A 72,089-nucleotide genomic window follows, 5' to 3' on the forward strand; every position below is an offset into this window, starting at 1 on the left:
ACTTCAAGAATACCACTCTCCATCAGATTGGCCTTCAATATCAAGCTAACAGATTTTTAAAAACGTTTATCACTAATTTCAACCTTGTAGTGTTCAGCGATCTTCAACAGCTGTTCTTTAGTACATAATTCTAACAGTTCCTCTGATGGAAAGTGAATGAACTCGTCTACATTAGACGCCATAGTCACAAGTAAATACAAAAAATAATAATCTCGCTCTTCCCCTCTGCTGAGCACACCAGACCAGACCACAACAAGAGAAATGACAATCACACTGGGCACCACAGAAGAGAGATGAGATATATATGGAGCTTCCCCAAAACCTACAATAACTCAACCCTAGTCTTCGTGCGGATTTGCAATGGGTAGTTACGCACTGTAGAGAAAGAATACGGCAGACAGAGTGGGAGGTTTGTCACAGACAACACAACCGGGAAACATTCAACACCTTGTTAAGCCACTACAGTGTAGTTTTGGGATTATGTTGGGTAACTGTCCTGTTGTTGAAAGGTATTTTTATTTATTTTGTGTTTTTGTTCTAGCGTATGTAATTTTTAGTAATACACTGATATTGATTACGGCTTTGTTGGGTTTAGAGCTTGCAAGAAAGGCATTTCACTGTACTTGTGCATGTGACATTAAAACTTGAAACATTTCAGTCCCAGTGTTTAGAGTTTTAGAATACCCAGGCAGGTACTCCTCTAGGATTTGTCCTTTACTTTGCTCCATCCGTTTTTCTCTTGAAGATCCTGACAAACTCCCAAGTCCATGCCAATGAAAAGCCCATAACAGGCTGATGCTGTCACCATGCATCAAACTAGGGATGTTGTTGAGTGGGGGATGTTGTTAGATTTGGCCCAGATCTTTACATTGACAGAAATATGTTTTTAGACAACATTTTTGCAGTATTATTTCAAACTCGATGCAGGAATGTAAAGTTATTAATACTTCCCACTTGCCACTCTGTCATACAGGTCAGTTTTGCGCAGTGACTGGGATGTTGTAGAGCCATGGAAAGTATTCTCCCATCTCACTCTAACTCTGTAGCTCGTTCAAAGTCACCATTGGCCTCACAGTGAGATCCCTAAGCAGTTTCCTTATTCTCTGGCAGACCAGCCTTGAGGAAGTGCCTGATCTATGCAGTGTGTTATGACACATCATCCACTTCATAATAATAATTTATCCCTGAGTTGTTTTATAATATCCATGGTGGCTTTGTGGTTGAATCTTTTCTTTAAATTCATATCACACAGAGTAACCCTACAGAAAAGAGGAATTCATTTGTTTAATCATGTGAACCACCATAAATACACACAGATACACACAAACAGAACCGAAATACTTTTTTTTGTAATTTCCTTTTTGTTCAAAACATATTCTTAACATCTAGTATACTTAAGCAATAAGGCCCGAGGAGGTGTGGTATATGGCCTATATACCACGGCTAAGGGCTGTTCTTATGCACAACGCAATGCAGAGTGCCTGGACACAGCCCTTAGCCGTGGTATGTTGGCCATATACCACAAACCCCAGAGGTGCCTTATTTCTATTATAAACTGGTTACCAATGTAATTAGAGCAGTAAAAATACATGTTTTGTCATACCCATGGTATATGGTCTGACATACCACAGCTGTCAACCAATCAGCATTCAGGGATCGAACCACCCAGTTTATAAAACTGGGTGGTTCGAAGTTATGACGCAAGTAAAAGCCTAAACAAATTTCAATTCACGTCATGACGTGAAGCTCAGCTCTTCAGCCCACTTCATGTCCACCCGTCTGATCTCTCTCGCCCTATATCAATGCTCCCCACCCATGAAATTCCAGTCTCTCTCCCCCCCCCCCCGGCTTGCACCTACATCCTTCAAACAAGTAAACGACCTTTCCATAACCGAGCTACAAACGGTTGATTTCACGGGTTAAAACATTTACGGAAATAAACTGTATATTGTAACTTTTTTGGGGGGGGGGTCAAACCGGCTGGTTGCTGGTTGGAACAATGGACCGGAAAATATGGTTACTGTTCCAACCCCTGGTTCACATAGTTATTCACACAACACAACAAAAAAATATATCATTAATGTACTACTTTTTTTAAACCATGTCTATCTTTATTTCCCAAAAACAATTCAATTCAACACAATCACTATCCCTTTTTTGTATTTTAATCATTTTAAGCCTAATTTAACAGAGACTTAACACATAACAAACACATTTTTTAAGAACACTTTCAACATAGGACAGGCTCTGTTGTTACCCCGTATCCCAGCAATAATTCCTTGCATTACGCCTGGGAAGAAATCACTTCAATTTGCTCAACTTGCCATTGGCTCAAGTTCCCCAAGGCAAACATTTTGACTATATTAGCCCACACAGCTACAAGGATGCACTTTCATGCTAGGTTTATGACCTCATATTGAAGCTTATAGAGAACCCAACTGATTTATAGAACAATCTTTAAAATATCTACTTTGGTTAAGATACAAGCAACATGAAACCTGTAACACAATAAATTCATTTGACATTTTTTGGGGGACCTAACTTGCTTACCACTTTTTCCATGTGGTTTCTTCCATCACAGACTCTATGAAATGATTACCTCTTCCTAAATATTTGGTTTCCTAGAAACAAGGGTGGATCAACTTACCCCTTTGGCTCAACTTAACCCAGGCCCCAGATGCCCCCCTCGGAGACAATCTTCAGGATTGTACACTCCTTGCATGGTAAACTCACAAAAGAGGCAACATGAGTCCATAAAAAATATGGGGAAACTTCTCTCACACGATAATCTGAAGGGTGACTGGCTTATCACTCGGGCACTCTAGTCACCCTAGCCACGGCCTGTTCACTCCTTTACTATCTGGCAAACAGTATCGAAGCATCGGGTCTCAGACCAACAGGCCCCGAGACAGCTTCTAGCACCAGACTGTTGAACAACTAGCTTTAGCTGTCTACCTGCTCAGACCTGCACCTTAGAGACTATTTTCATTGACTCTCCACACATCCAACCCTTACACAAAATCACTCACACACACACAGTCAACGCTGCTGTTCTATTTATACTATTTATTCAACTGCACGACCAAGACACTTTATATTTGTAAATACAGACATACTCAACATAGCACATTCAGAATTTATACTGTGTATCATATTGTGTACATATCAGTTTTACTTTTGATATGATTGATATTGATATTGTACTGCACCGTTTATACCTGCTGTAAACTGTGTAAGTGACAAATACAATTTGATTTGACTAAATTATAATTGAGCTGATGTAAAAGAGGAAGTACAAAAATACATACAGTTTGGGGTGGAGGGATGGCTAAAGACTAGTTACACACACTATCTCTCCCTCTCTTACGGAGGTGGCTCGCCCTCCAGCCTGCGTCTCTCCTGCGTCTCCCCCATCTGCCTCTGCACTTTGACCAGGTCAGTGAGGCTGGTCATGAACTGACCCACAGCCCCAGCCAGAATGCTCCCGATCGCTGCTTTCCTGTGGGGGAGAGGAGAGGACACATTGGCCTAACTGGGTGGACACTGACAGGGAGGCACAAGCCTGAACCTACTTCAGTCTGCTCCTGTCTGATAAATGCAATGACTTAAGACTGTCATGAATGCATGCAGTAAGCTGCACATGGAGATATCTAGAGCAATAGACATCCAGTCTTTGTACTGGTGAGACTGGTGAGATTCAACAGTTTGCACTTGTCTTATGTGACTTGTAATTGGATGTGGTTATAGTTATGGTAAGAGGAGTAGGGATCAGCTCCACCATTGTGCTGTTCTCCTACCAGAAGGGAAAGCTATCATCTTCAGACCTGCCAAGAACATCGCAGAGCTGCTCATAGGCCACAATCTGCACTCCTGAGTACACTAGTGGAAGAACATACACTAGCCGTAGCCAAACATGCATTAGGGGGTTAATGCAGGGAAACTGATGTGGGTGTTGTGGCACATACTACATCTCCTAAAGTAGTGAGGCTGGTACAGTGGCTAGCTACGTATGTCTGTACACAGCTGGTGTACCTGCCACAGTTTGAGGGGCCCGTCTTCACATACAATCCCCAGAGCAGTGCCCAGCATCCCCCTGTAGTCTGTCTGAGGACAACGCCAGGGCCATGCTGTCTGAGGGCCGCCTCACCCTGGTTCTGGAACCTGGTCTTGGTAAGGTCCAGAGGAAATGTTACTGGAACCAAGATTGAGACAACTTCGAGTTGATCACAGTGACAATGTAAAACATACAGTATAGCAAAGTATAAGGTAATTAAATTGACATTGAATTGACATTGCAAGTAACTTTTAAAAGAAGCTGGGAAATATTGGAGAGCACATATAGGCCTACCCATTTCTGCAACAGTCGCTGCACACGCTAACAAGATGCACTTTGAAACCTGAGGCCACTGTGGGACCCCTGACTCAGGGCCAGTGCCAGAACAAATCAGTTGGTCCATAGAACCTCCAAGACGTCATTTAACTGTAAAAATGTATTACCTTTTAATGTGGCATGAACACAACCAGTCATGATGTTTTCATCTGATTGTCAAACAAATCGCTTCAAAAAGTAGGTTACCTTTGCAAATTCGTCCCAAATAATCCCAGCATCCGAGCAGTGCACTGTGCACGCGCCAACATTCCTTAAATTCCAGGGGTGTAGGAGTGCTATTTTTTAAGTGAGGGAGTGCAAAATGAACATTTTAAATGACATCATTTCTCAATCAAAGTTTGTACCGACACATGTAGCCTATTGAATATCATTGTAGAATAGGCCTATGCATAGAATGCATCCTCCAATTGCAACATCTGCCTATGCCCACATATTGTCTCAAGTACATTTTCTATTTTTAATACCCTCAAACACCAAGTTAGGCATACATAATTTAAAAATAGGCTATCATCACTGCAATTGTGAATGATCATTATTTACGTCCAAATTGTGTGCTAATCATTTCAAGTTTCACATTTTAATGTGAAAGTACAGTGAAATGTCTTTCTATCAAGAGCTAAACCAAGCAATGCCGTAATCAATATCAATGTACAGTAGTACTAAAAATAAAATAATCACAAAATAAGAAGAACACAAGAAGTAAGTAAGCTACACACAGGGTCATTTCCAATTCCATATTTACAATGGGCAGTGATACTTGAGTGAGGTGTATATACTGTATGTATAGGGGTAAGGTGACTAGGCATCAGAGATAACAGAGTAGCAGCATCATATATATGATGATTGTATGTGAGTGTATGTTTGTGTGTGTAGAGTCAGTATAAATGTCTATGCATGTTGTGTGAGCAAATTCAGTGTGTGTGTGTGTGTGTGTGTGTGTGTGTGTTGGAGTGTCAGTGGGCGTGAGTGTGTAGAGTGCTGTGAGTGTGCATAGAGAGAGTGAAAAAATTAAATACAAGGGTCAACTCAGATAGTCTGTATAGCCATTTTGTTACCTATTTAGTTAGCTATTTAGCAGGCTTATGGCTTGTTAATAGAAGCTGATCAGGAGCCTGTTGGGGTCAGACTTAACGCACCGGTACCACATGTCGTGTGGAAGCAGACAGAACAGTCTATGGTTTGGGTGGCTGGAGTTTTTAACAATTTTCCGGGCCTTCCTTTCCTGATACAGAGGTCCTGGATGGCAGGGAGCTCGGCCACAGTGATGTACTGGGCGGTCCGCACCAGACTCTGTGGTGATTAAACCAGTCAAGATTCTCTCAATGGTGCATCTGTATAACTTTTTGAGGATCTGAGGGCCTACTTCACGATTGTGTTGGTATGTTTGGACCATGACAGGTCCTTAGTAATGTGAACAACAAGGAACTTGAAGCTCTCAACCCGCTCCACTACAGTCTCGTCGATGTGAATGGGGGCATGCCCGGCCCCGATTCCTGTAGTCCACAATCAGCTCCTTTGTCTTGCTGACGTTGAGGGACAGGTAGTTGTCCTGGCACCACACTGCCAGATCTCTGACCTCCTTATCCCTGTCCCTCAACGTCAGCTGTCTCATTGTTGTCGGTGATCAGGCCTACCACCGTCGTGTCATCGGCAAACTTAATGATGGTATTGGAGTCATGCTACACAGTCGTGGGTGAACGGAGAGTACAGGAGGAGACTGAGAACGCACCCCTGAGTGGCAACCGTGTTGAGGTTTAGCGTGGCAGATGTGTAGTTGCCCGTCAGTAATTCCAGGAACCAGTTGCAGAGGGAGGTGCTCAGTCCCAGGGTCCTTAGCTTAGTGATGAGCACAGAGAGCACTATTGGGTTGAATGCTAAGCTGTAGTCAATGAACAGCAGTCTCACGTAGGTGTTCCTTTTGTCCAGGTGGAGTGTGGCGTGCAATAGAGATTGCGTCATCTGTGGATCTATTGGGGTGGTATGCGAATTCGAGTGTGTCTAGGGTGTCTGGGATTATGGTGATGTGAGCAATGACTCATCTTCAAAGCATTCCATGGCTACAGATGTGGGCACAGGGACTATGGTGGTCTGCTTGAAACATGTAGGTACTACAGACTTGGTCAGGGAGAGGTGGAAAATGTCAGTGAAAACACTTGCCAGCTGGTCAGCGCATGCTCTCAGTACGTGTCCTGGGAATCCATCTGGCCCTGTGGCCTTGTGAATGTTAACTTGTTTAAAGGTCTTACAGTACTTACATCAGCTTCATTTTTAACAAAGCAAATTTGAGAACAAGGCTACCTAAATTCTATCAGCATATTGATTGTAGCACTCATGCGGGCAATACACTGGATCACTGCTACTCTAACTTCTGCGATGCATACGAGGCCCTCCCCCGCCTTGCCTTCGGCAAATCCGATCACGACTCCATTTTGCTACTACCGTCCTATAGGCAGAAACTCAAACAGGATGTGCCTGTGACAAGAACTTTTCAACGCTGGTCTGACCAATCGGAATCCACGCTTCAAGATTGTTTTGATCACGTGGACTGGGAAATGTTCCGGACAGCCTAAGAGAATAACATCGATTTATACGCTGATTCGGTAAGTGAGTATATAAGGAAGTGTTGTACCAACTGTGACTATTAAAACCTACCCTAACCAGAAACCGTGGATAGATGGCGGCATTCGCGCAAAACTGAAAACGTGAACCACCGCATTTAACCATGGAAAGATGACATGGAATAAATATAAACAGTGTAGTTATTCCCTCCACCAGGCAATCAAACAAGTGAAATGTCGATATAGTGGAGTCACAATTCAACGGCTCAGAGACAAGATGTATGTGGCAGGGTCTACAGGCAATCACAAACTACAAAAAGAAAACCAGCCACGTCACGGACACCGATGTCTTGCTTCCAGACAAACTAAACACCTTCTTTGCCCGCTTTGAGGATAATACAGTGCCACCAACGCGGCCCGCTACCAAGGACTGTGGGCCCCCCCTCTCCTTCTCTGTGGCCGACGTGAGTAAGACATTTAATCGTGTTAACCCTCCCAAGGCTGCTGGCCCAGATGACATCCCTAACTGCGTCCTCAGAGCATACGCAGACCAGCTGGCTGGTGTGTTTAGGAACATATTCAATCTCTCCCCATCACTGTCCCCACATGCTTCAAGATGGCCACCATTGTCCCTGTACCCAAGAAGGAAAAGATGACTATCGCCCCGTAGCACTCACTTCTGTCATCACAAAGTGCTTTGAGAGACTAGTCAAGGATCATATCACCTCCACCTTACCTGACACCCTAGACCCAGTTCAATTTGCATACCGCCCCAATAGGTCTACAGACAATGCAATCGCCATCACACTGCACACTGCTCTATCCCACCTGGACAAGAGGAATACCTATGTTAGAATGCTGTTCATTGACTACAGCTCAGCATTGAACACCATAGTACCCTCCAAGCTCATCATTATGCTTGATGCCCTGGGTCTCGACCACGCCTTGTGCAATTGGGTCCTGGATTTTCTGACGGGCCGCCCCCAGGTGGTGAAGGTAGGAAACAACATCTCCACTTCGCTGATCCTCAACACTGGGTTCCCACAAGTGTGCGTGCTCAGCCCCTTCCTGTACTCCCTGTTCAGCCATGACTGAGTGGCCATGCACGCCTCCAACTCTATCATCAAGATTGAAGACGACACAACAGTAGTGGGCTTGATTACCAACAATGACGAGACAGCCTACAGGGAGGAGGTGAGGGCACTTGGAGTGTGGTGTCAGTAAAACAAAGGAGATGATCGTGGACTTCAGGAAACATCAGCGGGAGCACCCCCCATCCACATCGACGGGACAGCAGTGGAGAAGGTGGAAAGTTAAGTTCCTCGGTATACACATCGCTTACAAACTGAAATGGTCGACCCATACAGACAGTGTAGTGAAGAAGGCGCAACAGTGCCTCTTCAACCTCAGGAGGCTGAAGAAATTTGGCTTGTCACCTAAAACCCTCACAAACTTTAACAGATGCACAATCGAGAGCATCCTGTCGGGCTGTATCACCGCCTGGTACGGCAACTGCACCGCACACAATCGCAAGGCTCTCCAGAGGATGTGCGGTCTGCACAATGCATCACGGGGGGCAAACTACCTGCCCTCCACGACACCTACAGCACCCGATGTCACAGGAAGGCCAAAAAGATTATCAAGGACAACAACCACTGGAGCCACTGCCTGTTCACCCCGCTACCATCCAGAAGGCGAGTTCAGTACAGGTGCATCAAAGCTGGGACCGAGAAACTAAAAAACAGGCCATCAGACTGTTAAACAGCCATCACTAACAGAGAGGCTGCTGCCTATATAGACTCAAAATAATTGGCCACTTTAATAAATGGATCACTAGTCACATTAATAATGCCACTTTAAATGTTTACATACTAATCTCATATGTATATACAGTATAAAATACAATCTATTGCATCTTGTCTATGCCGCTCGGTCATCGCACATCCATATATTTCTATGTACATATTCTTATTCCATCCCTTTAGATTTGTGTATTAGGTAGTTGTGAAATTGTTATATTACTTGTTAGATATTAGTACACTGTCGGAACAAGAAGCACAAGCATTTCGCTACACTCGCACTAACATCTGCTAACCATGTGTATGTGACCAATAACATTTTATTTGGATGAGGTAGCCACCTGGAATGCATTTCAATTATAGGTGTGCTTTCTTAAAAGTTCATTTGTGGAATTTCTTTCCTTAATGTGTTTGAGCATACTCGCTGTTTATTATCTCTGCTTAGTCACTTTACAACTTACCTCAACTAACCTGTACCCCGCACATTGACTCAGTACCGGTACCCCCTGTATATAGCCTCATTATTGTTATATACTGTAGTAGGTTCAAGGGTATGGGGTTTCCACGTCACAAAATTCAATAACCAAACACGCACAAGGAACACAACTAGAATGCAAATGGAGAGTTTATTAGGGAGTTTTGCACACTGGGGAAAAGGGGGGAATTCACCAACCATTTCACAGTCCACAATCAGTTCTCGTTGTCCGTTCCGTTCTCCAGGGGTAATCCTAAAACTTGGGTCCTCAGCCAAACTGGTTTGGTTCACAGTGGGTGTAATCAGACAGTCCAGGTCACAACGGGTAATCACACAGCTGTTTCTTTCTCTTCTCACGCTCTTCATACCACACACTTCCCTCTTCATTCTCTGCCCCTTTGTGCATGCTGCTTCCTCTTTCATCCCCAAGCACTCCCTTACTTAATGGTCCACAGGCTCGCCTCGTTGGGGAAGGAAGTCCATATAAGGATCGGGGGTGGAGCCAGCAACATCACCCTTCAAGTGGTGATTGAAGGGCTGTAAGGTATCTCCCTTCAATCACCACTCCCCTCACCTCTCCTTGCCGTCTGCCACAATTTGTGTTACTTTTTGACTGATTCGATTTTTTTACTTTAGTTTATTTAGTAAATATTTTATTAACTATATTTCTTGAACTGCACTGTTGCTTAAGGGTTTGTAAGTAAGCATTTCACGGTAAGGTCTACACCTGTTGTATTCGGCGTATGTGACAAATAACATTTGATTTGATTTGAAACCCTCTTCCATCCCCTTTCTCTGGCTTAGCTAGCCACTGGTTACACTTTAGCTAGCTAGTTAGCAGAGCAGTATATCAAAACATGATTTTGTATTACTCAGCCTAGATAATTGTTTGTACAGTATGTCAACTTTGGTGTCTTTCAGACCGTATGCCGTCATTGAAAATAAGAATTTGTTCTTAACTGACTTGCCTAGTTAAATAAAGGTAAAATAAAATAAAATAAAAGGATGATCATAAGAGCATTAAAAGGGGAGAAGACCACTATAAGCCTGGCCATGTAGAGAAGTGCAGCTATAGTGAGGGGCAATTTACTGGTTTGGTCAGGGCCAGCATGAGGGATATATGATTGATACAATATGCCAAGTGATAAAATCCCAAGTTATCAAGTAAAATAAAAATTGCACTTGTGAAAATTACAGTTAATAAAATATTCTACAGCTGTAATGTCATCAATCAAATCAAATTTAATTTATATAGCACATTTCTTACAACATGCATTTCAAGGTGTTCACAGTCATGCATTGAAAGGCATGTGTGACTTATCATCCTTCCTCTTGGCAGGTCTCTATAGGTGACCTGGGGATTTTCTACCACATGTAGCTCTTAAAACTTCTCTAGGATAGGGGGCAGCAAATTCACTTTTGGATAAATAGCGTGCCCAATTTCAACTTCCTTCTACTCATCCCCAGAATATAAGATATGCATATTATTAGTAGATTTGGATAGAAAACTCTCTGAAGTTTCTAAAACTGTTTGAATCATGTCTGTAAGTATAACAGAACTTATGTAGCAGGCAAAACCCCGAGGACTAACCATTCATTTCTTTTTTTTTTAAGTCACTGTCTGTTCAATGAGTTTTCATTGGAATACTGAATTTCTAATCACCCTGTTTTCAGTTCCTACCGCTTCCACTGGATGTCACCACTCTTTGGAAATAGGTTGAGGTTATTCCTTTGTGAAATGAAGAAGTGAGGCCACCTGGAAACAGTGTAACGTCATGTGTACTGTTTGAGAGTTGCGCAAGACTAGAAAAGTAGCGTTAGTTTGTTGATCTCCTGTATTGAAAACAGATAGACCCGTCTTCAATTTGATCGATTATTAACGTTTACAAATACCTTAAGTTGTATTACAAAAGTAGTTTGAAATGTTTTGGCAAAGTTTAGAGGTAATTTTTTAGATATTTTGTAGTGACTGCGCAAATTGGAAGCTGTTTTTTTCTGGATCAACCGCGCCAAATAAATGGACAATTTGGATATATATGGATGGAATTAATCGAACAAAAGGACCATTTGTGATGTTTATGGGACATATTGGAGTGCCAACAAAAGAATCTCGTCAAAGGTACGGCATGATTTATATTTTATTTCTGCGTTTTGTGTCGTGCCTGCAGTGTTGAAATATGCTACACTCTCTTTGTTTACTGTTGTGGTATCATCAGATAATAGCATCTTATGCTTTCGCCGAAAGGCCTTTTTGAAATCTGACATGGTGGCTGGATTCACAACGAGTGTAGCTTTAATTTGGTATCTTACATGTGTGATTTAATGAAAGTTTGATTTTATATCATTTCTTTGAATTTGGCGCTCTACATTTTCCCTGGCTATTGGCCAAGTGGGACGGTAGCGTCCCACATATCCTAGAGAAGTACATTCTTCCTCTTGGCAGGTCTCTATAGGTGACCAGGGGATTTTCTACCACATGTAGCTCTTAACATCCTTCCTCTTGGCAGGTCTCTATAGGTGACCAGGAGATTCTCTCCACCACATGCAAATTCCTCCGTGTAGATCATAAGTGTAGTCATGCATGCTATTTTGGCGGTTCACAACATTGGCCATACGGATGTGGAATGTGAGTGGAGGAAGCCGTGCCCAGCCAGGTGCAGTCAGTTAGTGAAGGACCTGTACCCAGCTGAAGACTACAACCCTCTGTCCCGAGAGCCTACTGATGAGGATCTTCAGTGGCTAAGAAGCCATCTCCGGGCCAGGTTCAGTGGAATGGCAAGTCTCCTTGAACTTGAGCTCGAACAACCGCTACCCTCCTTGTTATCCCTGTCTATATCGGACATTGTTGAAAAACAAGGGCACCTGGGGCATGCAGGCATCCTGGCTGACATGGCGCTGTCGGTGGAGCAGCAGGAGGCTATACGGCAGGCAACAGTTGGACAACGCACCCATCTCAACTTGCACACCATTTAGGAGAGGGAGGTTGAAGACCATCCTCACTGGAACCAGGTCCAAGGTCAGCTCCACATCACTGGAATGGACACCTGCTTCTTCGTTGTGTAGACCACCAAAGCCTCCATCACTGAACCCATCCAGCGTGACGACCACTGACAGACTCATATTGTTCCTCCTGTCAGTGCCTGTTTTCAGGGAAGCTAATGTTCCAAATATATTCCACATAGTTCATACACACAGGCTCCCAGACAGGCTAGGCTCCCAGAATAGGTTATATTACATACAAGTTTTGCTCAAAGCAGCCAACTAAAGTAACATAGTTAACTTCATGGGCACAGTGGGAATTTATATCTATGATGTTCAAATTATGTCTTACTTCCTGTGTCTTACTTGCTGAAGGCCCCAGTCATCCCTGCCTGTACCTGACATTGTTGAAAAATACATGAACAATGAATAAAGATTATACACAAACAATAGGCTCCTAGAATAGGTAAAATTTCATTCAAGTTTTTCTCAAAGCAGCCAACTAAAGTAATTAGTTAACTAACGTAAGCTCAATCACAAAGGCTGGTCTCAGTTAATCTCCACACATTCAGTAGTACAACACAATTCACATTGCATTTTATCATGGGCACAGTGGTAATTATTATCTGTGATGTTTAAATTATGTCTTAGACAAACCAAGAGGTGTAATGGGTTTGCAAAAATATGTCGCATAAAGCTTACTTCATTATTCAACGTTTTTTATATTTTTTCTGCACCAGGGATAGCGTACACAGACGTTTCGGCTGTACAGCGTTCTTCAATGTGTAGGTACAATTTTCTTTAATTCAAAACAGCATTTGTAAAGAACAGATGAGCATCAGGTACTTCTAATCAGGGTTGCCACTCATCTGCCAATCAGGTACCTGTATTCAAATTAGTCACAAAAAGATACAGAGTTATAGGGTACGGAAGCGGGCACGAAGGGCTACTCACAAATCAATCGCCCCAGGTGTCCGCTCACCTAAATACATCATATCAATTCATGAGAGAGCCCACCACAAAGGACATCAGGCATAGCCGTTCATAAATATGTGGGGCCAACTCATAAACAATATGCAAAATCTGATATGGACAGCAAATTACTCCAAAGAGAAGCCATGTGTACATATAAATTACATTCTGTATCTTAACATGGTTTAAATAAAACATTTGATTTCACCTCCTTCCTATAAGCCACATTTAGACTGTTATACAAGAACAATGTCTATCAGATTTTGTTTCTCATTTATTAAAAAACAATTTTTTAAACCTTTATTTAACTAGGCAAGTCCGTTAAGAACAAATTCTAATTTACAATAACGGCCTACCAAAAGGCCTCCTGCGAGGATGGGGGCTGGGATTAAAAATAAAATGAGCTGGCCCCAATATTAATGGGTTGAGCCTGATTTTCCGCATGTCATGCCTCATGTCTAAAACATGGGGAAAAGGGGACATAAAGTCAACATTTCGATGCATCTACACATTCAATGTTTTACATAGTTGATGAGTTACTGACCTGTCCATCCACAGGCTCGATGTGCTGTAGTCTCCACAACTGGACGCTCTCGCTCAGATCCCACTGGCACAGGATGTCCATGCACCATGTGGTTTGAGGGATGCACTCCTGTTGGACTGGAAAAAAAGACATTTGGTCACTGGTACTGTAGGTATTTTTCAATGCTGTAACACCATCTTTATCTGGACAGAAAACCCATTGTTTATCATAACACAAACCCAGCTTGGACAATGTGACAAGTGGTCCTTCAACACCCAATCCTCATTGTTCATTCTTGTTTCCTAATCAACAGTTCTGGAACTTCCTCTTTTGACATGGTGGCTGAGCTACCTTTTCTGGAAATACAGGGCCATTTCTCGTTCCCACTGGAAAATGGCAGCTGCAGACCTGAGTCACTGGGTTTCCGGTCCTCTCATCTGAAAGACTTAAAAAAAAAAAACTTTTACTAGCTAAGTTGATGACTAAAATGGGAACATCTGTATTACAATACCATAACCCACAGACTTGACTATAGTAACGGTAAATAGACTGGGCTTTGCACATCTAAAATCCCTACTATGTGAATGGACATTTCTGTTGAGATGGAGGAATTATCTGGAATGCTCAACTAGATGATCAGGACAGTCTAGGGTACTATTTGTCCGAAGAGGTGACGTATTGCGATGAGCTACTACTGTACTTCTGATTCTAATTCTCAAGAAGAAAGTTAAAACCCTCAGCCATGAGGTCACTGAGGAGGACCGTCTGAAAGGGACTGGCATGCAGGGATGAAACATAAGGATTTTGCGCACTGGCCAGCAGACCACGACTTCTAATAGCCCAGAGGTAACCTTCAGTTCCTAAATCTGTGGCTTGCAATGTTTGTAAAGGCAACATTTCACTGCTGTGTCAGGCTAGTTTGGCACGTTTTCTACTAGCCATTTCACGGCTGTGTCAGGCTAGTTTGGCCCATTGTCTACTAGCCCAGCCTGAAAAGTACTAGCCTCGGGCTAGCTTAATTTCCATCCCTGCTGACATGTAGAACTGATTTCATGTATAACAGATGCACTCATGGAACAAAACCATTTGTTTTTTTATGGGAAAACATTGAGCCAAAAAGTCCTTTGTGAGCTAGCTAGAGAGCTAGTTAAAGTTAGCTCACCATTCATGTAGTCAAACTTTTCCACCTGTAGTCCATCTTCCCACATCTTGGAATCTCCCTCCTACACACTGCTGCGGCATGCCCATAAACGTGACACGTATAACACAGCAGTGTATTCGGCACAAAAGCTTTAACAGCATAACTCGTATATCCTAACATTACTTTGCCAGGTGAAGACTCTAAATCAAAGCTCAAAAGAACAGACTATGTCACCTGTTTCACCACACTCTCCGCCAGGTCTGCGTCACAAACATCAGGAATCTTCAAACACCAGTAATCTTCAATTGCTCCACCGCTACCCCTGAACTCACTCCCTTCAATGGTGCCCTGTACCTAAGCGCAAAGCAAGATACAGGTCTTTCCCCAAGTTGCGTCGCACGGAAAGCCTTCTCCCTCTGATCTGAAGAGACACAAACAAACATCACTTCGGGTTACATTCACCGACTCAACAGCACCCACCATCTTTTCCACCCAACCTGAAATCACCCACGGAACAGCCAAAAGGCCTGTTTCCACCCTTGTCAAATATGTCACTCCCACTGGACCAAAAGTATCTTCATCATAACCATGTCCATCAATGCAAGGCTCGGGCTCCGAGGTCCTCACAACACCTTCTACCCCTTCCATTTCATCTCCAGAATTTGAACTGGCGTCAGGCTCACTCTTCCTCGACATACCCTCTCCCTTGTTATTGCTAGCTTCAACAGATTCAAACCTATCCTCTGCCTCCCTCAGTCTTTTCAACCTTCACTCTCTTTCCCTCCAATCCTCCTCCCTTAACCAATACCCAACTCCTGAAAATATTTCACTTTTCCAAGCCAAAATCTATTTTTAGCCTCAAGAGACATGCTAAGCCCTGTACTCCTTCCACTTCAAACTCTCATTCGAGATTAAGGAGCTTGAGTGAGCCCTAGGGGCTCTCAAGACAGGTGAGATGGACGTCATTACCTTAATTCTGTCTCTGGTTATCGTGGTCATTTCAGCGCATCTTATATTAGGGGGAAATTACCCGAATGCTCCTAGATGCATAAAATGATCGATCCTCTGGTTTGGTGCGGCATTCGAGTTCGGTAAATCTCCTCTGATTTTCATCTCTCAACCCAGAGATAAGGTAACAGATATCAGGTGGTTGGGCTCTATGCTATTCAAGCCTATATTTGATTATTTCTCTGAAGATGATGAATTCGACTCTATGAACTAAATGTTTCTTTTTTCGAATGTGACAGATGTGAGTTTGAACCATATACTGTAGGCCTAATCTCTGAGATGTGATGGTGTCAACAAGATCTTGTCTGATGTTGATAATTATATTTACAGTTTGTTTTAGAGTTTCTACAGTGATCTAGCTTCTGCATCCCTGTGATATCCATCCATTGTCTCTTTCACTATCACACACAAACACACACATTTTTATTGAGCCAACTCAGGTTGGCCAAATTCAAAATCAATTGCTGAATACCTTCTTGTAGAGTTTTTTTGTTGTAAATATTTGCCTCAGATAGGTCTGACTATAGATACAGTATATAGATAGAGGATCAGCAGATATTGATGTGGACATATACAGGTATCAAATCAATCAAAATATTATTTGTCACATGCTTCGTAAACAACAATTTACGTAAGTATTCAGACGCTTTGTTATGAGACTTGAAATTGCCCTCAGGTGCATCCTGTTTCCATTGATCATCCTTGTATATACAGTATATGTACAGTTGAAGTCGGAAGTTTACATGCATTTAGGTTGGAGTCATTAAATCTAGTTTTTCAACCACTCCACACATTTCTTGTTAACAAACTATAGTTTTGGCAAGTCGGTTAGGACATCTACTTTGTGCATGACACAAGTAATTTTTCCAACAATTGTTTACGGACAGATTACTTCACTTATAATTCACTGTATCACAATTCCAGTGGGTCAGAAGTTTACATACACTAAGTTGACTGTGCCTTTAAACAGCTTGGAAAATTCCAGAAAATTATGTCATGGCTTTAGAAGCTTCTGATAGGCTTATTGACATAATTTGAGTCAATTGGAAGTGTATTTGTGAATGTATTTCAAGGCCTACCTTCAAACTCAGTGCCTCTTTGCTTGACATCCTGGGAAAATCTAAATAAATCAGCCAAGACCTCAGAAAAATGGTTCATCCTTGGGAGCAATTTCCAAATGCCTGAAGGTACCACGTTCATCTGTACAAACAATAGTACGCAAGTATAAACACCATGGGACCATGCAGCCATCATACCGCTCATGAAGGAGACAAATTCTGTCTCCAAGAGATGAACGCACTTTGGTGCGAAAAGTGCAAATCAATCCCAGAACAATAGCAAAGGACCTTGTGAAGATGCTGGAGGAAACAGATACAAAAGTATCTATAACCACAGTAAAACGAGTCCCATATTGACATAACTTGAAAGGCCGCTCAGCAAGGAAGAAGCCACTGCTCCAAAACCGCCATAAAAAAGCCAGACTACGGTTTGCAACTGCACATGGGGACAAAGATTGTACTTTTTGGAGAAATGTTCTCTGGTCTGATGAAACAAAAATAGAACTGTTTGGCCATAATGACCACTGTTATGTTTGGAGGAAAAAGGGGGAGGCTTGCAAGCCGACGAACACCATCCCAACCGTGAAGCACAGGGGTGGCAGCATCATGTTGTGGGGGTGCTTTGCTGCAGGAGGGACTGGTGCACTTCACAGAATAGATGGCATCGTGAGGGAGGACAATTATGTGGATATATTGAAGCCAAATCTCAAGACATCAGTCAGGAAGTTAAAGCTTGGTCGCGAATGGGTCTTCCAAATGGACAATGACCCCAAGCATACTTCCAAAGTTGTGGCAAAATGGCTTAAGGACAACAAATTCAAGGTATTGGAGAGGCCATCACAAAGCCCTGACCTCAATCCTATAGAAAATGTATGGGCATAACTGAAAAAGTGTGTGCGAGCAAGGAGGCCTACAAACCTGACTCAGTTACACCAGCTCTGTCAGGAGGAATGGGCCAAAATTCACCCAACTTATGTGGGAAGCTTGTGGAAGGCTACCTGTAACTGGCTGTGTGCTGAGGTTGTACCCTGCTGTGATGAGTCACCTACTTGGGATGTGCAACTCTTCAGACCCTCCTTTTACCATGGAGCAGTTCAAGGAAAAGTTTGCCTTTCATGACAAGGGCTTTGAGTATGACTACCAGACATGTTCCTCAGTTCAGCGTTGATCCCTGCCTGGTTAGTCTGGTGATGTTCCTGTCTTCAAACTAGCTGGCAGCTGAGTGGAGTAGGATGCACATTACAGTGTACAATTACAGTAGAACTGCTTAGGTCTAATATAAGACAATATCAATTGGACCAATATACTGTATATTGGACCTAAACCCTGGCTACTCTTAGTCAAATGGTACCATTTACAGTATATTTATGTCATCTGCCCACGAGAGATTATGCCCTGGCTAATATTAGTTTGGTCACATGGAAAGATACACAGACAAACCCAATTCACCCCACTCTCATGGAAGCAGTATAGAGTTCATGTACTAAGGTGCTCTTTGGACTACATGCTTATAGCAAATCACTGGAGATTGAGGGCAAAATGTCTGTGTAGAGATGTACAGTAGGCCTATCTCAGCATAAACAAGGCAGTCTGACCAGAATGTTGATTTAGGTAAAAAGCCACCTTTATTGACATAGTGTTGATGTGGTACTCATGTGGTACAAGGGAACCTTGGAATCAAAGGCTTCAATATTCGAGTGAACAAAATTGAATTTTGAAAGGCTAGTCACGCGAAACTAGGTACAAGGCGACTACAGCACTGTATTTCTGAATATAGTTGTATTTTGGGGGCAGGGAATGGGCCAGTTCAAAATGGTGGCTTCTGTCCCTATTGGGGAACATGCTGGTCAAAGCAGAGGATGATGAGACATCCAGTGAAACAGGCAACAGGGTGAGTCCTATCTTTGAATAGAGAAAACAGTTGTACATTTTGGATGCTTGTACTATGATTCTATTGAAATTCTGATTCATTTGCATACTGGACATTTGACATTCAATCGTCAAATAACTCAACAGTTGGTCTAACTGATAGAAGAATTTGTATGTTTAAGATAATGACTAAAGTATTCCACCCTGAAACCGTATGAAATGTGTTAAGAGTCATAATCCAATAATGTGTGTGACTAGGCCATTGTGTTACTATTTCATAATATGAGCTGGGTATAGTTGAGACATTCAAGGACAACTGAACTGTCGATTTGTGATAACGGTGAAACTAATAACTGGAAAGAGGCCTCCCCACCCTAGGGAGGAGAAAAACTGTTAGAAATGGCTTGCAGAAGATGATGAAACATGTTGCAGAAGGGTGATAAACCATGTATGTGAACTTTGGAAAAAATACAGCCCACCTAAAGAGAGGTGGAGTTTCTACTGATGTGAGTTCATTTGTGTGTGTGTGTGTGTGCTATAAAAAGATTGTGTTCTCATTTTGAAGACAGAGCGCTCTCTGAATAAAGTATTGATCTATTGCAGAATCTGAGACTTTGTCTAATTCTTCATTAACCAGAGCCTTACAACCTCTGGGAATTGGTCAAAGCTATAAAATAGTTCAGTTAGAACATTGGGATAGAAATTCTCGTGACGCTAACTTTACATTATTTTATGTTAATAATTTCACCAAGGTTGTCTTTTGTAGATGGATGCAATGATAATTTATGGGAGGCGATGCACTTTGGCAGTTGTCCCAGTTGGGAAATTAATCATGATGTCACTCGCTCATTGTCATCTACAAAGATTATCCATATTTTATCTTGATAAAGGCCTCTGATTGATGAAAGGTCATTGGACCAGGTGAAATCTGTCCCAGACAGCTAAGATAGATAGCTGCTCCCAAAATGTTAGTGCTGTTCCTGGCCAGCATACTGGTGTTGTAAAAATAGTATAATATTTTGCCCTATGTATAATGACTATCAAATACCTGTATAGTGAAACTTCCAAGGGGATGGAATGTATAAAATCTGTTGTATTTAGACTTAATTTATTGGAAATTATGGTTGTCTTTTTGTAGACATTACCACAACACCTTGTCACCTTAATCACAGACAAATTCCTGCCCAACTATGGATTACTGATGTTCTGCGCTTGCCAACGCAATTCCAGTGAGTACTTTTTTAAATTATTACTACTGATGAGTGGGAGCATCAAGATTATGATTTTTTCTGATAATTTACTTTACAACTACAGTGCCTTCAGAAAGTATTCAGACCCCTTGACTTTTTCAACATTCTGTTAGGTTACAGCCTTATTCTAAAAAAAGTTTTTTTTAATCCATCTACACAAAATACCCTGACAAAAAAAAGATTTTAGAATTTTTTGCACATTTATATGAAAACAAAACTGAAATATCACATTTAAGTATTCAGACCCTTTACTCAGTACTTTGTTGAAGCACCTTTGGCAGCGATTACAGCCTTTATTGATTTTTTATTTATTTAACCTTTAATTAACTAGGCAAGTCCGTTAAGAACAAATTCTTATTTACAATGACAGCCTACCAAAAGGCAAAAGGCCTCCTGCGGGGACGGGGGCCTGCGATAAAAAATAAATAAATACAATAGGACAAAACACACATACTAGCTTGGCACACCTGTATTTGGGGAGTTTCTCCAATTCTTCTCTGCAGATCCTCTCAAGTTGTGTCAGGTTGGATGGGGAGCGTCGCTGCACAGCTATTTTCAGGTCTCTCCAGAGATGTTCAAGTCCGGGCTCTGGCTGGGCCACTCAAGGACATTCAGAGACTTGTCCCGAAGCCACTCCTGCATCGTCTTGGCTGTTTGCTTAGGGCCGTTGTCCTGTAGGAAGGTGAACCTTCTCCCCAGTCTAAGGTTCTGAGCGCTCTGGAGTAAGTTTTTGATCCTGACTAGTCTCCCAGTCCCTGCCACTGAAAAACATCCCCACAGCATAATGATATCACCACCATGCTTCACCATAGGGATGGTGCCAGGTTTCCTCCAGACGTGACGCTTGGCATTCAGGCCAAAGAGTTCCATCTTAGTGTCATCAAACCAGAGAATCTTGTTTCTCATGGTCAGAGAGTCCTTTAGGTGCCTTTTGGCAAACTTCAAGCGGGCTGTCATCCATCTGGCCACTCTACCATAAAGGCCTGATTAGTGGAGTGCTGCAGAGATGGATGTCCTTCTGGAAGGTTCTCCCTTCTCCACAGAGGAAATCTGGGCTCTGTCAGAGTGACCATTGGGTTCTTGGTCACCTCCCTGACCAAGGCCCTTCTCCCCCGATCGCTCAGTTTGACCGGGCGGCTAGCTCGGTGGTTCCAACTCTTGGTGGTTCCAAACTTCTTCCATTTAAGAATGATGGAGGCCACTGTGTTCTTTGGGACCAATGGAAACAGGATGCACCTGAGCTCATTTTCGAGTCTCATAGCAAAGGGTCTGAATACTTATGTAAATAAGGTATGCTTTTTAAATTTTTTAATACATTTGCAAACATTTCTAAAAAACTATTTTTGCTTTGTCATTATGGGGTATTGTGTGTAGATTGAGGAACAATAATAATTTTATCAATTTTAGAATAAGGCTGTAACATAACAAGATGTGGAAAAAGGGAAGGGGTCTGAATACTTTTCAAATGCACTGTACATCACCTGAGTTTATCTTTCAGATACTGTATTTAATTTGGCATTTAAACTGGTCTGATTAGAGATATCATTCTATTTGATTTAAAATATCTTTGTTATGATTACCTTCATCTTGTTCATTCACATGTCTTACCAGCCAGCCATGGTGCATATCAACGCAGCATTTAAAGACCAAGGTGAATTACAGTACAGAATCTCTCCTCTGTTTTATAGCCTCTCACTGACACATGCCCCATTAGCTAATCTAAACTGCTGTGCAGTGTGTAAGATCCTGATGACCTGGAGTCGATTGGCCTATGGTGCTGGATGTAGTATTTTAACATGGTATAGAATGAAGGATATACAGTATGTGCCATTTACAGTGTGGTTTGACAGAGTAAACTTATGACTGATTTTCAGCACGAAATGGTGTTTCGCTGGAAGCAGTACAGCCATTTTACTACATTTGTCTCTCCATCTTATCTCACATTAGTCTCTGACCATTTCCCTAGACCATTTCCCTTTCCCTAAACCTCCAGTAGGTGTCGGCAGTATCTCAAAAATCACCTGCCACAAATGTTTTTTCCTGTTTCTAGGGAGTTCTAATGATTATGCTCAATGGTAAAGGTAATCTTGACAAGAGACTAGATTCAAGTCACAGTAATTTAGTCCATTTTCAATAATCGAAACCTTTGAGACTTTCAATTATACTTATGTGCAAATCTTCTAATGAAATCCCACGTAATCCTGCTGAGTCTGATATCTAATCACACCTGCTCTGCGCTGCATACTAAAACAGCACAGGTTCTTCTCATCAGATCAGTGGTAAACCCAATTCTTTATCATAACACATGTAGATAAAAAATTCAGATAGTCTTGTGTGTGTGTGTGTGTGTGTGTGTGTGTGTGTGTGTGTGTGTGTGTGCATGACAGACACGAGGAAGACCAGGATGACCGCTGAAGAGCTGCAATAGATGCCCTATGTGAAGTGGTGCATCCAGGAGGCCACCGTGCTTCGGGCCTCTGGAGCCATCACACACAGGGTGGTCCGACCCCTCAGGATACAAGTGGGCCCCCTGACCCCAGGCCCCCTGACCCCAGATACACTCCAAGCATCTACATCCCCTCAAAGTCAACTCTTCATTTCCTCTCCATAAAGTGTGTGTATTCTTCTCTTCCAGAACTTCATCATTCCACCATGTGACTTGTTAATGGTGTCTCTTTACTGGGCCCATCAGAAACCACAGTACTTCCCTGAACCGGAGGAGTTCAAAACTTTAAGTACTGGACCAACCATGTTTACCTTAAATTAAATGTGATATTTACCTAAAGATGAAGGGGATACTCTCAAGTCAGTCTTTAAACTTGGTGGGGCACTGTAAAAACATGTAAAGGGAGTGAATTGGATATTTTAGGGCAAACCCAAATCCTCCCTTCACACACAAGAGTTGTTGCTGTAGTATGTCTCTTGCATTTGTCATGCCTGTGTCTGGCCTCCATTTTATTAGCATCCTGTGAGAGCCGGGCCGGAGTGCGTCAGCTCAGGCCTTCGACAGAGTTCTAATATAAAATGAATGACACACTGCGCTGCGGGGGGAGGGGGGACATGACATTCATCACTGAAATTACCCTCCTTTTAACGCTATTTCTGTCTTTTGTGACACCTCTCCTTCTTTGGAAAATGGCTGTATGGTTTTCTGTGTCTAGGCGCTGACCTAACATAATCGCAAGGTGTGCTTTCGCCGTAAAGCCTTTTTGAAATCAGACACTGTGGCTGGATTAACAAGAAGTTTATCTTTAAAATGGTGTATAATACTTGTGTTTGAGGAATTTTAATTATGGGATTTCTGTTGTTTGAATTTGGCGCCCTGCAATTTCACGCTAGCGTCCCACATATCCCAGAGAGGTTTTAAGTGCTGCCTGTCTTCCCAGTAGCCTACTTGGTGTGTAAACTGCTGACTGCTCATAACTTTCAGATGATTGTTGACACATCAACCAGGATTAAGGGGCAGGGCAATTGGTGACTTGTTTTGGTAATCAACGGATGTATTGGAAGGGGAGTGGTTTCTCCTCTCCTAGGCAATCAAAAATGTGTACAGGGAGGTAGAATCACAGGTGGCATAGCAGTCAGACGTCTTTTGTCCTCGTCTTGTCGTGTCCCGTGTATATATCTTTTTCTATATTTTTCTTCGCATATCTTTAACTTCAAAACACTCTCCTGCAACCCGCCTCACCCAATGTGGTACAGATCTGGGGGTTTTTCTAAAGTATTATTCACCTCGAATCCGGAATCCCCCAACAGAAGCTAGCCAGCTCACTAGCTAGTAGTCAGCTAATCACTGCTAGTGGTCATCAGCTAACCTTTAGCTCGGAAAGCTCTCGCCAGTTTGTACAACGCGACTCAAACCAGAGCATACCGGACCTATTTTCTCTCCATATCCCCGGATTGCTACCGCAAGCTCTGGACATTTTTACCTGGATCTTTGCAGCTAGCTAGCTGCTATCCGAGTGACTACTGGCTAACGTCAGTAGTCACCAATTAGCCTGGTGCTAGATCCTTTCTCCCGGCTAGCTAAAGAGGCCCATCAGCCACTCCTGGGCTACAATACCCGGACCCCTTCTACTGCCGGTAAGGGGCACGGAACCCCGCCGATCCTTCACGACTGGACTACGACGTAATCTGCTCGAGGGGGTACTCAACTGGCCTCTACATCGCGACGTCCCCTGAATGCCCATCCGCTAGCCGCGGCTAGCCCGCTAGCTGCTAGCCGCGGCTTGCTAGCTGTCTAGAGCATATTGGACTGTTAGCTGTATAGATCCATTGGCAAATTTCTTGGGCCACTATACCTATTTTGCCAATTGGACTTGGGCCCCTCTGCTACTCGGAACCCTACTAATCCATCACGACTGGTCCATCGACGTCACCGCACGCGGAGGCTAAAACGGACTTTCCTCTGTCGAGACTAAGGCCCTTTTGCTAGCCCCGGTCTGCTAGCTTGCTATCCCCGGCCTGCTAGCTGTCTGAATCGCTGTGTCTCCAGCCAGCCCAACCACTCACTGGACCCCTATGATCACCCAGCTACACATGCCTCTCCTTAATATCAATATGCCTTGTCCATTACTGTCCTGTTTAATGATTATTGTCTTATTTCACTGTAGAGCCTCTAGCCCTGCTCAATATGCCTTAACCTACTATTTAATTCCACCTCCCACATATGCGGTGACATCACCTGGTCTCTAGAGAAAATATCTCTCTCATCATTACTCAATGTCTAGGTTTACCTCCAATGTACTCACATCCTACCATACCCTTATCTGTACATTATGCCTTGAATCTATTCTCTCACGCCCAGAAACCTGCTCCTTTTACTCTCTGCTCTGAACGCACTAGACGACCAGTCCTGATAGTCTTTAGCCGTACCCTCATCCTACTCCTCCTCTGTTCCTCTGGTGATGTAGAGGGTAATCCAGGCCCTGCATCGACTATCTCCACTCCTTCTCCTCAGGTGCTCTCTTTTGTTGACTTCTGTAACCGTAAAAGCCTTGGTTTCATGCATGTTAACATTAGAAGCCTCCTCCCTAAGTTTGTTTTATTCACTGTTTTAGCACACTCTGCCAACCCGGATGTCCTAGCCGTGTCTGAATCCTTGCTTAGGAAGTCAACCAAAAACCCTGAAATTTCCATCCCTAACTATAACATTTTCCGACAAGATAGAACTGCCAAAGGGGGCGGTGTTGCAATCTACTGCAGAGATAGACTGCAGAGTTCTGTCTTACTATCCATGTCTGTACCCAAACAATTCAAACTTCTACTTTTAAAGATCCATCGTTCCAGAAACAAGTCTCTCACCGTTGTCGCTTGCTATAGACCACCCTCTGCCCCCAGTTGTGCCCTGGACACCATATGTGAATTGATTGCCCCCCATCTATCTTCAGAGCTCGTGCTGCTAGGTGACCTAACCTGTGACATGCTTAACACCCCGGCCGTCCTACAATCTAAGCTTGATGCCCTCAATCTCACACAAATGATCAATGAACCCACCAGGTACAACCCCAAATCCGTAAACACGGGCACCCTCATAGATATCATCCTAACCAACTTGCCCTCCAAATACACCTCTGCTGTTTTCAACCAAGATCTCAGCGATCACTGCCTCATTGCCTGCATCCGTAATGGGTCTGCGGTCAAACGACCACCCCTCATCACTGTCAAACTCACCCTAAAACACTTCAGCAAGCAGGCCTTTCTAATCGACCTGGCCAGGGTATCCTGGAAGGATATTGACCTCATCCCGTCAGTAGAGGATGCCTGGTTATTCTTTAAAAGTGCCTTCCTCACCATCTTAAATAAGCATGCCCTATTCAAAAAATGTAGAACCAGGAACAGATATAGCCCTTGGTTCTCTCCAGACCTGACTGCCCTCGACCAGCACATAAACATCCTGTGGCGTTCTGCATTAGCATCGAACAGCCCCCGTGATATGCAACTTTTCAGGGAAGTTAGGAACAAATATACACAGGCAGTTAGGAAAGCTAAGGCTAGCTTTTTCAAGCAGAAATTTGCATCCTGTAGCACCAACTCCAAAAAGTTCTGGGACACTGTAAAGTCCATGGACAATAAGAGCACCTCCTCCCAGCTGCCCACTGCACTGAGGCTAGGAAACACTGTCACCACCGAAAAATCCACTATAATTGAGAATCTCAATAAGCATTTTTCTACGGCTGGCCATGCTTTCCACCTGGCTACCCCTACCCTGATCAACAGCCCTCCACCCCCCACAGCAACTCGCCCAAACCTCCCCCACTTCTCCTTCACCCAAATCCAGATAGCTGATGTTCTGAAAGAGCTGCAAAATCTGGACCACTACAAATCAGCCGGGCTAGACAATCTGGACCCTCTCTCTAAAATGATCTGCTAAAATTGTTGCAACCCCTATTACTAGCCTGTTCAACCTCTCTTTTGTATCGTCTGAGATTCCCATAGATTGGAAAGCTGCCGCGGTCATCCCCCTCTTCATAGGAGGAGACACTCTAAACCCAAACTGCTACAGAACTATATCTATTCTACCCTGCCTTTCTAAGGTCTTCGAAAGCCAAGTTAACAAACAGATTACCCATTTCGAATCCCACCGTACCGTCTCCGCTCTGCAGTCTGGTTTCCGAGCTGGTCATGGGTGCACCTCAGCCACGCTCAAGGTCCTAAACGATATCATAACCGCCATTGATAAGAGACAGTACTGTGCAGCCTTATTCATCGACCTGGCTAAGGCTTTTGACTCTGTCAATCACAACATTCTTATGGGCAGACTCAACAGCCTTGGTTTCTCAAATGATTGCCTCGCCTGGTTCACCAACTACTTCTCTGATAGAGTTCAGTGTGTCAAATCGGAGGGCCTGTTGTCCGGACCTCTGGCAGTCTCTACGGGGGTGCCACACGGTTCAATTCTCGGGCCGACTCTCTTCTCTGTATACATCAATGATGTCGCTCTTGCTGCTGGTGATTCTTTGATCCACCTCTACGCAGACGACACCATTCTGTATACCTCTGGCCCTTCTTTGGACACTGTGTTAACTAACCTCCAGATGAGCTTCAATGCCATACAACTCTCCTTCCGTGGCCTCCAACTGCTCTTGAATGCAAGTAAAACTAAATGCATGCTCTTCAACCGATCGCTGCCCGCACCTGCCCGCCCGTCCAGCATCACTACTCTGGACGGTTCTGACTTAGAATATGTGGACAACTACAAATACCTAGGTGTCTGGTTAGACTGTAAACTCTCCTTCCAGACTCACGTTAAACATCTCCAATCCAAAATTAAATCTGGAATTGGCTTCCTATTTCGCAACAAAGCATCCTTCACTCATGCTGCTAAGCATACCCTCGTAAAACTGACCATCCTACCGATCCTTGACTTTGGCGTTGTCATTTACAAAATAGCCTCCAACACTCTACTCAACAAATTGGATGCAGTCTATCACAATGCCATCCATTTTGTCACCAAAGCCCCATATACTACCCACCACTGCGACCTGTATGCTCTCATTGGCTGGCCCTCGCTTCATACTCGTCACTAAACCCACTGGCTCCAGGTCATCTACAAGTCTCTGCTTGGTAAAGCCCCGCCTTATCTCAGCTCACTGGTCACCATAGCAGCACCCACTTGTAGCACGCGCTCCAGCAGGTATATCTCACTAGTCACCCCCAAAGCCAATTCTTCCTTTGGCCACCTCTCCTTCCAATTCTCTGCTGCCAATGACTGGAACGAACTGCAAAAATCACTAAAGCTGGAGACTCTTACCTCCCTCACTAGCTTTAAGCACCAGCTGCCAGAGCAGCTCACAGATCACTGCACCTGTACACAGCTCATCTGTAAATAGCCCATCCAATCTACCTCATCCCCATACTGTATTTATTTATTTATCTTGCTTCTTTGCACCCCAGTATCTCTACTTGCACAGTCATCTTCTGCACATTCTACCATTCCAGTGTTTAATTGCTATATTGTAATTACTTCGCCACCATGGCCTATTTATTGCCTTACATCTCTTATCCTACCTCATTTGCACATGCTGTATATATATTTCTGTATTATTGATTGCATGTTTGTTTATCCCATGTGTAACTCTGTGTTGTTGTATATGTCGAACTGCTTTGCTTTATCTTGGCCAGGTCGCAGTTGCAAATGAGAACTTGTTCTCAACTAGCCTACCTGGTTAAATAAAGGTGAAATAAAAAGGTGTGTTCTTCACATCTGATAGGCAATAAGCAATTACTGTTAGTACTTCAGTCTCCCCTGGTTTCTGAGCGGCAGAATTCCATGCTGTCAATTTTCCACTCAAGCTTAACATTGTTGTCTTCTATTGCCCACCAGGTGCCCTTGGAGAGTTCCTCAATGAGCCTGAAACCTCTTGAAAGCTAATTTCCTGACGATGGCTCACTGCTCTTCATTCTTGGCGACTTCAACCTCCCGAAGTTTGCCTTGGATTTATTTCTTTCCAACTCTCTCTTTCCCCTCCTTGTCTCTTTTGACCTTATCCTTTCCCAATCCCCTCCAACTCACCATGCAGGTAATATGCTGGGCCTAATCTTACTAGAGGCTGTTAGCCTATTAATCTCACTGCAACCCCCCTCCAGGTCTCTGATCACTACTTTTTATTTTCTGTCTCCCTTTCCTCCAACCTTAGCCACTTAAACCCTATCCAGATGGTAATGCGCCGTCACAATCTTCACTCTCTCTCTCCTCTTCTATCCTTTCATTTCTCCCTTCTGCTAAATCGTTCTCCCTCCTGATTCGCACTGTCCGCTTTCCTCCCGGCCGGCTCGGCCCTCCCCTCCTGCTCCATGGCTGAGAGACTTATTGCGAGCTTACAGAACATGGATGGGGCCAGCTGAGCAAAACTGAGGAAAAGTAAACTTCCTGAGGACCTATCATCCTTTCACTCCCTCATTACCTTCTCTTCCTCTGTGTCCGCTGCTAAAGCTACTTTCTCAGCCTATTGAGTTCACTGGTCCCACACGCACAGAACTACCCTGACGCCTTAACATCTTTCTCTCTCTATCCAGATGAAATCCTGCGACTAGTGAGGTCTGGCTGCCCAACAACCTGCCCACTCAACCACTCCTTTCCTCAAGAAATCAACAGTTGACTCATCTGACATCAACTGCTTCAAGCAGACCACCATAGTCCCTGTGCCCAAGAACACAAAGTCAACCTGCCTAAATGGCTCCAGACCCGTAGCACTCACGTCCGTAGCCATGAAGTGCTTTGAAAGGCTGGTAATGGCTCACATCAACACCATTATCCCAGAAACCCTCGACCCACTCCAATTTGCATACCGCCCAAACAGATCCACAGATGATGCAATCTCTATTGCACTCCACACTGCCCTTTCCCACCTGGACAAAAGGAACACCTATGTGAGATGGCTGTTCATTGACTACAGCTCAGCGTTCAACACCATAGTACCCTCAAAGCTCATCACCAAGCTAAGGAACCTGGGACTAAACACCTCCCTCTGCAACTGGATCCTGGACTTCCTGACAGGCCGCCCCCAGGTGGTGAGGGTAGGTAGCAACACATCTGGCACGCTGATCCTCAACACTGGAGCTCCCCAGGGGTGCGTGCTCAGTCCCCTCCTGTACTCCCTGTTCACCCACGACTGCATGGCCAGGCACGACTCCAACACCATCATTAAGTTTGCTGACGACACAACAGTGGTAGGCATGATCACCGACAACGACGAGACAGCCTATAGGGAGGAGGTCAGAGACCTGGCCGGGTGGTGCCAGAATAACAACCTATCCCTCAATGTAACCAAGACTAAGGAGATGATTGTGGACTACAGGAAAAGTAGCATCGAGCACGTCCCCATTCTCATCGATGGGGCTGTAGTGGAGCAGGTTGAGAGCTTCAAATTCCTTGGTGTCCACATCAACAACAAACTAGATTGGTCCAAACACACCAAGACAGTTGTGAAGAGGGCACGACAAAGCCTATTCCCCCTCAGGAAACTAAAAAGATTTGGCATGGGTCCTGAGATCCTCAAAAGGTTCTACAGCTGCAACATCGAGAGCATCCTGACCGGTTGCATCACTTCCTGGTACGGCAATTGCTCGGCCTCCGACTGCAAGGCACTTCAGAGGGTAGTGCGTACGGCCCAGTACATCACTGGAGCTAAGCTGCCTGCCATCCAGGACCTCTACATCAGGCGGTGTCAGAGGAAGGCCCTAAAAATTGTCAAAGACCCCAGGCACCCCAGTCATAGACTGTTCTCTCTACTACCGCATGGCAAGCGGTACCGGAGTGCCAAGTCTAGGACAAAAAGGCTTCTCTACAGTTTTTACCCCCAAGCCATAAGACTCCAGAACAGGTAACCAAATGGTTACCCGGACTATTTGCATTGTGTGCCCCCCCAACCCCTCTTTTACGCTGCTGCTACTCTCTGTTCATCATATATGCATAGTCACTTTTACGATACCTACATGTACATACTACCTCAATAAGCCTGACTAACAGGTGTCTGTATATAACCTTGCTACTCTTTTTTCAAATGTCTTTTTGCTGTTGTTTTATTTCTTTACTTACCTACACACACACACACATACCTTTTTTTTCTCGCACCATTGGTAAGTAAGGATTTCACTGTAATACCTGTTATATTCGGCGCACGTGACAAATAAACTTTGATTTGATTTGTATCCCTTTTTCTTTCCATAACACTTGAGCGTGCGATCTCTGTTCTGAGAGAGATAACAAGAAAGTTGATCAATCTAACCCATCAGGCTTCAAGACAGGTCACTCAACCGAGACTGCTCTTCTCAAGGTCACGCAGGCTCTCCGCACTGTCAAAGCTGACTCCCTCTCCTCTGCTTTCATCCTGGTAGATCTATCCGCTGCCTTCGACATCAGATCCTACTCTCCACCCTCTCAGGACTGGGTGTCTGAGGCTCTGCACACTCTTGGATTATATCCTACCTAGCAGGCTGCTTCTACCAGATCACCTCTCACTAGTGGTGTCCCGCAGGACTCAGTTTTAGGCCCTCTCGTCTTCTTTCTATACACCAAGTCACTCGGCTCTATCATATCCTCACATGGTCTCTCCTACCATTGCTATTAAAATGACACTCTACTTTTCTCCTTCCCCCCTTCTGACATGCTCTCTGCCTGCTTGGCAGATATCTCAGCTTGGATGTCGGTCCACCATCTCAAGCTCAACCACGACAAGACGGAGCTGCTTTCCTCCCTGGGAAGGCCTGCCTGCTCAATGAGCTCTCCATCATGGTTGACAACTCCAGTGTTGGCCTCCCAGAGTGCAAAGAACCTTGGCGTGACCCTGGACAACACCCTGTTGTTCTATGCAAACATCAAAACAGTGACACGCTCCTGCAGGTTCATGCTCTACAACATCCGTAGAGTACGACCCTACCTCACATAGATAGTGGCGCAGATCCTAATCCATGCACTTGTCATCTCCCGCCTGGACTACTGAAACACGCTGTTTGCTGGGCTTCCCGCTTGTGCTATCAAATCCCTGTAAGTTATTCAGAACGCTGCAACCCTCCTGGTTTTCAATCTTCCTAAGTTCTCGGATATCACCCCGCTCCTCCGTACACTCCACTGGCTTCCAGTTGAAGCTTACATCCACTACAAGACTATGATGCTTGTCTACGGAGCAGCAAGAGGAACTGCCCCTCCCTACCCTCAAGCTATGCTCAAACCCTACACCCCAATCTGAGCACTCCTTTCTGCCACCTCTGGTCTCTTGGCCCTCCCACCCCCTACGGGAGGGCAGCTCCCACTCAGCCCAGTCCAAGCTATTCTCAGTCCTGGTATCCCAATGGTGGAACCAGGTCCCCTTAAACTAGGACAGCAGAGTCCCTGCCCATCTTCCGAAAGCACCTGAAACCCACCCCACCTTCTAGCTCTGACTTTGCTGATAGCTACAGCGCATTTGGAAAGTATTCAGATCCCTTGACTTTTCACATTGTGTTACGTTACAGCCTTAATTCTAAAATATATTAAATTGTTTTTTCCCCCTCAATCTGCACACAATACCCCATAATGACAAAGCAAAAACAGGTTTTATACATTTGTGTGTGTGTGTGTGTGTGTGTGTGTGTGTGTGTGTGTGTGTGTGTGTGTGTGTGTGTGTGTGTGTGTGTGTGTGTGTGTGTGTATGTATGTATATATATAAACTGAAAAATCACATGATGATGGCGCCGGAGGGTAGGGCTGCCGTCTTATCGGCTCTCAACCAATCATGCAATTTTTCCCCCCCGGCATTGTCCGTAACTTGTTTTGTACATAATGTTGCTGCTACCGTCTCTTATGACCGAAAATAGCTTTTGGATATCAGAACTGGGATTACTCACCTCAAATTGGACAAGGAATTCTTCAATGAGATGGCCGCGAGGGACATACTGCAGACACCCGACCAGGCCCCGATCCCCGTGATTCGCTGGAGAAGGAAACGGAGATTGAGGCAAAAGATCCGGGTGCCTTGCGACGAGTGGGTAATCTGCCCTTGCCTTCCATTCTGTTTGCTAACGTTCAATCACTGGTAAATATAAGGGATGAACTGAAATCACACATCCTACCAACGGGACATTAAAAACTGTAATATCTTATGTTTCACCGAGTCGTGGCTGAACGACAACATTAAGAACAAACAGCTGGCAGGTTATACACTATCGGCAAAACAGAACAGCAGCCTCTGGTAAGACACGGAGCGGGGGCCTATGCATTTATGTAAACAACAGCTGGTGCATGATATCTAAGGAAGTCTAAAAGTTTTGCTCGCTTGAGGTAGAGTATCTCAAGATAAGCTGCAGACCACACTATCTACCTAGAGAGTTTATCTGTATTTTTAATAGCTGTCTACATACCACCACAGAGTGAAGATGGCACTAAAACTGCACTCAATGAGCTGTATTCCACCATAAGCAAACAGGAAAACGCTAACCCAGAGGCGGCGCTTCTGGTGGCCGGTGACTTTAATGCAGGGAAACTTAAATCAGTTTTACCTAATTTCTATCAGCATGTTAAATGTGCAACCAGAGGGAAAATAATTCTAGACCACCTATACTCCACACACAGAGACGCATTCAATTTGGCAAATCTGACCATAACTCTATCCTCCTGATTCCTGCTTACAAGCAAAAATTAAAGCAGGAAGCACCAGTGACTCGGTCTATAAAAAAGTGGTCAAATGAAGCAGATGCTAAACTACAGGATTGTTTTGCTAGCACAGACTGGAATATGTTCTGGGATTCTTTCGATGGCATTGAGGAGTACACCACATCAGTCACTGGCTTTATCAATAAGTGCATCGAGGACGTCGTCCCCACAGTGACTGTACTGTACGTACATACCTCAACCAGAAGCCATGGATTACAGGCAACATTTGCACCGAGCTAAAGGGCAGAGCTGCCGCTTTCAAGGAGTGGGACTCTAACTCGCCCTCTGACGAACCATCAACAAGGCAAAGCGTCACTACAGAACTTAAGATCAAATCGTAATACACCGGCTCTATTACAGACTACAAAGGGAAGTATAACTGAGAGCTGCCAAGTGACACGAGCCTACCAGACGAGCTGAATAACTTCTATGCTCGCTTCGAGGCAAGTAACACTGAAACATGCATGAGAGCATCAGCTGGTCTGGATGACTGTGTGATCACGCTCTCCGCAGCCAATGTAAGTAAGACCTTTAAACAGGTCAACATTCACAAGGCCGCAGGGCCAGACGGATTACCAGGATGTGTACTCCAAGCATGCACTGTCCAACTGGCAGGTGGCTTCACTGACATTTTCAACCTCTCCCTGTCTGAGTCTGTAATACCAACATGTTTCAAGCAGACCACCATAGTCCCTGTGCCCAAGAACACTAAGGTAACCTGCCATGAAATGCTTTGAAAGGCTGGTCATGGCTCACATCAACACAATTATCCCAGAAACCCTAGACCCACTCCAATTTGCATACTGCACCAACAGATCCACAGATGATGCACTCGCTATTGCACTCCACACTGCCCTTTCCCACCTGGACAAAAGGAACACCTATGTGAGAATGCTACTCATTGACTACGCTGACTACTTAATCGTTCAACACCATAGTGCCCTCAAAGCTCATCACTAAGCTAAGGACCTTGGGACTAAACACCTCCCTCTGCAACTGGATCCTAGACTTCCCTGACGGGCCACCCCCTAGGTGGTAAGGGTAGGTAACAACATATCCGCCACACTGATCCTCAACACGGGGGCCCCTCAGGGGTGTGTGCTCAGCCCCCTGTTCACTCATGACTTCATGGCCAGGCACAACTCCAACACCATCATTAAGTTTGCTGATGACACAACAGTGATAGTACTGATCATCGACAACGATGAGACAGCCTATAGGGAGGAGGTCTGAGACCTGATCGTGTCGTGCAAGGACAACAACCTCTCCCTCAATGTGATCAAGACAAAGGAGATTATTGTGGAATAGAAGAAAAGGAGGACTGAGCACACCCCCATTCTCATTGGCGGGGCTGTAGTGGAGCAGGTTGAGAGCTTCAAGTTCCTTGGCGTCCACATCACCAACAAACTAAAATGGTCCAAGCACATCAAGACAGTCGTGAAGGTTTTACAGCTGCACCATCGAGAGCATCCTGACGGGTTGCATCACTGCCTGGTATGGCAACTGCTAGGCCTCCAACCACAAGGCACTACAGAGTGTAGTGCGTACGGCCCAGTACATCACTGGGGCCAAGCTTCCTGCCATCCAGGACCTCTATACCAGGCAGTGTCAGAGGAAGGCCCTAAAAATTGCAAAAGACTCCAGCCACCCTAGTCATTGACTGTTCTCTCTGCTACCGCACGGCAAGCAATAGCGGAGCGCCATGGCTAGATCCAAGAAGCTTCTAAACAGCTTCTACCACCAAGCCATAAGACTCTTGAACAGCTAATCAAATGGCTACCCAGATTATTTGCACCCCCCTACGCTGCTGCTACTCTGTTATTATCTATGCATAGTCACTTTAATAACCCTACCTGCATATACATAATTACCTCAATTACCTCGACTCCGGTGCCCCCCACACATTGACTCTGAACCGGTAACCCCTGTATATAGCCCTGCTATTGTTATTTACTGCTGCTCCTTAATTATTTGATTTTCTTATCTCATGTCCAATCAATAGAATTTACCACAGGTGGACTCCAATCAAGTTGTAGAAACATCTCAAGGATGATCAATGGAAACAGGATGCATATGAGCTCAATTGAGTCTCATTGCAAATGTTCTGAATACTTATGTAAATAATGTATTCCTGTTTTTATTTTATTTTTATAAATGTGCTAATTATAACCTGTTTCTGCTTTGTCTTTATGGGGTTTTGTGTGTAGATTGATGAGGAAAAAAGTGTATTTAATACATTTTAGAATAAGGCTATAACGTAACAAAATGTGGAAAAAGGGAAGGGCTCTGAATAATTTCCGAATGCGCTGTACTTTATTGAGGAAAATTGTACTTACTATGCCTGTGATATGTGTTTGTCCCACCTAGCTATCTTAAGATGAATGTACTAACTGTAAGTCACTCTGGATAAGAGCATCTGCTAAATGACTAAAATGAAAAATATCACTTTCTCCCTCGCTCTTCTCCCTTAAAAACAGACTAAATATTTCACGCACCACATGCACACAGTACGCTGTTGCAGTATACATGGATACGTTTGAGAGCATTGGTCAATTATGCTATTTCTCATGCTGCACCAGTGAGGGAGCTTGAAAATCATGCTCTTTGCACACCATGCTCTTTGAAGTCGGTGGCACTTTAGAGCACAACTTTCAATCTTTAAGTACGGAATGGTTTGAAATGACAGGTTGAAATCCATTCACTGCTCTCAACGTAAAATGAAAACATTCAAAGCAATCCAAGCTTCCCTGTTCATGTGACTTTAACATAGTATAGGTCTGTCTTAAGCCCTTTGCTACGATATACTGTATATATATACACTGCTCAAAAAAATAAAGGGAACACTAAAATAACACATCCTAGATCTGACTGAATGAAACATTCTTATTAAATACATTTTTCTTTACATAGTTGAATGTGCTGACTACAAAATCACACAAAAATTATCAATGTAAATCAAATTTATCAACCCATGGAGGTCTGGATTTGGAGTCACACTCAAAATTAAAGTGGAAAACCACAATACAGGCTGATCCAACTTTGATGTAATGTCCTTAAAACAAGTCAAAATGAGGCTCAGTAGTGTGTGTGGCCTCCACGTGCCTGTATGACCTCCCTACAACACCTGGGCATGCTCCTGATGAGGTGGCGGATGGTCTCCTGAGGGATCTCCTCCCAGACCTGGACTAAAGCATCCGCCAACTCCTGGACAGTCTGTGGTGCAACGTGGCGTTGGTGGATGGAGCGAGACATGTTGTCCCAGATGTGCTCAATTGGATTCAGGTCTGGGGAACGGGCGGGCCAGTCCATAGCATCAATGCCTTCCTCTTGCAGGAACTGCTGACACACTCCAGCCACATGAGGTCTAGCATTGTCTTGCATTAGAAAGAACCCAGGGCCAACCGCACCCGCATATGGTCTCACAAGGGGTCTGAGGATCTCATCTCGGTACCTAATGGCAGTCAGGCTACCTCTGGCGAGCACATGGAGGGCTGTGCGGCCCCCCAAAGAAATGCCACCCCACACCATGACTGACCCACCGCCAAACCGGTCATGCTGGAGGATGTTGCAGGCAGCAGAACGTTCTCCACGGCGTCTCCAGACTCTGTGACGTCTGTCACATGTGCGTGTGAACCTGCTTTCATCTGTGAAGAGCACAGGGCGCCAGTGGCGAATTTGCCAATCTTGGTGTTCTCTGGCAAATGCCAAACGTCCTGCACGGTATTGGGCTGTAAGCACAACCCCCACCTGTGGACGTCGGGCCCTCATACCACCCTCATGGAGTCTGTTTCTGACCGTTTGAGCAGACACATGCATATTTGTGGCCTGCTGGAGGTCATTTTGCAGGGCTCTGGCAGTGCTCCTCCTTGCACAAAGGCGGAGGTAGCGGTCCTGCTGCTGGGTTGTTGCCCTCCTACGGCCTCCTCCACGTCTCCTGATGTACTGGCCTGTCTCCTGGTAGCGCCTCCATGCTCTGGACACTACGCTGACAGACACAGCAAACCTTCTTGCCACAGCTCGCATTGATGTGCCATCCTGGATGAGCTGCACTACCTGAGCCACTTGTGTGGGTTGTAGACTCCGTCTCATGCTACCACTAGAGTGAAAGCACCGCCAGCATTCAAAAGTGACCAAAACATCAGCCAGGAAGCATAGGAACTGAGAAGTGGTCTGTGGTCACCACCTGCAGAACCACTCCTTTATTGGGGGTGTCTTGCTAATTGCCTATAATTTCCACCTTTTGTCTATTACATTTGCACAACAGCATGTGAAATTTATTGTCAATCAGTGTTGCTTCCTAAGTGGAGAGTTTGATTTCACAGAAGTGTGATTGACTTGGAGTTACATTGTGTTGTTTAAGTGTTCCCTTTATTTTTTTGAGCAGTATATATATACATATAAGCTGATGTTTTTTCTAAAATAAAATCTCTTCACACTTCCCACAGGAACGATGGGAGAAACCGGATTTAGTATAGAATGTCTTGGAAGTGCTCGTGGCATTTAGACGAGGCCCAAACCAGTGCCCAAGAAGGTTAGAAAAACAGACATGATGTTTTGTCTTCAGAACACATACTAGAGTAGCTACTACAATACTGCTAGTATTTCTTCTATGAATCACTTGTCTGTTCACCTCCAGAGAAGTAGTACTAAATCTGTCAGACACTGAATAAGGCTGGCTTCGCATTAGCATGAAATGGGTATTTAGGCATCAGATTGAATATGGCTTCAATGTTTTATTTTGGGGGTTGTTTTGTTGTACACCAGTAAAATAAGCAGTGAAAGCTATTTGTGAAGATCAAGTTGTTTACAGTAAGTGGCTGATCGATGAGCATGGTATAGAATAGTCTGGTCTGGTGATGCCTTCTAAAGGGCATGCAATCTTCTGTCTCCCCTCTGGCTGTCTGCTTTTAAAATGTCATCCCTCCAGGCCATTAAAAGCAACAGTTGGAACTGGCTAGACTGAACACAGTTTATCACACACAACATAAGAGTCACTTTCACAAGACAATAACTTATGGGAAAGTTCAATAACTTCTTCCAATTGAAAATGTTATTTTTCTCAGTGAAACTGTTCAATGGTTTCAATCATGTTAGTCCAACATGCTTGAAACTTCTTCAGGAGGAAATTAAGTCAATGTCACAAATCCTCCTAGCCAGTGCTTCAAATTGACATCTCAACACTTGAGTGCCCTTCAGCTTTCTGAATGAGGGGCATTGCCAATATCACACAGAGCACAGGCATATTGCTTAGCCTGGTGTGTCTTAGTCTGTCCTCCAGCCTCCTGCTGTGTCTGTGTGATTCTGGGGAGGTGGCTGGCTCTGGGTTTGTATTGTTCATTTGGCTGTGCTGCGTTGTTGCGTCTACATGTCAACCCTCCGGGGGCCTGGCTAGGTCATTGGTGGTAAACCCAGAGGACAGACCGGCCAGGGGCGGCGTGACGTTAGCTGGGAAAAGATCAGGACATGGGGAGACGTTCCCAGCTGCACAGCAGTTGGACTGACCTTTGACCCCCTTCCTTAGGACACAACTAGACACAGACAGTCATACACAATGCATATTAAGACTCACTGAAAAGAAAGGACATTTCCAGTGCAAAAAAGTGTGAGGTGTAAAAAAGAACAAAACTACATACATACATACATACAGGCACAAGGGCGTTGAATTACAAATGTTTACAGCAACACTGAAAAAAGACATTGTGAATACTGGCTTACTGATGTGGTGTGAAACGCAAAGACCATTTGTTTTCACTACTACTGTAATGAACTATCTTCTGTCCTTGAGTATGTGCCTCTCTATTAAGTCAAACAAAAAAGTATGATTTGTCAGTTGCATTAAACAGGCAGGCTACAAAGTTAGCCTTAGCTGTAGCCTAATAGCACTGACTCTCCACTGAGTCATTGTCATGCTGGAGCATCCTACATCTCAGTGGTTAATTCACACAGGATGCTGCTGAAATGTTCACTTAGCCAGGGTATGGCGGCGGGAGGGGAGGAGAGAGAGGGGAGGGAGAGGCACAGAAATAACTTTGGGGAGCATGCCGTGCATGACACTCCCATATTTCATTTTCCCCCTGCGCCAGTCTAATTTGATTCTGATGATTTTAGGAGATTGGCCTTGAGCCTGCGTCACTGACACAATGCCCCGGTATGACTCACAGCAGTCACAGGGTGCTACTGAACACAGCAGACACCCCACTGCTGATGCTTCTGCCCCTTCTCTTTCCCTGGTTCTCATGCTGTTTCCTTTTTGCATTCCTTCTCTTTTCCCAACCTTTTTCTTCTGTTCTCTTTATGTCTCTTTCCCTTGACCCCTGTTTGTTTTTCTCTCTCAATCTCACTTTGTAGTCGGAGTATTGTGCCGTTTTAGCTGTGTATGTAAATGCAAGGGGAGGTCAAATGCCACATTAGAATCAAACGAGCACCAGTCCTATACACCTTTCATTTCCTCTCTTTTTGTTGTGACAGTTATGGAGTAGCAGGGAATGGAACCTCCATTGTGTCTAATAACCTGCTGACATGCTAACAAAGAGAGCATCTCAAAGGATTATCTCTCAGTAAGAGAGACAGAACAAAAGGATGACTGGATCCTATCACATTACCTTGAGTGTCTGTTACTCTCTCTGTGTCTGTTAGGTTAGTTTGGCATCACTGTGTTGTTTGGAGAAATGAACATGTTAATAATGTATTTTCTTAATTGTATCTACAGGTGGTATGCCATAATGAACTCCACATGTTTGTTGACTTGATTTTATTCAGGTATGATTTCACGCTCATGGACCCGTTGCCTAAACCTGTACGTTTGCAGACCAGTTTCTAATTTTATGGGACTTTGAAAGCATAAATGAGTTTGAATACCAATATTGAAGTCTCTGAAGTGAAATACTGTAGCATACCAATACCTCATACCTATCCTTGTCTCCTCTCCCAGAGCAATCTCCCTTTGGTAGGGACCCAGCAGCCTGCCACATGAGGGTGCTGTGCTCTACAATCCTGCCCAAACCCCTGACAAAAGAAAAAAAAGACAAGGGGATGGTTAAATTAATGGAGCTACTTTCAGGAAGTTACTTTAAAGAAGAGCTCAGTAAAAAGTTATGATATTTTAAAGCACTTACGTAGCATCCTATATATTGATTATATTTCTGAAAATGCAGGAGATTGTGGAACGGTCTTCAAATGAATTGGCCTTAAGATGATTAACTAATATCTCCTCCCTTTATTTATCCTTTTCATGCGTCCAAGAGTGGTTTTAACCCCATGTACCTTCCTGCCCGGTTCAACCCCTGATTATGTATTTGTACAGACCAGTGGCGGTCAGTGCCGTTTATGATGAGGGAGAACAATAATTATTTTCATGAGCAAAAAAAAGACACTCTCCCTCTCCCCATTTTTTGAAGAAATTAATTTGTTGAAAACTGTTCAACTGTCTCTCTCTCTCTCTCTCTCTTTCTTTGAGTCAACTACTCACCACATTTTATGCACTGCAGTGCTAGCCAACTGTAGCTTATGCTTTCAGTACTAGATTCATTCTCTGATCCTTTGATTGAGAGGATAACATGTCAGTTCAGGCTGCAAGAGCTCTGATAGGTTGGCGGATGTTCTCCAGAAGTTGTCATAATTATTGTGTAAGTCTATGGAAGCGGGTGAGAACCAAGAGCCTCCTATGTTTTGTATTGAAGTCAATGTACCCAGAGGAGGAGAGAAGCCAGCTGTCCTCCAGCTACACCATGGTGCTACCCTACAGAGTGCTGTTGAGGCTACTGTAGACCTTCATTGCAGAACAATGTGTTTTAAATCAATTATTTGGTGACATGAAATTATTTAGCATAGTTTTTATCTAAAAAGGATAACTTTTTCAATGTTTAACTTAAAAATAAAATAAAAATCACTGAGGAGGATGGTCCTCCCTTCCTCCTCTGAGGAGTGTCCACTGGTACAGACATTGATCAGTATTTTGTGATGTAATAAATATAAGAGTATCTGTATTATTCTGATCCACACAGAATATTAACTGCACAGGGCAGAGTATGAAACTTAGGTATTGGCTAAATGCACTGCGTTATTGCCATGTACCCTACTTACCATCATATGGCATCATACATCAGCTTATGAATAAAGTCTAAGGTTGCTTTGTTCAATATTGCTTTGCCTATAATATTAAGACAATCCTATAACTGGGTTGCCTTAATAAAGACACTGATATTTTTTACACCATTTGATGTAGGTTAAAGTTGACCTGTTCTTTTTAGTATTATAGACCATTTCAGGCCCAGCCTACTCTTAAATGCTGAAGCTATTCTGAAATGTGCGTGTGTTTATTGATGTAATTATAGTAGGCCTACAAAGGGCTTCCATCGATCAGCCCATGAGATCACCAGTAATGTCCATTAGTGGACAGTGGTCTATTGTAATAGTTATGTATCTGCCAGGTCACAGGTTTAGACTTGTTTCCAAGAGGAAAGATGCCTGCCTAATGAAATGGTCCTATTGAAAACACTGAGTGAAGATAGAGGTTGATTAGATTAGAAAGTTAGGCTACTGGACACACACTTGAGTGTGTCTCTCGCAAAAGAGATTTCTAACCTCAAGGGTCTTTTCCTGGTGAAATACATTTTTCAAAATGTGACCAACCATGTTTAATAATTAGATTTTTAAAATAAATGATTGATAGCCTGTCATCAAACGCAGTGACAGTCTGGTTATGCATTTCAAAATGGTGATGAATCATTACCTCTAGGCCTATAATACATGCTTGGCAGCTGTTTCAAATGTCAGTGTTCAATGAACAAACATGCTCAGAGTTCAAAGGGCTAAAATATCCCAGACAACTGCCACTTATGAATGACACCAATCATTAGCTTACCTTTACAAATACGTTTCGTGCACTGGCATCTGATTGTCAAATATCGACTGCACATTATTTTCCCGCAGTAAATGTCATCAGACATGTTTGATTTGACTCTACATGAAGCCAGCAAACACCACAGCAGCCTGCAAGTGCGCGCGAAAGAAAGCGCTGACGTTCATTTGTAGTTTTTTTTTAGACCCTCCGCTCCGGAGTAGCCTAGACTATTGGTCAAAGAATGCCCCCTGTGGTGATAGCTGTATTTCATTACTGGGTAACGCAAATATAATTTGGATGCAGCAGGCCAGTCATTGGTGAGTCAAACTGTCTGCAAAAACGTCAGGATAATATCGGCTCGCAGCTGGAATGCAAGGTTGATTCACGAAGAAGAGTTAGGAGGTAGAGGCAACGCTGAAGACACGCCAGTCGGACCGATACGCACTGCACATACAGGTAGAGAGAAGCGATGGCGACTCCGGTTTCGCAGATCGCGTTTCTGTGGAAAATTGACAGTGATGCAAAGTGTCGCTTGCGTTGCATTGAAGCTATGGGGTGTGGATAGGGTAAAGTCAGCGGGTGAGAAAGTGCTCTAACTTGCGAGAGAACGACTTTGAATTGAGGTTAGCCTACATTTGGGATTTTGTTAGCGATGCAACTGTGCTGACCTGCACAATTGGCTGCTTTTAGGATAACGTATGCTATATTATTTTTCATAAATATAAATCTGTTTAGTTTACCTTCAATTTATGTTGCTTGGCAATTTAGAGGTGATGTTACTCCATTCCCCCAATGTAACCCCTAGGATGCTTTAGGGGCATTGACCGTTATGAGATCGAAATACCAGCTGTCAATGCACTCACCTTCTTTAAACATGATAGACAGCCACCATTGAGTCTTTTGTAACATTGCAGGCAGAATGGATTTATTGGCGAATACTGCTGCAATTGAAAGTAAAGTTTAAAAAACTCAAATTAGACTACTTGTCTATTAATCTTGAATTATTATTATTATTCAATGTTCAACAGCCTCCATGAAAAGTACATGTAGCGCCTAAATGAAAAGTACATGTAGCCAATAGATGTAGCCTATTAGTAGTTTGTATCCGACCTGAGGTGGGCTGTCAGGTATGATTCGGCAATGCTTGACATGGACCGAAATAGATGCCGGTACTCGTTTTGGGTGCGGGACTGTTTATATTAAGGTGCAGGAGCTCCACGATACTTTTAAACTAATATTCTATACGAGGAACAGGAGCTCAAGCCATAGAAAATGTGAGGTGCTGGTAGGCTACTCATGTCAAGCGCAGTGTTCGGGTGTTTCTCTCTTTCCCATGAGAAAGTTGTGGTATTCTGACAGCGAAAGAGCGGGCCCTCCAGACATTTTCCCTCTGACATCAACAGGTTGCTATTGGTTAAACCTCTGCAGATATGACTCATTGAAAGTCTGAACGAGTATGTTTGCCTCATATTGCTGCTTTCCTGTGCGGTGTGGATTAGACATTCCTGATCTAACTGTTGCATAGACAGTCAATAACTGGTTGGATTTTGTAATTACTGTAATATAAAGCATGCCTTTTCAATGTTTGTGTTACATACGGTCATAACATTCAGTAATCAATATTGCACGGCCCTTATTATAGATAATATGAACTATTGTAGCCTCCATGTTTGTTTTTTTGTTGCACATTGATATGATGGTATGTTAGTGACTTCATTCATCAGGTGGTTTTCTGAGCAAAAGGTTATCATTATCAAGCCATGTGATGCTGGCTACATCACCACCACTATCATCCATATCTCTGTCTGTGCTTAGATAAGCATGTGTTTACCATCCAGCCATGAGGTCAGCGAAATGGAACTATTGATAATTTAAATATTCTACAATGGGCCAATCAATAATGCCTAATGATTTTAATCATTTACCTTGTGGTTTGTCGAATGTTCCTTGCCACTTAGTTAGCATTAGTTAGTTTGCAGAACAGTAATTCGATGGTCAATTGATTGTGGTCCATTGGTTGCATTGATAATGAGATATAATTTACATGAAGCCTTGTTTATCATTCAGATTATTTGAAAACTACAGTGCTTAATGTATTGAATCTGAATCTGTCATATTTCATCTGAAATGATGAGTAAACACGCATACAGGTGACAGACAGACTGACAGACAGCACATCAAAGGCTGACTCACAGTTCTGAATGCATGAATGGAATACTGTGTCTGATTCATTCTATTCTCTAGGTCTGTTTCACTCGTACTGTCAAACACAGACCCATATCCCTTCAGCGGACACAGACAGCAGAGACAAATGGCTGTGTGTGTGAGCGAAAGAGAGCGCATCCATGTGTGTCCGAGAGAGAGAGAGCATCCGTGTGTTTGCGTGTGTGTGTGTGTGTGTGTGTGTGTGTGTGTGTGTGTGTGTGTGTGTGTGTGTGTGTGTGTGTGTGTGTGTGTGTGTGTGTGTGTGTGTGTGCAAGAGCATCTGTATGTGTGTGTGTGCACGTGCTCTTGTTTTGGGCTCACTAACAGCCTTGTCTCAGACCACAGGGCACGCTTCTGATATTGAAATGAAATGAGGCCCTACCGGTCTGGAACACTCCAATTTAATCAAGTGCCCCAGCGATCTGTGCATTTCATTAGTTCTGCAGCTATTTATAGCAGCGTTTACACAGGCCAGGAATTATCCAGACAGCCACTATCTATAGCCCTTTGTGTGTGTGTGTGTGACAGGTGATGGGCTATTGATCCTAAAATAACCATGTGGTGACAGTGCTGGCTTGCCGGTGGACTGGACATGTCGTGGTGTATTAATGCCGGGAAGGTGTGACAAGCCCCTTGTTCCTCCACTTCTCCCTATCTCCTTCTCACCTCCACCTCCCTCCCTTCCTCTCTCCACTTGTATCTCTGTTCTACTCCCCTACTCCACCTCTCTCCATCCTCTACTCTACCCTCTCACCCTCCAATCATCATCTCCTCTTTTCTACCACATCCCTCTCCTCCACTCCTCTCCATCTCTCCTCCTTCCATCCCCATTCCTCCCCCCATTACACCTCTGTGGGAGCACCCATCCTAAACCCATCACCTAATCTTTTGCCAGAATATTACTGACTTGGGCCAGAGATTAACATCTGTTGGCTGTGGTTTAGAGGTAAACCCTCTCTTTCTCTCTTCACTCTGACTCTCTCTCTCTCCTTCTCTCTCTCTTTCTGACTCTCTCTGTCTGCCTGTCTGTCTCTCAGTGTTGTTGTTTAGGTTTCCTGTAGAGTGTTTTAGAAGGCATCAGTAGTTGTGAGAGCAGAGAGAGTGTAAAAAGACTCTAAACCAGTCTGATTAATCAGATCACCATTTTATCTGAATCATGCCAGGTGCACTTTAGATATATGGGAAAATATAGATGGGTAAGAGAGGGAGGGAGGGAGAGGTGGGGGTACAGGGGTTCATAACCAAGATGACGTCATAGTAAAACAGCCTGGAAGGTTAAGCTCAGAACACATTTGTTATTCTAGGACATGAGCTAGAGATGCAAACCAACAGTGCAGGACTAGCTGTGTGTATTTAACTGAGTGAGTGTGAGCTCCATTATTCAGTAACATCAGTGATCAGTTAGCCTTCCCATTGAACTGGTACGAAGGACAGTTTGACTGTCCACTTCCTCCACCCTTGAAGCCACCATTACTCTCTGCAAGGATTCATCACAGCATTTGGACTGAGCTCACCCTCATCTTGCGCTCTCTCTCTCTCTTTCTCTCTCTGTCTCTAGCCATGAAGGGGGATAATTTATTTTCCAACCTGAGAAAAGCCACGTTCTACCAGCGGGTCTACCTACTGGGAGGAGAGGAGCTGCTGGTGCTGCAAAGCACTGTGGGAGTTTCCACGCTGGGTGATAGCTTCCATCAGATCACCGACTTCAACGACCTACCCACCTCCCTATTTGCCTGCAACGTGGACCAGTCCGTGTTTGAGGAGCAGGATGGCAAAGTAAGGTCAAACCACTCTCTTCTTATCTACGGGGGAGAGAGTTGCACAATGTCCCCCTACTATTTTCACTCAGGCCTATTTTGTTCTCATTTGGCAACCCATCTGAGGAAAAGTGTGATTCAAGGTGATGAAATTGTAAAAGTCACATTGACCTTGTTTGTCCTCCTGGTCCATGTTTCCGCCACAGATCTTGTTATCTACTGTATAATTGTGTTCTTGGTGCTGTATTTGTGTGTTGTTGCCCTTTGGTCCCCATCGTAACGAAATAAGGAATTCAGAACATATTGATTCATCACGCGGTCCCGTGTGGCTCAGTTGGTAGCGCATGGCGATTGCAGAGCGTCTGCTAAATGACTAAAATGTAAATGAAAAATATCAGTGGGGGTTTATCTTCTGAATAAATTAAATAAATGTCTTATTGAGGGCAATTTGTTCTTGGCAAACAAACACAGCAAATATCTCTCTGACCTATTGCACTCCACTCTGTGGATGCCTGGCAGCCATTTTCTCCATTTATCTGTTCTGCTGATGGGTATCATGTCTCCCGGGCTGTCCTCGAACCCCACACTGTCCTCATAAACCACCATTAACCGGGCTCGGCCTGTCAGGCCTGTTATGTCATCCAGTTCCCAGCTAAAGGTCAGATCAAGGGCAGCCATTCTGACGGGGGCTGGTCGTCCACTGTTCTGTAGCTCTTGCTATACATTCTTCTGATCACCATCTTGGCAGGCAGTGGTTTTGATATGTGGCTGAGGAGTCCTAAGGGATGTCCACAGAGCCATATGACTTGTCTGAAGTTCTATCTGCTGTTCATTAGGGAAGGGTTCTCTGAATCTCAGCATTTGAGGACAATGGTCGTCTGAGTGTCAACACCAATTATAGACCTTGACCTCTGCTCCCCCTTGTACATGAACTGACATACTTCTTGTTGTTTGTGAGATGAAAATAATGAAGACTAAGAGAGAGTGAGTCCAGTCCACTCCCTCTGCTTTACCGCTGAATATGGACATACTTCCTCAGGCTTTCTGTGTGGGCCCCGCAGTGCTTTTGTGTCTGGAGCTGAGGTCATGTGAACAAACCAGAGGAACTGCACTAGGCCGGTCTTTCTGCCCCAGTCAACAGTCCCAGCCCCTGCCCCAGTCAACAGTCCCAGCCCCTGCCCCTGCCCCTGCCCCTGCCCCTGCCCCTGCCCCTGCCCCTGCCCCTGCCCCTGTCCCAACCCCCACTCCATCCTCTTACCCCCACTCCATCCTCCCTAACCCCAGCTCCATCCTTGCTCCAACCCAGCCCTATAACCCAGCCCCAACCTCCATTCTCTGCCCCAGCCCCATACCCCAGCCTGCTTCAGTCAGAGGAGAGACATTAGCTGGTTGGCCACCCCGCTGCTTTGAGCCTTATGCTGTGTGACAGATGCATACAGAAGCCATTCCTCCAGGACAGCGGCAGGCTAAAGGTGATCTATCACCCATCCCAGTCACATATCAAATCAAATGTTATTTGTCACATGCGTCGGAAACAACAGGTGTGGACTTTACCGTGAAATGCTTACTTGCTAGCACTTTCCCAACAATTAAGAGTGAAAAAGTAAGAAAATTAGCACATAGAAAAGGATATAGTAACACAAAATATGAACACAAAGTAATAAGGCTATATACAAGGAGTACCCAGTCAATGTGCTGGGGTATGAGGTAGTTGATGCGATAGGAGGTATTTTGTACAGGTAGGGGTAAAAGTGACTAGGTAATCAGGATAGCTAATAAACAGAGTTGGAGCACCGTGTGTGTGTGTGGTGTGTGTGTGTGTGTGTGTGTGTGTGTGTGTGTGTGTGTGTGTGTGTGTGTGTGTGTGTGTGTGTGTGTGTGTGTGTGTGTGTGGTGTGTGTGTGTGTGTGAGTGTGAGCGTGTGAGCGTATGTAGTGTGTGTGTGGGAGTGTCACTTTAGTATGTGTGATTGTGTCAGTAGAGTACAGTGATTTGTGCATAGAGCCAGTGCAAGAGAGTAAGTGCAACAAAAAGAAGGGCGATGTACTGGGCCAAATGCACTACCCTCTGTAGCGCCTTGTGGTCAGATGCCAAGCAGTTGACATACCAGGTGGTGATGCAGTCTGTCAATATGCTCTCAATGGTGCAGCTGTAGAACGTTTTGAGGATCTGAGAGCTCATGCCAAACTTTTCATCCTCCTGATGGGAAAGAGGCGTCGTCGTGCCCTCTTCATGACTGTGTTGGTGTGTTTTGGACCATGACAGGTCCTTAGTGATGTGGACACCGAGGAACTTGCAGTTCTCTACCCGCTTTTCTACAGCCCGGTCGATGTGAATGGAGGCGTGCTCGGGCCCTCCGTTTCCTCTAATCCACGATAAACTCCTTTGTCTTTCTGACACTGAGGGAGATGTTGTTGTACTTGCACCGCACTGCCAGGTCTCTGACCTCCTCCCTGTAGGCTGTCTCATCGGTGATCAGGCCTACCACTTTCATGTTGTCGGCAAACTAAGCACGCACCCATGAGGGGCCCCCCGTGTTGAGGGTCAGCGTGGCGGATGTGTTGTTGCCTACCCTTACCACCTGGGGGCGGCCAGTCAGGAAGTCCAGAATCCAGTTGCACAGGGAGGTGTTTAATCCCAGGGTCCTTAGTTTATGGTGTTGAACGCTGAGCTGGGGTCAATGAACAGCATTCTCACGTATGTGTTCCTTTTGTCCAGGTGGGAAAGGGAAGTCTGGAGTGCAATAGAGATTGTGTCATCTGTGGATCTGTTGGCGGGGGTATGGGTATTAGAGTGGGTGTCTGGGATGATGGTGTTGATCTGAGCCATTCAAAGCATTTCATGGCTACAGATGTGATTGCTATGGGACGATAGTCATTTACACAGGTTACCTTGGCATTCTTGGGCACATGGTGGTCTGCTTGAAACCTGTAGGTATTACCAACTGGGTCAGGGAGAGGTTGAAAATGTCAGTGAAGACACTTGCCAGCTGGTCAGCGCATGCTCTCAGTACGTGTCCTGGTAATCCGTCTGGGCCTGCAGCCTTGAGAATGTTAACTTGTTTAAAGGTCTTACTCACATCCGCTACGGAGAGTGTGATCACATGACTTGAGGGACGTCAATATGCATAAAACATACATGTGCTGCCATGACAACTAGCATAAGCACCATTCCATTTCCCTCTATATAATGAGCCATGCTGAACCTTAACACCAGCCTGACAGGGAGGCACCATTCAGTACCTCTGCTTCTGCTGACTGATCTACCAGGATGAAATCAGTCCTACAGCACCTGGATGTTTCCCTGTCTGTTTTCCTTCCTGATTTGCCTCGCCGTCAAATTGCTTGACCCTTGTTGGCACGACGAGTGAAGCGTAGTTTCTGTTTGTGGACCCGGGCCAGAATCAATTAAAGTTTCTGTGATAAGAGTACCTTGATGGAAAGCCCTCCGTAATGAATCATGACTATTTATAGCTACGTAGTGTTATTAGCTTGTTTCTATTAATAGTTAAGTCTGTCTGGGGAGTGGGGATGGAAAATCAGTCAGTCCTAAGCCCCAGTGGACTGCAATGGAATTTGGAGTGTCATTGTTGGCCCTCTCAGTTCCAAGTTCTAACTACGTGATTTATCTCTGAATGTCCTCGCCGTTGAGGCTCCAGACTGTTTCCAGGACTAGGGGTTAGACACAGCCACTTGTAGAGCTGAAGGCTGTTTGAACCAGAGCACCTCCAAGACTAATACTAAATGGCTGTAAGGATGGAATCCCTTCCATCTGTGTGCCACAGACCTTTTCCTCTAGTCCTTCACTGCTCAGGGTATTTTCACAATCGATAGTATTGATCGTCAGCTTGGAAATGTCAAGGTACAGTGGAGGAGTCTGAGTATGATTCATAACCAGGGCGATGGGGACTGACTGACATGGCATTGCAGTTGACAGAGAGAGTTCAGGAGACTGACGTGTTCCGTCTTCTCTGTTTTCTTTTACAAGGTTATTTTCTTTGTCCTTTTAATGCTGCAACACGTTCCTGTTGAGAATGTAAGTGGGTCGTTTCACAAAATTGCTTTTGATATTTTAAGTAAATATTTGTGCACAAATGTTGCATCTTAAAAGCCTGTTATATTAAACAAAGTGCTATAGACCACATGGAAATTCGAATAAATCAGATTTGTTATATGAATAAAGACAAAGTGCCAAAATTCAGCATTTTGATGTGTCTCTCAGTGTACCCTCTGTGACTTCTAGGAAGATTTTAACCCACTTAACCCCAAAATGTTTTCACCATCATGGTAAAGCCCTAGTCGTTATTTTGTTGCTTTGACAAAGTCATTTCGAAACGTTATTTATTTCATGTTATTAGTGATTCATTTTAAGGTCCAAAAACAACAACCTGTTCTTCATTTTAAGGTCAACCCTGTTACGTGAGCTGAACTCTCCTCTTAATATGGTGAAACTATACCTTTTTAAAAATATTTATTTCTAAAGGAACATTGAACATGTAATAGTCAAATCACAGTGTAAAATCAGGTGAGTCGGTTCTACTCTTTCTATCAGTTTACTGGTGGAAAACTGAGCGGATCGAGCAGAACAGGTCTACCCATAGATAGACAGGCTATCATTTTGTTACAATTTTTTAAAAATTGTGAAGCTTGTATTCAATTGCCTCTCCCTGTTGCACACAACAAGCTTCCGTTCCCCCTGTCACAAGGAGATGTATGGCTGATGTAAGATGAGGTCATCAACCCTGTTACTTTATTTGGCACTTACTCTAGTCTTTTTCTTTTTTCTTGAGAATGAGAAAAAGTGTTTTTTATTCACGTGACCATGTGCTTTTTATGCCAATGTTACAATAAGGTAAAATAAAAAAGTAGTTACACTACTCAAAAGGAACCTAATTGGTCGAACGACCCACTTGTGTAGGTTTTAGTGTCTGATAGCAGCTTTAGCTGGGGTGGGAGAACACCTTGGATCAGCAGGGGAGTCTGTCTCTGAAAGGCAATGTGTTGGCTAGACCCTAGCCTAGTGTGTCCTCTGCCCCATACACAATTACAGCCAGGGTGCTGAAAGGGAGAGGGCTCAGAAATGCAACACCAATGGAAAGTTTCCTCCTTAATGGAAGGACGAAGTTGGCTATTAATGGAATGTCCGAAACAAGGAAGTAGCGGTAGAAAATAGCTGATTAATGGGGAAAAACTGGAGTTGGGGGTGACACCCTGACCGGTCAGTTCCTCTCTGAAGATCCCAAGTTTCCTGACAACATTGTAAGGAATCTAAATTTGAGGGAGCGGTTATGTAACCCGTCGTTTCTACTTTATATGGGCATATCACTTTTATGTGCCCAGCTACAAGTATGGCCTTTTGCGCCGCATGGATAGTTTACTTAGACTAAGTACTCTGTGTGTGTCGACCCCCTACCCTATGATCCTGTCTGTTGCAAGGTTGGCCAAAGTTTAAGGAGATTAGCTGAAACAGTATCTGGGTAACAAGACACCGTGTTAAGAGTGCTGTATCAGACGGTTGCTCTCTGAACAACATTTATGGGGTGGCGGGAACAGAAAAAGTGCTGATGGTTTGCAGCAGAAAAGCATTAACATTCCTCCGTCTCCACTTTATTGAGTTAGCCAGCGAGGATACACACAGAGCTTGAACTTTTTGTTTTGAAGCCTTGTGGTTACAATAAAAAAATATCCATGTACAGGAGTCACTATCAATATGCAGTTTTAAAGACTGGTTTGACCAAACACAACAAAGTTCCATCCGAGTTAGCACCTCAAAGGTTACGATATACTGTATATGTGAAGATGGCTACACTGTAATATACTTCCTGTGTGGCCATCTTCAGTGACTGGGAAAGTTTCTTACTCTTTAGGGGAGTTGTTGAGACCATTTTAGCAAGCTCAAGCGCATTGTGAATTAATGAGATCTATAAAATCTATAATCCCTGTTTCATCTCTGACTCTGACTGAGGTCCGAAAATGGTTTGTCCTGCCTTGTGCCAAGGGTTTAGGTCCTCCCATTCACTCCTGTCGCTCTCTCACTCTCTTTGTCTCTCACTGTCTTTCTCTGTGTCTGTGTCCCCGCTCTGCCCTTGCTGAATTCTCAACACCCGTACCAAGCCTCAGCTTTCTCACTTCATCTCCAACAAAAAATAAAATGTGATTTGATTTGAACAATGCTTTCTCATCCTCTAGGCTGCAGATGCCTGCTGGATTAAATCCAGTGTTGATATTTACTCTAAGTGTCCCTGTTAGAGGACGATGGTGCCATCACTGTCTCATTGCTGTCTCTTCTACACCAGGTACTATAGAAGGCTGGGTTTGGACAGAGCAAGGAGACTGCATTGTGTTTACTTTACCAATGGGGACAGATTTGGGACATTGATGAGAAATCTGTGTTTGTCTGGGCAGCAGAATCAGAGTTCTTTCCTCACATAATTTTCTCTGATGTGGAGAAGGAAAGAGCTGCTGATGATCCCCTCTGGTCCTACAGATGTAGGATCTTAATTTGATCACCCTGTTGCAGGATAACTTTCCAACTGTAACGGTAGTCCTCTTCCTCTTCATCCGAAGAGGAGGAGCATGGATTGAACCAAAACGCAGCTTCTGAAGTTGACATTATTTATTTACAGAAAAGACGAAAACACGAACTTCACTATAAACTAACAAAACAACAAAACGGAGTAGACAAACCTGGACATGCGAACTTACATAAAACGCAGAACTCACGAACAGGAAAATGACTACACAAAAGACCGAACGTACAAACAAACCGAGACAGTCCCGTATGGTGCAACAAACACTGACACAGGAAACAATCACCCACAAACTAACAGTGTAAAACAGCCTACCTATATATGATTCTCAATCAGAGGAAATGAATAACACCTGTCCCTGATTGAGAACCATATAAGGCTAATTAACCAACACACTCCCACATAGAACAAACAACACAGACTGCCCATCCCAACTCACGCCCTGACCAACTAAACACATACAAAACAAGAGAAAACAGGTCAGGAACGTGACATAACCCCCCCCTTAAGGTGCGAACTCCGGGCGCACCAGCACAAAGTCTAGGGGAGGGTCTGGGTGGGCATCTGACCACGGTGGTGGCTCAGGCTCTGGGCGAGGTCCCCACCCCACCATAGTCAATCCCAGCTTCCGTATTCCCCTCTGAATGACCACCCTCCTATTCCACCCACTTAATTTAAAGGGTACCGTTGAGATAAGGGGCAGCACCGGGATAAGGTAGCTCAGGACAGAGAGATAGCTCAGGACAGAGAGGTAGGTCAGGATAGAGAGATAGCTCAGGATAGAGGGGCAACTCCGGACTGAAGGGCAGCTCCGGACAGAGAGACAGCTCTGGACTGAGGGGCAGTTCAGGATTAATGGCAGCTCTGGGCTGAGGGGTAGCTCATGGCTGGCTGACGGCTCTGGACGCTCATGGCTGGCTGACGGCTCTGGACGCTCATGGCTGGCTGACGGCTCTGGACGCTCATGGCTGGCTGACGGCTCTGGACGCTCATGGCTGGCTGACGGCTCTGGACGCTCATGGCTGGCTGACGGCTCTGGACGCTCATGGCTGGCTGACGGCTCTGACAGATCCTGTCTGGTTGGCTGCTCTGGCAGATCCTGTCTGGTTGGCGGCTCTGGCAGATCCTGTCTGGTTGGCGGCTCTGGCAGATCCTGTCTGGTTGGCGGCTCTGGCAGATCCTGTCTGGTTGGCGGCTCTGGCAGATCCTGTCTGGTTGGCGGCTCTGGCAGATCCTGACTGACGAATGGCTCTAGCGGCTCCTGACTGACTAACGGCTCTGACGGCTCGGGACAGACGGGCGGCTCTAATGGCTCGGGACAGACGGATGGCTCAGACGGCGCTGGGGAGACGGATGGCTCAGACGGCGCTGGGGAGACGGATGGCTCAGACGGCGCTGGGGAGACGGATGGCTCAGACGGCGCTGGGGAGACGGATGGCTCAGACGGCGCTGAGGAGACGGATGGCTCAGATGGCGCTGAGGAGACGGATGGCTCAGATGGCGCTGCGGAGACGGATGGCTCAGATGGCGCTGCGGAGACGGATGGCTCTGGCTGATCCTGTCTGGCGGAAGGCTTTGGCTGCTCCTGTCTGGCAGAAGGCTCTAGCGGCTCCTGTCTGGCGGAAGGCTCTAGCGGCTCCTGTCTGGCGGAAGGCTCTGTAGGCTCATGGCAGACGGGCGGCTTTGCAGGCTCATGGCAGACGGGCGGCTTTGAAGGCTCAATACAGACGGGCAGTTCATGCGGCGCTTGGCAGACGGACAGTTCAGGCGCCGTTGGGCAGACGGCAGACTCTGGCCGGCTGAGACGCACTGTAGGCCTGGTACGTGGTGCCGGAACTGGAGGCACCGGACTAAGGACACGCACCTTCAGGCTAGTGCGGGGAGGAGGCACTGGTGGTACTGGGTTGGGGCGGGGAGGTGGCGCCGGAAATACCGGACCGTGCAGGCGTACTGGCTCCCTTGAGCACTGAGCCTGCCCAACCTTACCTGGTTGTATGCTCCCCGTCGCCCGACCAGTGCGGGGAGGTGGAATAACCCGCACCGGGCTATGTAGGCGAACCGGGGACACCATGCGTAAGGCTGGTGCCATGTAAGCCGGCCCGAGGAGACGCACTGGTGACCAGATGCGTTGGGCCGGCTTCATGACATCCGGCTCAACGCTCAATCTAGCCCTACCAGTGCGGGGAGGTGGAATAACCCGCACCGGGCTATGAACCCGTACAGGAGACACCGTGCGCTCTACTGCGTAACACGGTGTCTGCCCGTACTCCCGCTCTCCACGGTTAGCCTGGGAAGTGGGCGCAGGTCTCCTACCTGCCCTCGGCCCACTACCTCTTAGCCCCCCCCCCAAGACATTTTTGGGTAGTACTCACGGGCTTTTCGGGCTTCCGTGCTAGACGCGTCCCCTCATAACGCCGGTTCCTCTCTCCGGTTTCCTCCGCTCTCCGAGCTGCCTCCAGCTGTTCCCATGGGAGGCGATCCTTACCAGCCAGAATCTCCTCCCATGTGTAGCAACCCTTTCCGTCCAAAATATCCTCCCATGTCCATTCCTCCTTCTTGCGCTGTCCCTTACTCCCGTTACACCGCTGCTTGATCTTATATTAGGTGGGTGGTTCTGTAACGGTAGTCCTCTTCCTCTTCATCCGAAGAGGAGGAGCATGGATTGAACCAAAACGCAGCTTCTGAAGTTGACATTATTTATTTACAGAAAAGACGAAAACACGAACTTCACTATAAACTAACAAAACAACAAAACGGAGTAGACAAACCTGGACATGCGAACTTACATAACACGCAGAACTCACGAACAGGAAAATGACTACACAAAAGACCGAACGTACAAACAAACCGAGACAGTCCCGTATGGTGCAACAAACACTGACACAGGAAACAATCACCCACAAACTAACAGTGTAAAACAGCCTACCTATATATGATTCTCAATCAGAGGAAATGAATAACACCTGTCCCTGATTGAGAACCATATAAGGCTAATTAACCAACACACTCCCACATAGAACAAACAACACAGACTGCCCATCCCAACTCACGCCCTGACCAACTAAACACATACAAAACAAGAGAAAACAGGTCAGGAACGTGACACCAACACAGGACATTTTAAACTTGTAATGTATTTGAGGTTTAAAAAGGCTTCTAAAGTTTGTAATTTCCACTTTGAAATCCCTTACGAAAAATGTTTAAATCGCTACAAAAATGGCCATTAATTACAATGCACATAATAATTCATATTTCCTGTTGCTGCAAGATTGTCCTGCTGTGGGAGACTGGCTCAAATTAAGATCCTACATCTGTATACATATGTTTCTATATCTATAGGTATCTTCTTGTGTGGTTTTAATTTTCTCCTTCATGCTGCACTCCTCTGCACAGAGATGATTCAAGCATCCTTTACATTATGCTGCTGTGTATAATAGGCTGTGGAATATTGATGGCAGTTCTCAGTATGTTCTGTGAGTCAATCAGTTAGGCGGACGCAGCAGTGAGATGTGTTTGTGCTGTTACCCAAGGCTGTAAGTAAATCCCCTACTCCAGACATCTCTCCACCAGAGTTTCAGAGAATGCATCAGACTCTTATTGACTCTCTCACACCGCTCTCTCTCTCTAATTCTCGCTCTCTCTGACTCGCTCTACTTCTCTCTCCCTATCTCCTTAAAGAAAACGAGGAGCCTTTGCTTTGACAACAAAGTTGTAGTCAGAATGTCCTTTAGAAGACCTTTGCAAACACATAGCGTAATTGGTTTTCAAAGATGCCAGCTTGTAAGGGTTTGCTGGGCCTTTTTCATTGCTTTCTCTCTCTATAATATGTTATGGTAATAGCATCTCGCCAGGATGAGAGAGAGTTAGATAGGAAAGGTAATTTATTTTCTTTCCCTTCAGGCTTTCTAACTGAAAACGGTTTGTTATTTTATTTCTTCACAATTCACAAAAGTATTGCATCTAATTACACTGGACAAAAATATAAACGCAACATGTAAAGTGTTGGTCCCATGTTTCATGAGCTGAAATAAAAGATCCCATAATTTTTCCCTACACACAAAAAGCTTATTTCTCTAAATTTGTTTACATCCCTATTAGTGAACATTTCTCCTTTGCCAAGTTAATCCATCTACCTGACAGGTGTGGCATATCAAGAAGCTGCTTAAACAGCGTGATCATTACACAGGTGCACCTTGTTCTGGGGACAATAAAAGGCCATACTGAAATGTGCCGTTTTGTCAGACAACACAATGCCACAGATGTCTCAAGTTTTGAGGGAGCATGCAATTGGCATGTTGAATGCAGGAATGTCCACCAGAGCTGTTGCCAGATAATTAAATGTTACTTTCTCTTCCATAAGCCGCCTCCAACATCATTTTGGAGAATCTGGCAATACGTCCAACTGGCCTCACAACTGCAGACCATGTGTAACCACGCCAGCCCAGGACCTCCACATCCTGCTTCTTCACTTGTGGGATCGTCTGAGACCAGCCACCCGGACAGCTGATGAAACTGAGGAGTATTTCTGTCTGTAATAAAGCCTTTTTGTGGGGAAAAACTGGCTCCCAGGCTAACCCACAGCCAGGGCCTAATGAATTTATTTAATTTGACTGATTTCCTTATATGAACTGTAACTCAGTAAATTGTTGTATTTATATTTTTGTTCAGTAGAAATACTTTCACAACCACTTATCGTACTATGTTTGTTGTGAACAGCAGATCTTCCTGGTGCCGTTTGTTTTGTTTTTTACTTCCTCGTTGACGCTGTAATTTATTCCTCTGGGAGCCTGTGCTGCTCACTCTTGCCTGGAGACACGGTTGAACGGTAATAGAAGTGACCTTCGTGTTGGGGCTGAAGGGATTTAGAGAGGGAAGGGGTGTGTGCGTGTGTATGACAATAGGAGTGACCATCGTGGTGAGCTGAGCTAACGAGACTGATCGGTACGGCGGGGACTTGGTCCACTGTGCACCATCTCTCTCTCTCTCACACACACACACACACACACACACACACACACACACACACACACACACACACACACACACACACACACACACACACACACACACACACACACACACACACACACACACACACACACACACACACACACACACACACACACACACACACACTAAAGCTAACACTCATGCTGAATGCACAGTCATATTGTGCTCTCTCTCATAGTCTTATTCACTCACATTATACTGAAGTCACTCACACATCCCCCAGGCACACACACACGGTAGGCCTACACTTTACCAACTCATGAAGCTTTAACCTCAGGTAATGGGAGGAGAGACAGCCATTAACATCCAACCTCCAGTCGTGATTAGTTACATAACACCCTGCTCTACCCTTCAGGTGACAGTATAGGTATCTGGCATTCCAGGGCGATTCTAGGTAAACCTGGTCAAAAGGATTCTAGTATATTACCGCTTGATTTGAGTGATCACTCATCAGAGCTCTCTAATGAACCTGTTCTGGGTTCATCGCTGGCTGCCAATGGGCACAGTGCACCCCACCACGCTCTGAGAAGACAATTGTTTGATATGGGCCATTATCTGAGGCAGCAAAAATAAAATATCTGTACGGGTCCCATTCATCTCGTGCAGACAGTCTCTGACACTTTCTCTGCAAACTTTCAATCAGATTAATAACAAATAAAACAGAGCTGAAATGTCGTCAAGCTGAACAAATGAATAACAGTAGATTAAGAACGCTGTCTGTTTGAGTGGATGTGTGTTGGAGTTGGCGTTTAGTGACCGTGGGAAAAGGCTTACAAGAGATCTGACAAATCATTCTAATTAAAAACACATTGCTGTATTTGCTTAGTGCTCTCAACCACCTGGGAACAAGTCATTAATAAACTGAATTAAAAATCTGTTTTTTTATTGCTGGTGATATCTGAAAACAACTTGCAGTCTGTCTTCTGGGTTGAAAAGATTATCTAGTTTGTGCTAATGTTGTTGCAATGGATGATGTGCAGCTACACGCGCGCACACACACACACACACACACACACACACACACACTGACTGGTTAATTATTAGCCTCAGGAGTCCTGTTGCTGTACCATGTCTATAGTTTGTACACAAACTCAGTAACTGCAAACACCAATTCTGTGGAGAGAGAGAGAGAGATACCTTTACAATTCTGTTTGGTTCACTCTATCATAAAAGCTCAAGAACACCAGACAGCTAGTGAATGAATCAGAATCCTCTCAGGTGCTATGTGTATGCTTCTCAGCCCTCTAGAATCCTATGATGGTGACAAGGCTCTATCTGTTGAGACTGTCCTGTTATAGATTTCATTGCGGTCTGCCACAAACAGAACACAACAATCTTATGTTCCCTTGTACAGTAAATCACAGCGAAACTAATATCAACTCTGCCTGTTGGCTTGGTGCCCTCTTCAAAAATACAAAACTGGTCAATTCTCCATAAAATCATGCACATACTGTACTCTCATCAACTATAGATTTTTAGGCTCATGCATTTTTTTTCTTTCCCTAAGCTGCTGAAATATATATAATTATAAAAATATATATTTTTCATATGTTTAAAAAATAAACTGTTTTAGTGTGGGGAAAACAACCAGGTTACCTTGTTGTAGAATAATTATAATGCTAGGTTTTTCCATCGTCGGTTACTGTGGTATAAAGTCTGTATCATGTATGTACAGGCTGTATGTGTGTGCACGCCTTGTTATTGTCATACCCTGCAATGTCTGTGACGCGAAGGTCACACAGCACTGCTGATTCCACAGCAAATGCTTCCGGGGGAAGCAAATATGGGACAGCTCTCAAACATACCACACATACTCATCAATACTATCCAGTCAATACTATCCATAGACTCATGGCTTTAGGCTTTTCATGTGGTGCGTCATGATGTAGTATGGAATGATATCGAATCTGTCCAGTAGACAAATATAAGCACCCACCAAATGATTGTATTATTAGAACGTATTGACTGGAGATAGCAGATGTTTTCAGCTGCAAGGGAGTCATGGTATTGTGCTGGTAGTGGAGGAAATGGCAGAGTTTTCTGAAGTATTTGTTGGGTAAGAGCAGGGTTTCTTCTGGATCAAAAAATGGCTTAGGTGGTAGGTGTGGATGGGGGGGGGGGGGGGGCGTGTGGTAATGGGTGTGGTGGTCTTTCGGCAGGCTGAATTTGGTCCGGGCCCTGGGCAAGAACATTTTAGAGGTCCCTGTCTTGGCAGGGGTGCTGTTTTAAAGTAAATGTCCTGCAATTCTATCCATTTTGCTATGGAGCTGAGAGAGAACAATGCTGTTTTAATCCTAATTTCCTGCATTATCTTTGTCCATTATCTCTTCCACATACTTTCTATCAGTTTATATATTTTTGTCCCAAAAATTATTTTCATTTTTCTACAGTTTGGACCTAGGTGGCCCGCCCAAGACTTGTCTACGCCCGTGTGTGTGTGTGTGTGTGTGTGTGTGTGTGTGTGTGTGTGTGTGTGTGTGTGTGTGTGTGTGTGTGTGTGTGTGTGTGTGTGTGTGTGTGTGTGTGTGTGTGTGTGTGTGTGTGTGTGTGTGTGTGTGCGTGTACGTGTGCTGGCAGCTTCCTGCCCTGCTCCTGTGCGAAGGAAAGTAGATGGAAATATCCAGTGAGTGAGCGTCCCTCTGGCCCAGGGCTGATAGCCAGGCCATAATCACCTCCACAGAGCAGACTACAGGAAGTGGCTCGCACTCACAACCTTCACCTCTGGGAGCTGTGTGTGTGTGTGTGTGTGTGTGTGTGTGTGTGTGTGTGTGTGTGTGTGTGTGTGTGTGTGTGTGTGTGTGTGTGTGTGTGTGTGTGTGTGTGTGTGTGTGTGTGTGTGTGTGTGTGTGTGTGTGTGAGCTCTCCTAGGTCCTGAATAACAGCTTCCTGAGACAGACATACATTATATCATATTAACACGCACACTGATACACACACACATACTGACTCTGGGGAGCTGCCATTCACAGCTCCTAACTAGTTTCCATAAGTCTGAGTTTGTATGTTGAACAAGCCCACCCAGCCACTTGAGAGGGAAATGGTGTTCAGGCCTGGAGATTTGATTTTCTTTTCGATAAGGATATGTATTGATTTTCTTTTTGATAAGGATACGTATTGATTTTCTTTTTGATAAGGATATGTATTGATTGTCTTACCTCTTGTGATTGGATTTGTGCAGTAAAACTCTCCAATTTAGTAAAATGTTGTTTTGAGTTGAACTATTGGTTTTTGTCCAAAGCTTTTTAATATTTAGAGTCTGAGAATGAGAGAAATACAATGAGAGAAATAGGGAGACAAGGCAGGGTGGGAAGAGTAAGAGAGGGAGGAGACAGGGAGGGAGGAGGAGATATGTGTGTGTGTTCTTGGCTGCTGACGCACATGGCAGGGCGTCGCTATGTGTCATCACGTCGTCAGACTCCGGCCCTGCAGGGTGACTGGCGCTGCCTCTGGGCCCTGGGGGGCACAGTCACAGATGCTGGGCCACAGCCCTGACAGGTATGAAGCACAAACAGGCATACACAGACACATAAATGCACACGCACGCATGCAGACACGAACCCAAGAATGCACGCACGCACGCACGCACTCGCGCACACACACACACACACACACACACACACACCCCTTCCTAGTTTCCAACCCCTTAGGCTACCAGCTGGGGAGCAGGGAAAACGCAGTGGGGCTGTCCGTCAGGCTGGGAAGAGAGGAGGATGATAATGGGGGGAGGGAGGGAGGCTGTGGGGGTAGGGGTGAGCCTATCCAACCCAACCCTGCTATTTTCTTGTTGTTGTAACATTGTAATGCCATATCTTTCTGGAGCCATACCATTCTGTTTCAGAGCTCTGTGGAATGCATTCTGGGCCGGAGCACCAGGTGGCAGGCTTGTCTGGAACAGAGTTGGCATGCTTTACTGGTCACCTGAGTAGCTCTCGCAGTAGATAGCTGATCACCTCAAACACAGAGATCAACACAGCTCTGATGCTGTCATCATGTAAGCTCATGTAGACTGGATCAAAATGGCTTCCTCCTGAAAGACTGTTTAGCACTAGGTTTTATAGAACCGTCTGATAACAATTTGTAAGGAATGACAAATAGGTGTGGTTCAGTCCTAATGCCATGCCATTTAGTCATGTTGATAATATATGTTCCTCAGAGTCGAGTGGAAACTCCCTGAGACCGCCTGCATAGAAAGGGAGACATGGGGAAAACATAGACGCTGTGGTGCACATGGAGATGCGCTGTGTTTCAGAGTATGACACGGCTGGGAACTAGACTAGGGTTGTAGTTCTGCTGGACTCTCCGTAGCTATAATGTTCAGGCAATTAGATTCCTTTAGAAATGACAGCCCATGCTCACGTAGCTCTACCTGTGGGGGGAGTCTACCTAGCTCATAGCTCTGTGGTTTTACAGTATCCCAAACCATTCTGTGGTTTATTTGTCCATGGGAAAAGATTTGATTTGAAGTCCAGGCTAGGATCCAGGTTGGAATGAATTCCACTAGTGTTTGTTGTTTAAGTCCAGTGTGTTCCTGCTCTGTGTAACTCAAAGGGCTGTGTTGTTGCTCAGTCAGTCACTTATCACAATGAGGAGGAACATTGCAACATCCGGCTCCAGGCCCCCGACATGGATACAAGTGGAAAATCTATAAATTGATGAATGTTGGGAAGGAGAGAGAGGGAGGCTGATGGGACCAGCTGGATGCAGCTGTGCTGGAGGAGGAGGAGGAGGAGGGTGTGTGTGTGTGTGTGTGTGTGTGTGTGTGTGTGTGTGTGTGTGTGTGTGTGTGTGTGTGTGTGTGTGTGTGTGTGTGTGTGTGTGTGTGTGTGTGTGTGTGTGTGAGACCAAGACGTACTGTACAGTGCAATGGTCTGACCTGCCCTCTGTGCTTTGTGGTGGAGTGTAGACCTTTATTAGCTGTAAAGTAGCAGAGGAACAGTTTGTTTTAACTATACCCTACAATGGCCTTTAACTGGCCACTGTTGTCACTGCTGAGAGAGAGAGACCGGATCCAGCCAGCCAAGGTTAATCAGGCCTATTGAGCTGGACTACAGTGATGATGAGCCTGGTAGTGTTATGGAAATCTCCTGCAACATCATCTTACATGCTCAGGTTGGGTTAGGAACATCATTCTCAGTGGCATGTTATAAACTAGTTCCTCACACCATTCATTCATGTAGCATTACATCCAGTCCTGTGTAGCCAGGCAGACAGGCCCTGGGGGGATGCAACAGTATGACTCATAAGAGTCTCTGTGGGTTAGCCCAGTGTAAGACAAGGGTACAGGTAATAGGCAGGTACCAGGGTATATTTAGCTACTGAACTGAGACCTGAAGACAGAAATAGCCTCAGAATGGAGGGGTTCTGCAGACTTCCTAGTAGGGAATGCGTCAAAGGCTTGCATAAACATGGTGACTACGCAACAGCTTAGCCATTGAGTGCAGTAAAATATGTGTCTGTGCTTATTCACATTTAGCTTGTGTTATCTGGCCAGGCTGGCAGACTTACATTTAGCATTGTGTTATCTGGCCAGGCTGGCAGACTTACATTTAGCTTTGTGTTATCTGGCCAGGCTGGCAGACTTACATTTAGCTTTGTGTTATCTGGCCAGGCTGGCAGACTTACAGTTAGCTTTGTGTTATCTGGCCAGGCTGGCAGAGAGAGAGAGAGAGAGAGTTCTTTATGCAAGGCTGATGTCTTGATTTGCATGTACAGTGACTTAAGAAAGTTTAAAATTCACGTATTGGTGTCAATGGAGGATTTGGGCAAAAGTTGGTGTTCTGTTTCTTATCTATAAGTCTTGATGTAGGCCTAAAGCCTGGAGAAAAATATTGAGTGATACCATAGTTTGCTGCATCAGTTAGGTTGATGATGTTCACTGTATTTAGCTGTGGGAACTGGGGGCAGTTTAATATAGTACGTCAGACACACACACACACACATACAAACACAGGGATGTTTTCAGAGTTACGTGAGCGCTGGGACATGAATAAACACCCATTTAGCATATACTTTGTCTTCAGCCCTGCCTCATCTGTAAATCCTTGAAAGCTCAGCAGCCTCCGCTTGATTTTATTCCAGTTTATTTTTCCACGTCGCACAAATGCTTTACGAGTCTTGACAACCCAGTGCAATTCCTTTTGTGTTTATCCAAAAGCTTTCTGCCGGCTCGATAAATCAAATGTTTTGTGAGGTTGTTTCGTTTTATTTTCTTGTCAGTTTGTCCGAGCTAATTTATCTACCTCTTTTCCGTCTGGAAATACAGACAGTCCACCTTAACTTAATAAGTACATTACTTAATAAGTACATTACTGATGGCTTTGTTATGGAAGGTTTGGGAATTGCTTCCTTTTAGGTGGTTGTAGAATTTAACGGCTCTTTTCTGGATTTTGATCATTAGCGGGTATCGGCCTAATTCTGCTCTGCATGCATTATTTGGTGTTTTATGTTGTACCCAGAGGATATTTTTTGCAGAATTATGCATGCTGAGTCTCAATTTGGTGTTTGTCCCATTTTGTGAATTCTTGGTTTGTGAGCGGACCACATACCTCACAACCATAAAGGGCAATGGGTTCTATAACTGATTCAAGTGCTTTTTGCCAGATCCTAATTGGTATGTCGAATTTTATGTTCCTTTTGATGGCATAGAATGCCCTTCTTGCCTTGTCTCTCAGATCGTTCACAGCTTAGTGGAAGTTACCTGTGGCGCTGATGTTTAGGCCGAGGTATGTATCGTTTTGTGTGTGCTCTCGGGCAACGGTGTCTAGATGGAATTTGTATTTGTGGTCCTGGCAACTGGACCTTTTTTGGAACACCATTATTTTTGTCTTACTGAGATTTACTGTCAGGGCCCAGGTCTGGCAGAATCTGTACAGAAGATCTAGGTGCTGCTGTAGGCCTTCCTTGGTTGGTGACAGAAGCACCAGATCATCAGCAAACAGTAGACATTTGACTTCAGATTCTAGTAGGGTGAGGCCGGGTGCTGCAGACTTTTCTAGTGCTCTTGCCAATTCGTAGATATATTTATATGTTGAAGAGGGTGGGTCTTAAGCTGCATCCCTGTCTCACCCCATGGCCCTCTCTATCTATCTCTCTGGCTTTCTGTCTCTCTGTCTGTCTGTCTGTCTCTCTGTTTTTGTCTGTCTTTGTCTATCTCTCCTCTCCCTCTTTCTTTCAATTCAATTCAGTTCAAGGGGCTTTATTGGCATGGGAAACATATGTTAACATTGCCAAAGCAAGTGAAGTAGATAATATACAAAAGTGAAATAAACAATTAAAAAATGAGCAGTTAACATTACACTCACAGAAGTTCCAAAAGAATAAAGACATTACAAATGTCATATTATGTATATATACAGTGTTGTAACAATCTACAAATGGTTAAAGTACAAATGGGAAAATAAATAAGCATAAATATAGGTTGTATTTACAATGGTGTTTGTTCTAGACTGGTTGACCTTTTCTTGTGGCAACAGGTCACAAATATTGCTGCTGTGATGGCACACTGTGGTATTCCACCCAGTAGATATGGGAGTTTATCAAAACCGGGTTTGTTTTCAAATTCTTTGTGGATCTGTGTAATCTGAGGGAAATATGTGTCTCTAATATGGTCATACATTGGGCAGGAGGTTAGGAAGTGCAGTTCAGATTCCACCTCATTTTGTGGGCAGTGTGCACATAGCCTGTCTTCTATTGAGAGCCAGGTCTGCCTACGGCGGCATTTCTCAAAAGCAAGGCTATGCTCACTGAGTTTGTACATAGTCAAAGCTTTCTTTAAGCTTGGGTCAGTCACAGTGGTCAGATTTCTGCCACTGTGTACTCTCTGTTTCGGGCCAAATAGCATTCCAGGTTGCTCAGTTTTTTTGTTAATTCTTTCCAATCTGTCAAGTAATTATCTTTTTGTTTTCTCATGATTTGGTTGGGTCTAATTGTGTTCCTGTCCTGGGGCTCTGTGGGTTGTGTTTGTGAACAGAGCCCCAGGACCAGCTTGCTTAGGGAACTCTTCTCCAGGTTCATCTCTCTGTAGGTGATGGCTTTGTTATGGAAGGTTTGAGAATCGCTTCCTTTTAGGTGGTTGTAGAATTTAACGGCTCTTTTCTGGATTTTGATCATTAGCAGGTATCGGCTTAATTCTGCTCTGCATGCATTATTTGGTGTTCTACGCTGTACACTGAGGATATTTTTGCATAATTCTGCATGCAGAGTCTCAATTTGGTGTTTGTCCCATTTTGTGAATTCTTGGTTGGTGAGCGGACCCCAGACCTCACAACCATAAAGGGCAATGGGTTCTATAACTGATTCAAGTATTTTTAGCCAGATCCTAATTGGTATGTCGAATTTTATGTTCCTTTTGATGGCATAGAATGCCCTTTTTGCCTTGTCTCTCAGATCGTTCACAGCTTAGTGGAAGTTACCTGTGGCGCTGATGTTTAGGCCGAGGTATGTATCGTTTTTTGTGTTCTCCAGGGCAACGGTGTCTAGATGGAATTTGTATTTGTGGTCCTGGCGACTGGACCTTTTTTGGAACACCATTATTTTTGTCTTACTGAGATTTACTGTCAGGGCCCAGGTCTGGCAGAATCTGTGCAGAAGATCTAGGTGCTGCTGTAGGCCTTCCTTGGTTGGTGACAGAAGCACCAGATCATCAGTAGACACTTGACTTCAGATTCTAGTAAGGTGAGGCCAGGTGCTGCAGACTTTTCTAGTGCCATCGCCAATTTGTTGATTTATATGCTGAAGAGGGTGGGGCTTAAGCTGCATCCCTGTCTCACCCCACGGCCCTGTGGGAAGAAATGCGTGTGTTTTTTGCCTATTTATACCGCACACTTGTTGTTTGTGTACATGGATTTTATAATGTCGTATGTTTTTCCCCCAACATCACTTTCCATCAATTTGTATAGCAGACCCTCATGCCAAATTGAGTCGAAGGCTTTTTTGAAATCAACAAGCATGAGAAGACTTTGCTTTGTTTTGTTTTGTTTGTTTGTTTGTCAATTAGGGTGTGCAGGGTGAATGCGTGGTCTGCCGTACGAGAATTTGGCAAAAGCCAATTTGACATTTGCTCAGTACATTGTTTTCACTGAGGAAATGTACGAGTCTGCTGTTATGTCTGCTGTTATGATAATGCAGAGGATTTTCCCAAGGTTGCTGTTGACACATATCCCATGGTTATTGGGGTTAAATTTGTCTCCACTTTTGTGGATTGGGGTGATAAGTCCTTGGTTCCAAATATTGGGGAATATGCCAGAGCTAAGGATGATGTTAAAGAGTTTTAGTATAGCCAATAGGAATTTGTTGTCCGTATATTTGATCATTTCATTGAGGATACCATCAACACCACAAACCTTTTTGGGTTGGAGGGTTTTTATTTTGTCCTGTAGTTCATTCAATGTAATTGGAGAATCCAGTGGGTTCTGGTAGTCTTTAATAGTTGATTCTAAGATTTGTTTTTGATCAAGAATATGTTTTTGCTGTTTTTCTTTGTTATAGAGCCAAAAAGATTGGAGAAGTGGTTTCCCATACATCTCCATTCTTCGTGCTGTTGTTTGTTTAGTGTTTTCCAATTTTCACAGAAGTGTTTAGAATCTATGGATTCTTCAATTACATTGAGCTGATTTCTGAAGTGTTGTTCCTTCTTTTTCTGTAGTGTATTTCTGTATTGTTTTAGTGATTCACAATAGTGAAGGCGTAGACTCAGGTTTTCCGGGTCTCTATGTTTTTGGTTGGACAGGTTTCTCAATTTCTTTCTTAGATTTTTGCATTCTTCATCAAATCATTTGTCATTGTTGTTCATTTTCTTCGGTTTTCTATTTGAGATTTTTAGATTTGATAGGGAAGCTGAGAGGTCAAATATACTGTTAAGATTTTCTACTGTCCAGGAAGATGTCTAAAAGGGATTGAATTCCTTCCATCTATAGCATTTTTTAATATTACTCAGTTCCTTTGGCTTTGATGCCTCATGATTGAGTATTGCTCTGTTCAAGTAGACTGTGATTTTGCTGTGGTCTGATAGGTGTGTCAGTGGGCTGACTGTGAACGCTCTGAGCGACTGGGTTGAGGTCAGTGATAAAGTAGTCTACAGTACTACTGCCAAGAGATGAGTTATAGGTGTACCTACCATAGGAGTCCTCTCGAAGCCTACCATTGACTATGTACATACCCAGCGTGCGACAGAACTGCAGGAGTTGTGACCCGTTTTTGTTGGTTATGTTGTCATAGTTGTGTCTAGGAGAGCATATGGGGGAGGGTATGTCACCTCCAGTTAGGTGTTTGTCCCCCTGTGTGCTGACGGTATCAGGTTCTTGTCCGGTTCTGGCAGTTAGGTCGCCACAGACTAGTACATGTCCCTGGGCCTGTAAATGATTGATTTCCCCCTCCAGAATGGAGAAGCTGTCTTCATTAAAGTATGGGGATTCTAGTGGGGGGATATAGGTAGCACACAGGAGGATATTTTTCTCTGTTAAGATCATTTCCTTTTGAATTTCTAGCCAAATGTAAAATGTCCCTTTTTTTATTAATTTAATGGAGTGAGCTAGGTCTGCTCTATATCAAATTAGCATACCCTCTGAGTCCCTTCCCTGTTTCACACCTGGTAGTTTGGTGGATGGGACTACCAGCTCTCTGTAACCTAGAGGGCAACCAGTGGGTCCATCTCCTCTATACCAGGTTTCTTGTAGGATGACAATGTCTGTATTTCTGATTTCTTTGATGAAGTCCAGGTTCCTGCTCTTTAGGCCAAAGGCAGATGACCTCAGGCCTTGGATATTTCAGGATGAGATAGTGAAGGCTTTGTGTTCCATAAAGTGCCCATGTTGTTGGTCGTGTGGTTTGGGCTCAGACCAGTAAGTGTGAGCAGAGCCTGCTGAGCATCTGGTACATGCCATTTGCTTGGGCTAGTGTAAAAGTGGGGGTTGGGCCTGTTTGCCCGCTCACGGCCTGAGTGTATGTGTGATTTCCATGTTGAGGCCCTCTTTGCGGGAGTGGGGGGCATGGGGTGGGCAAGAGGGGCATAGGTCTGATCTGAGAGGGCCTAAATGGGGTGTGGGCATGGTTGACTTGGGGGGATGTTGGTTGGTTGTTTGGGGGGGGGGGGGGGGGGGGGTTGCAGAGAGCCACATCAATTTACAGAAATACTCATCATAAATGCTGATGTTATGCATGGAATTAAAGATTATGCATGGAATTAAAGATATACTTCTCCTTAATGCAACCGCTGTGTCAGATTTCAAAAAAGCTTTACAGCGACAGCACACCATGGAATAAACTGAGTACAGCGCTCAGCCACCAAAACAAGCCATACAGATACCCGCCATGTTGTGGAGTCAACAGAAGTCAGAAATAGCATTATAAATATTCACTTACCTTTGATGATCTTCATCGGAATGCACTCCCAGGGATCCCAGTTCCACAATAAATGTTTGTTTTGTTCGATAAAGTCCATAATTTATGTCCAAATACCTCCTTTTTGTTTGCGCGTTTAGTTCACAAATCCAAATTCACAAGGCGCAGGCACTTAGTCCAGACGAAAAGTCAAAACAGTTCCATTACAGTTCGTAGAAACATGTCAAACGATGTATAGAATCAATCTTTAGGATGTTTTTATCATAAATCTTCAATAATATTCCAACCGGACAATTCCTTTGTCTTTAGAAATGAAAGGGAACGCAGCTCGCTCTCACGGCCGCGCGCTTGACTTAGCTCATGGCATTCTGCCAGACCCCTTAGCTTCTTATGGCTGAGATCCCGCTAACAGGATCGATATGACAACAGCCAGTGAAAGTGCAGGGCGCCAAATTCAAACAACAGAAATCTCATAATTAAAATTCCTCAAACAAACAAGTATCTTATACCATTTTAAAGGTAATCTTGTTGTTAATCCCGCCACAGTGTCCGATTTTAAAACGATTATGTTAGGTCACCGCCAAGTCACAGAAAAACACAGCCATTTTTTCCAGCCAAAGACAGGAGTCACAAAAAGCAGAAATAGAGATAAAATGAATCACTAACCTTTGATGATCTTCATCAGATGACACTCATAGGACTTCATGTTACACAATACATGAATGTTTTGTTCGGTAAAGTTCATATTTATATAAAAAAATCTCAGTATACATTGGCGCGTTATGTTCAGTAGTTCCAAAAACATCCGGCGATTTTGCAGAGAGCCACATCAATTTCCAGAAATACTCATAATAAACGTTGATCAAAGATACAAGTGTTACACATGGAATTTTAGATCCACTTCTCCTTAATGCAACCGCTGTGTCAGATTTCAAAAAAGCTTTAGGGAAAAAGCAAACCATGCAATAATCTGAGTACGGCGCTCAGAGCCCAAACCAGCCAAAAAAGATATCCGCCATATTGTGCAGTCAACAGAAGTCAGAAATAACATTATAAACATTCACTTACCTTTGATGATCTTCATCAGAATGCACTCCCACGAATCCCAGTTCCATAATAAATGTTTGTTTTGTTCGATAATGTCCATCATTAATGTCCAAATAGCTACATTTGTTAGCGCGTTTTGTAAACAAATCCAAAGTTACGAAGCGCGTTCACTAGGAGCAGACGAAATGTCAAAAAGTTCCGTTACAGTCCGTAGAAACATGTCAAACGATGTATAGAATCAATCTTTAGGATGTTTTTAACATAAATCTTCAATAAGAATTCCTTTGTCTGTAGAAAAAGCAATGGAACGCGAGCTACCTCTCACGTGAACGAGCGTCACGAGCCTGTGGCACTCTGTCAGACCACTGACTCAAAGAGCCCTTATGAGCCCCTCCTTTACAGTAGAAGCCTCAAACACGTTTCTAAAGACTGTTGATATCTAGTGGAAGCCTTAGGAAGTGCAACATGACCAATATCCCACTGTATCTTCAATAGGGAATGAGTTGAAAAACGACCAACCTCAGATTTCCCACTTCCTGGTTGGATTTTTTCTCAGGTTTTTGCCTGCCATATGAGTTCTGTTATACTCACAGACATCATTCAAACAGTTTTAGAAACTTCAGAGTGTTTTCTATCCAAATATACTAATAATATGCATATATTAGCAACTGGGACTGAGTAGCAGGCCGTTTACTCTGGGCACCTCTGGGCACCTTATTCATCCAAGCTACTCAATACTGCCCTCAGCCATAAGAAGTTAGTCAAACAGCTCTTATTCGCTCCCCCTTCACAGTAGAAGCCTGAAACAAGGTTCTAAAGACTGTTGACATCTAGTGGAAGCCTTAGGAAGTGGAATCGTACCAAATTTACACTGTATCTTGGATAGGCATATACTTGAAAATCTACGAACCTCAGATTTCCCACTTCCTGGTTGGATTTTTTCTCATATTTTTGCCTGCCATATGAGTTCTGTTATATTCACAGACATCATTCAAACAGTTTTAGAAACTTCAGAGTGTTTTCTATCCAAATATACTAATGATATGCATATATTAGCTTCTGGGCCTGAGTAGCAGGCAGTTTACTCTGGGCACGCTTTTCATCCGAACGTGATAATAGCGCCCCCAGCCATAAGAAGTTAAGTTGCTTATGTTCTCATTTTTATAAGTCAGTAAAAAGTGTCTCTTGATTTTCCATAAGGAGCTCCTTTTTGCACTCTTTGCTTGCCTTATAATTTTTTTACATACAGAGGATACTGTATTTGAATTACCTCTGAACTGCGGGAGACAGATTCAAAGCCCTCTGCATTGGGTTGGGGTAGCCTGTTTGATTCTCCTGCCATTGTTGGGCTAAAGGCTCTGACACCTCTCACTTGACCCGTCAGTGCTAATTTAAGTTGTATCTCCTTGTCCTAGCAGGCTTGCTAGTCCAACTCAGCATTCAGTCCTCATAAAGTAAAATATATCATTGTAATGTATTTCTCTTCTTGGCTTTTGAATATAAAATATGGCTTCAGACTAAACATTACTCACTCAGTTCCAGGTTGGATGGTGTTTTCTGTTTGTTTGCCAGAGCATTTGCTGTATAGCTTGGGCCTTCCAGGTAATTCCGTAATTCTGTCCAAAATCAGGTTGTAGGTTTTTGAGTTTTGATCTGGAGTGAAGGTTATGCTGTGGAGGGTAGAATCCTGTACATGTCCCTGCCAAAAAATCTAAGTTTATCTAACTCCAAATCTATATTTTTCCAAGAACATGCTGAAAAATGCAGGAGCTCACCTGCTCATGACCTCTCCTCGCACTCTCCTCTCTCTGTCTCTCTCTCTGTTTATCTTCTCTCTCTCTGTGTATCTGTGTGTCTCTCTCTCTGTGTATCTGTGTGTCTCTCTATCTGTCTACTCTCTCTGTGTGTCTCTCTCTCTCTCTGTCTCTCTATCTTCTCTCTCTCTGTCTCTCTCTCTCTTCTCTCTCTCTGTCTCCCTATCTTCTCTCTCTCTCTCTCTCTTTCTCTCTCCCCCGTCTCTCGCTATATACTCTCTCTCCTCTCTCTCCCCCGTCTCTCTCTATATACAGTTGAAGTCAGAAGTTTACATACACTTAGGTTGGAGTCATTAAAACTCGTTTTTCAACCACTCCACAAATTTCTTGTTAACAAACTATAATTTTGGCAAGTCTGTTAGGACATCTACATTGTGCATGATACAAGTAATTT

The 72,089-nt window shown here is 44.3% G+C and overlaps 2 long non-coding RNA genes and 1 pseudogene across 2 annotated transcripts; 1 reads left to right on the forward strand and 2 right to left on the reverse strand.

The window, feature by feature from the left end:
• Positions 1 to 3,363: 3,363 nt before the first annotated feature.
• LOC120023982 lies at positions 3,364 to 4,457 on the reverse strand (annotated as a pseudogene).
• A 9,265-nt stretch (positions 4,458 to 13,722) lies between these two features.
• LOC120024560 lies at positions 13,723 to 42,140 on the reverse strand. Its single transcript, XR_005472872.1, has 4 exons — positions 42,018 to 42,140; positions 40,064 to 40,159; positions 14,048 to 14,141; positions 13,723 to 13,833 (listed from the first exon to the last, which is right to left on the reverse strand). It is a non-coding gene; the product is annotated as an uncharacterized LOC120024560 (long non-coding RNA).
• Positions 42,141 to 42,262: 122 nt separating this feature from the next.
• On the forward strand, positions 42,263 to 56,887 carry LOC120024373. The gene is made up of 3 exons (XR_005472822.1): positions 42,263 to 42,452; positions 45,760 to 45,977; positions 56,848 to 56,887. It is a non-coding gene; the product is annotated as an uncharacterized LOC120024373 (long non-coding RNA).
• The last annotated feature ends 15,202 nt before the right edge of the window (positions 56,888 to 72,089 follow it).

Source organism: Salvelinus namaycush, chromosome 29, assembly GCF_016432855.1.
Source record: "Salvelinus namaycush isolate Seneca chromosome 29, SaNama_1.0, whole genome shotgun sequence".
NCBI classification, from domain to species: domain Eukaryota; kingdom Metazoa; phylum Chordata; class Actinopteri; order Salmoniformes; family Salmonidae; genus Salvelinus; species Salvelinus namaycush.